At 42.7% G+C, this 72,089-nt stretch overlaps 1 protein-coding gene across 1 annotated transcript; it reads left to right on the forward strand.

Annotated features, from left to right (window-relative positions):
- The first annotated feature begins 1,534 nt into the window (after positions 1 to 1,534).
- Positions 1,535 to 57,094, forward strand: PID1 (phosphotyrosine interaction domain containing 1). Its single transcript, XM_075716943.1, has 2 exons — positions 1,535 to 1,669; positions 56,618 to 57,094. Exons 1-2 carry the CDS (start codon positions 1,535 to 1,537, stop codon positions 57,092 to 57,094), a joined length of 612 nt encoding a protein of 203 aa, XP_075573058.1.
- The last annotated feature ends 14,995 nt before the right edge of the window (positions 57,095 to 72,089 follow it).

Raw genomic sequence — 72,089 nt, forward strand, 5'->3', positions numbered from 1 at the left:
GTTTTCTGAACACTTCCAGGGATGGTGACTCCACCACCTCTCTGGGCAGCCTGTTCCAATGCTTGACTACCCTTTCCGTGAAGAAATTTTTCCTAATATCCAACCTAAACCTCCCCTGGCGCAGCTTGAGCCCATTTCCTCTCGTCCTATCGCTAACTATGTGGTAGGAAGTTTATTTCCAAGAAATTCTCAAGCATTTTCAATGGAATACTCAAATCCACAAAAATCCATATGAAAACAGCATAGTATCTAAACAGTTGATTCATCCCCTGTGTATAAACAAAATGTTTAATAGGCACTCTCCTCACCTAAAGCACAGGACTGAAAAGCAAGGACCTGAGTTGATTTTCTAGCTCTGATAGGGACTTCTTATACAGTTCTGGGAAATCACTTAGCATCTCTCTTTCTGCAAGCCAGACCCCGTAATGTTTGTCTGCCTTGCAGAGGTGAAGGGGAGGCTGAGGAAAGGGGTGACTGCAAAACAAGTTAAGAATCTCCCATCAAAAGTCAGAACAAATGGTTTGGTTTTGATAAAAGTAATCTGGAGTCATTGCACATGTGTCTAATAAGTGCTGATTTATAAGAGTCAAGTTATGAAGCTTTAATAAATGCGTATTTCTTTAGACAGTGCTGCAGCATGTTACTAGCTGGGAATACTGCATTGATTTGCTTCATATCTGCACATTTCCCCCCTTAGATACGTAGTAGCAAGCAAAAATGTTCAGTTTCTCAAATGAAGGTCAGTCCAAAGAAACATCTAAATGTTGAAAAATTTCTCTGACTCCCCTGATTCCACAAAATTGATTTGGATATCTTTCGAGGATTGACTTTCTTCACTCTAAGCAATTGCTGAGAAACTTTTCAATCAACGACATTGCTGTCCACTTGGATAGTGCTTCACCCAAGCCTGGGGAGTTATTTCTTGTCTGTTATAGTAAGTTTTGAATGACATCTATTGGTTAGTACCAGTAGTGGCATTTACATTGGAGGCTGGAGGAACTATTGCTTACAAAGGAAGAAAATTTAAAATTCACAGGCTAAAGGCAAACCGATGAGGCATGCAGCTCAGTGGCAACGGTAACATCTACAAAGGTCAGCGGGATGAGATTTAAGTATAGAGGAAAGAAAACAAGACTGGATGAATCCATAGTTCTTTGAATGGTCTTTGATCCCCTGTTCTTCCCTCCGTATGGTCATTAGTAGAGGAACTGGGTCTATGAACAGTTCTATAATATGCCTGGGGAGTGATCAGAGGTTGAATTTAGACCCTTTTTGGGACATACGTGGATTCTAACAAATCCTCTCATTTTGTGTGTGTATATCATTTTTGATTAAGAACAGTCTCCACATTGCTAATACTAATAATGGATAGTCACTGTCTTAAGTTATAAAACTTGTGAACTCTCCCCATGGAAACTTCCAAGGCACTGACCAGCAAGTGAAACACGCAGGCATGTCCAACTATTAATTCTCATTTTTCTGCACTAGAACGGGAGATAATTGCTTTTCTTTCTCTGTTTAGCACTTTCAGACCATGTTAAAGACTAAGTTGAATGTCCTAACTCTTCGGAAAGAGCCTCTCCCGACAGTGATCTTCCACGAACCAGAAGCCATTGAGCTGTGCACCACAACTCCCCTCATGAAGACCCGGACTCACACTGGATGCAAGGTACTCAGGAGTATAAACTTAAGCAATGAGACCACTGTGGAGGTGTCTTGTGTATGTGTGAGGACTCTAAAGAACCCAAAGTAACCAACATGGTGATTGTTCTGGAAACCCCATTAACTGCTGCATTACTATAAAGTCATTGGGTGTTTCTGACCAGAAATTTTGGGCTTCAGGAAAAAAAAGGTTTGGGTTGTGTGGCACAATGCAAATTGTGGAGGATTTCTAACAGCCTGCAATGAACATCACGTTGTAAACACTGCCGTTGTTTCTGTAAGTGCTAGTGCTGAGATGGGAGATGAAGGGCCAAATGCTGTATATTTGCGTTTAGCAATCTGTACTAACAGAGGTATATACCTACTGAAACAGGGTTGCAGCTTAGAACTTGAGGTTAGTTTGTTTTGGCTTGTTTGTTTGAAAGAAAAAAAGGGGTGGAGACTTAGATCTTGATTTGTTTAAGCAACAAGATGAATTTGCCCAGTGACATCACAGCACAGCTTCTGAAAAAGCTGCTCTTTAAAGTTTAATGGCTTAAGAGCTTTGAGTGTGTTCTTCTGTGGTAAGAAACCATATAAAAATAGCAGACAAGTCTGCTCTGTTTGCATCTTCTGTTGGAGCCATTTTCCTTGGTCGCAGAGCTCTCCTAGCCTTGCAGAGCCATGGGCAACCTTGCAGACTGAGCTGGGTACCAGTCTGGCCTGTGCTGCCAGTTGGGACTTGGCAGCCAAGTCCCCTTCACCCAGCCTGGCTGTCAGTTGTATGGAGTATCACCCGCCCTCGAGGGTCTTGGTGAAAATGGAGAGAACTGGGCTTCAGCCTCCCCTGCTCTGTATAAAGTGTCAGCTCCAGAAGAGCTGTTGCCTGATGCTACATGTACTGGATGAGGTCCAAAGTGCAATTAAATGTCCTAACCCCTTCCCCTGCCAGTGTGTATACACACACGCGTGCGCACACACTCTTCCTTGTTGCAGGATCTGATGTGAGTGAGATGGGATTGGAAGAAATTACTTTTGGTGTGTTCCCCTGCTTCTCTTGGCATACTGTATGGATATCATTGGCTGTGGGCAAGCTGTGAAGGGCTTTGTTTGGGCACCTCCAGGTCTGGCACTTCCTCAGCAAAGTTTTTTCTTGGGAAGCGTCATTTTTTGTTTGACTTCTTGCCTGTCACAATAGCCAAGAAACAAGACTGCTGCTGGGTATTGAAGCAGTGCTGCCCTGTGCTGACGTAGAGGAATGCAGGGCAAGTGACCCTAATATGCTTTGTACGGTAGCTCGTAGCATCTGCTGTTCCGCGGTGATGTCTTTTGTCCTTTATGTTGACATCTAATGAATTTCTAGAGAATATTAGCTATCATAAAAATGGTTCACAAAGTATCTGGCTTTCACCCCTAGCAAGACTGAGTTCAGACATAATACTGCTTTCTGAAATCAGTTTATCTCTGTGAATGTGTGTAGAATTTAAATGAACCTTTTTACTTAACCTACAGTCCTTCAACTGGAAAAGATGGATTGCAGAGAGATGTTGAACCTCTCAGTGAAGAGAATCTCATTCTATATTTAGGGATCTCTTTTATTTATTCATTTATTTTTCCTGCAATATAACATAGTAGTGGTGACTAGGGAACATCTGCTGCCCCAGCGCTCCCCTTTTCCTGGTTGCACTGTTCCTCCTTCTCCCCTTCCCCTGTAGCTAGTTCACCTCCTGGCAGTGCTGCATTCTTACAGTGGTGTTTTTGGGGTGGTGGCCAGCCCCTCTTCAGACAATTCAGTAGTTGTGATTTCCAGTACGCCCCTTGGGAAGACGATGCCACATATATGTTGTTCCTATGGCTAAGAAATCCTCTCCAGTCATTAACTGACAGGCTCTGATTTTACCCAGTCTCTCTAGTCACAATCTCTTTCCCCTCTCTTTTTTTCTGACTAAATGTATTCTTCTCTTACGGGGCTTGTATCCTCCAGCTGTTTATAGGTAATTAGCCTTCCTCTCCTCTTTCCCCTCTGATTATTAGTTTCTCGCTGAGTGATACAATAATAGTGTTGCCATAACAAAGCCAGTATTTTATAATACGCATTTTTGCTCTGTGGGGTCTGATCTATCACTGTTATTCCAGGTGTAAGGGGGGAGGTGCTGTGGTGTCGCGGGTACCACCAAGCCTCTCTGGTTCTGAGACATGGGCTCTTCGTGCAAGAGCACAGCATCCAGTTTTTACTTTCTTTCATGAGTCACATTCTTTTGATCCTTAATCGTTTTATTCCTCTTGACTGAAATCCCTCCAATTTTTCTGTGTAATCCCATTAATGAGATAGCATCATTCTTCTGACAGAGGCTCCAGACATCTAATTTTATTGCACAGTTTTAACATAAGCCTCAGCTGGTACCATCTTGTTATGGGAACTTGACACATGCAATTGCTTTGCTGTTCAGAAGTCTGGGCATTGGTTTTCTTACGCAATTGTTCTTTTCCTTGTCCTTTTATCGCAAGACAGGCTTCTCTTTGCTTTCATTTGGTGTTAGCTGCTGAATCCTGAAGAAACATAACTTTTCTGCTGAGGTCCAATCTCATTCTGTAATTGAATGGGATGGTTTTAAGAATACCAGAGAAATGTCTTGCTTGAAGTAATTTAGGGGGAACCCCCACAAAATCTGGAAAGTTAAATAATTGAACAAATTCAGAGAGCTTCTCTTTCCTGCCCAATTCTAGATCTGATGCAACTTTGTTGCCATTGTGTTTCCTAAAATATATTTTTTTACTTACAGCGGGAGGCTTAAGACTCATTCCTCCTGTTACTGCACATCTACACCTGCCTGCTTGGGCTGGCTGTGCTGTCGCCATTCCCACCCTTCTAGATTTGTAGGCATGATTTCACCAAACAGGAGAAATAGATAGTAGTTGCATTGATTTGCAGCACAGAGCTTTAGGCGCACATGTTTTGGAGTTTGTGGTGCTGGTAGCTCAGTGAGACAGGGGTTGACTTGGAGGCTGTAGTTCCCAAAGGCACCTTCTTGCCCTGCTTCCCGTCCTTTCCCCGCCAGTCCTGTTTGCAAATGGGGAGCCACAGCCCCACACCCTGGGGTTGGACTATTGCAGCCCCACTCAGCAGACAGCCTAAAACAGAGCAGGATTTCTGGGTCCCATAAAGCACTCGGACTCTGGGTTTTTCCTGGGGGGTTGTTTGCTGTCGTTTGAGCCATGGTGAATGTTAGGTAAGAGGAAGGTCTCCGGCCCTAGAGGAACCACAGCTTCTCGTCCTCCTCCAGCTGAGACTGCTGGGGCAGGGCAGTGGGGTGCAGTGCCCAGAGGGTTGTCATCTCTCTGGCAGCTGTGGTTGAGCGCCCACGTGCGTCCTGCCTCTTCCCTGCGATGGACGTGGCATCTGTGAATGCTGGAGCACCGAGTGTTAGGGTCAGTAGCTGCTCCAAAGAATGAAAAACCCCAGCTGGCTTATTGTATACCTGTAAAGTCTCAGCTTAAGCTAAACAACCCTGTTCTGGGGAAGGACAAAACAGAGTGAGAATAAGTCTTTTGTTCTTCCTAGATGGACCACACTTTCAAAAACAGGTTCCTAATTTGCTTTTATTTAAATAGAGCGTGTTTCTGTATACAGGCATGAGTGTGATTTAGATGCGTGCATATAAAAAAATATGTCCATCCTTGTTCAGATGCTAAGGATTTTAATTAGCCTGTGTCTGTCCTGCTTCCAGGTCTTTCATGTCAAATGTTGTGCACTCTTGTGTTTCAGCTGGAAACCTCCTCTTCCCTTATCGCAACACTAAGTACCACCAGATGGAAACTGAAAATCCAGAGTATCTCCAGAAAATAAGTTGCTGTCTACTCAGAAATACGTGCTTTCTCTGTGCCTTTTAACGGATTTTGTTTAAGTTCGGTGTGTTTTATTCTTCCTTAATGTCCTAATCAGCTTACACTGATCCTAATGTTACTTGATTTCTGTCCCTTTGAGCTATGGTGGTGGTATGAAAGGAACTGTCTAAATTACTCTCTCTCTTTTGCTGTAGCTTTTCCAGGCACTGCTGCCGTAATGCAAAAGGACAGAGGTTAAAAATGCTGCCTGTGATTTTTAAAGTGTTGTTGTAGGTTTAACTTTTTTTTTTTCTTTCTATTGGATGGCTCTTCAAAGTGAAGTCAGTGCTGAATAATCAGTAGCTCGTTGTTATCCACCTGGGTCAGGTAATCTTATTCCTCCAATTCCTGCTGGTGGACAAGCTTTTCTCAGCAGCCTTGGGAGGCTGAGATGAGAGGAGCATAAGCAGTGCAAATAATTGCATTCTTAAGAGTATGCTTTTATTAAATGGGAAAATATATATTAATGATACGGCATTTGCAGGCATGATACTTGTTGCTTGCCTCTCTTACTGGATTGAGTTAGTGAGATTATTAATGCAGGCTTGCGGAAGGTATGATGTTGAAATGTCTGTGATGGTGTATCTCAGTTGCAGATTGACAAAAGTCGTCTTTAGCAGTTTGTATAAATGGCATTAGAGTGATACTGGCATTTTAAAATCAAGTCTTGCACATATTGATAGAGATTTAAAAAATAGACAAGAAGTAATACAAATAAATGGAACTTGGTCTTTCAGAATAGCTTAAATGCTTTACTCACAAGACAAAAAGAAAATGGTTCCTGTACTAACCTTGCTGCAGGGTAGTGATTACGGTGGGGTTTATTTGGCGCTTCTATAGCGGGAAGGGGCCACGGCCACAGTTGGTCTTCCCTGGCATGGTATAGTGTCAGCAGGTAGGCACTGAGCTTCACTACAGCAACTCTGGGACAAACCTGATGTTGTTACACTTGTGTCAACCTATTAACTGGACTTGAGGTGTTTTCTGGGAGAGCTGGGCAGTGCCTGAGGAACCTTAACCTGTGCCTGTCTGCATTCCTGCAGCCTGCCCTCCAGTTGCAGCTCTGTGCCCGTTCGCCAAAGCCACTGGGGCAGCCTGTTGCCCTTGTTGCTGTTCTTTCCCTGGCCTTGCTGGCTGCTGCCAAGACTTTTCATCTTCCCTTTTGTCTCTCTGTCTTTCTCCCATTTTTATTCTTTTCTTCAAAGTAACTTTCACCATTAGAGACAATGCATGCCATCAACTGTGGGCCCTCCTAATAAATCTCTGTGCACGTGAAACTGTCTGAACATGCTTTGAGCAACAGGATTTACACCAGCGTATCAGAGACTGGAAGTTAGTCTGCAAGGGAAAAGCTCATAATAAGTTTATAGGATGAATAATGAGTAATATTGATCGTGATCCCATTATGATCCATAGAAATAAAATGTTTCTCATTGGGTTACTTATTAAATAAATAAAAAATTGTCTTAAAATTGCCCTGCTAGGCCTGATTCTAATTCCTTGTGTAAGAGAGTAATTTAGGAATAATGTCTGCTCAGATATTACTGCCTATTTTTGGTTTTCTGCCTTGTTAATTTTGATTGCAAAGGCCTTGCAGCAGGACTGTCTCTTACCACACACTTGCAAAATACCCCATTTCTACTCTACCCTAGATGCCTCTACAGCAAATTTATTAATGCTGTGTTGCTGCTTTTATTGGTCATTGCACTTTTAAAACCTGCTGTTGTTCTTGGGTTTTTTTGCTCTAGATCAGACTTTCCCAAGCTGTTTTGCCCAGCATTTCTGTCCTAGGCAACTTCTGCCACTTGTGTCCCATCCTAATCAGCTCAGCCGTGGAGGTGGCCAAATACGTTATTGCTTTAGCTTTCAGGAGACAGTGTGCTCCCCATCTCCTGGGCCTGGTGGCCCCTCAACATTCAGAAAATGCCCAAATTGATGAACATTCTCTCAGCTTCATGCAGCCCAGCAGCCCACACAGCATGGTTTTGGTGGTGGCAACCCCAGCCTCACGCCTCTTCCCCTTTATTGCTCCCCAAACCCCAAATTTTTGCTCTGGCCAGCTGAAGAGTAGGCAAATGGCTCCGCTCTGCCACACTGTTACTGTGTGTGGGTTAGTTTTGTGTGTCTTGATACCGAATCAGTCAAAATTAATGCAAAGAGAACATTGTCTCTCATTTCAATACCTAGAGACCAAGGTACTCTTTCCTGTTTGTACTGTCCTGTTGGCTCAAAAGGGCTGAAAATGTGCCCTAAGACTTTCCAAGATGGGGAAATCCAGATGACATAAGTGAATGGTTAACAATCTAGTGTTTTACTTAAATTTCCGTAGATAATTTCCTATTCCTCTTGAACCTTTGTCACTATTTTGGCTACTGAAACCATAGCTGGTTGGAAGCTGCACATATTCTTAAAACCACCTCACTTTATCCTTATAAAGCTTAATAAAAATGTTCTCTTTGCAGCTATAGCATGGTCAGGAATGATTGTTTTGAGTGCAGGTTTATCCAGCTGTAAATACAAGTCCAGCTAGCTGCCTGGTCTTCATTACCATTTTGTAAGCCTGTAATATTAAAGATGGCCATTAACTTTAATAAAGTAACAAATTAAACAAGTGAGACAAACTAAACTGTACCATCACTCCCCAGCCTACTGTTTTCCACCATGTTTAATATGAGTGTGAAGCACAGAGCTTATTTTCTTGCTTCATTAAAGGCCTTCTGTTGTTATCCTTAAGCATTACATATTTTGTACTGTGAATTGAGAGCTTGTTTTTCTGCTTCTTTCTCCCCTCGTCAAATGAACCAAAAGGACACATGTGAACTCTTTCATGGGGCAAATCGTAATAGCTTCAGTATATTTAGATACAGTGCTTGTTGGTGAGAGGTACAGAGGCTTTAATGATGTGTTTTCCAAAAGTGAAGTGCATCAAATAAACTAATGCCCCAACAAGTAAGTATACTATGTGAAGATGAAGTATTTTGTTTACTTTTTCTTCATGTAGTGTTACAGAAATTGGGGGGGGAGCTTAATACTGAAATTAGGGAAGAGTAAACTGCTTGCAGAAGCCTTACACATGACTGTATCCCAGAGCATTTTAGAGAATTTGGCCAAGTCTTGTTCTAATACTGAAAAGGAATAGTTGCATGTGCTCATTTCTTTTTCAAAACACGACCGCATGGTAAGGTCCTGCCCTGTGCCTATGAAGTTAGTGAGAGCTTTGCCATGGGCTGCATTGTGAGCATGGTGGGATGTAGCCACGCAGGACGGCAGCTGCCTTCAGGCAGCACACGCTGCATGGTGTTTGGCACTGGCTGCTCTCAGCTTTCAGCTTCAGAGAGGATCTCTCTTGCATATGACTTTTTTATTACATGCATGGAAAGCCCATTTACGTCAGTGAGGATTTATGCTTTAAATGAGTGCAGAGGAGCTAATAGAAATATGAAGGGTAGATGCAAGTGGAGAATGTTGTTAAAGCGTCGTAATGCTTCATTTCCTGAAGTCCAGGAGTCTTAGGTGGAGAATGTAAATTGACTAAAGCAATTGAATTAATCTTAAACTGAGCCTGCTTTAAATAGGACCTTCTGTAGTGTTCAGTTTTGCTGTGTTGGATGTATTTGGGCATAATTTTATTTGCTTACTGGTAAAGTGGCATTGTAAGACTAATGTATTCTGAAAGCAGTGGAAGTTATGTCCTGTCAGATATGTTGGTGGAAATTTTTTTTGTTAGCATTTGCACCGGTGACATTTTTCAAGCCATGGTTCAAGTAAAGGGCATGTTGTTATTCAGGAAGTTCTTGCATCCCATGTAAAAATGGTCATGTATTTCAGTCAGCTTCATGTTTCTGCTTTACCTACCTTTATAGGAGAAAGTATATGGCTGTTTTCTACATACAGCGGAGTAACTTTGCTCTGAATATACGTATATTAATTAAAAGGAAAACAGTTTTGCCTATTTCTGTTTACTTTTGGATTTTCATTAAGAATGTGCTCCTCAAACCATTTTAAAGAGTTCCATAAAAAGAATAAGACGGCCACTTTGGGTGGGAGAGCACTGGTGACAGGAAGGACAGGAGGATTTCTGGAAGATGCCCTGCATGTTGGTGGCCAGCACAGAGCTTGAACTACCTTGTGTGCGGGGCCTTCTCCCTGTGGTTCCCCTTGGATTTGGAGGAGGGGAGCTCAAGGCTGTGCATATTGTGAGGACAATTAGGGAGTGAGCTGGATTTCATAGAGACATTTGCAATGAAAATAGCCTTGTGTTTGTGCACGCTCCCAGGAGGACTAGAGGATTGTGTCCCCCCGCTCCTCAGGCTGGGTAGCGGGCTTCCAATTATTATGGACCATGCAGATGACGCTGAGACCTGTACCATGGGAAGAGAGGCCACCCCCCGCCCCCGAAGTCCCAACAATTAGCATGCAGGGGGTCTCCTCAGCTGTTCCTGGGAGTGAGGCCCAGGGTCTCTGGCTTTGTGTGTGGAGTGACCTGTTCCCAGCACTGCCTTGTCTTGCATGAAGAAATAGGAGCAGAAACGTCGCACCAGGTAAGCCAGTTGCCTATATATATGTGTGTTCCAGCCCATTTTTCTTGGCAGTAGGCTGCAGACAATACGCCCTAAACAACAAAAAACCCTTGAAAAATGCAAGGAAATAAAAAGTTACAGCATCCATTAGCACCTTGTGCTTTACTCCTCCCCTTGGTGCATGTATTGTATTGCTTGCACAACCATTGAGTACCTTACATTTCTTCTTATCACCGTAGTTCTGTCCCTGTAGTGGATGTGGTGAGTCCCAGTGAAGAAAATGGGTGGCGATGCATGATATAGAGCCCGAGAAAAAGAGTTTTTAACATAAACAGAAGTCCCTTTGGCTGGAATCGAGCACTTCTTTGGCTTCAGAGCTTTGATGTTATTAGTTACCTTTGATTCAACAAAAAAAAGCTTGAACTGGAAGTCATCAGCCCTTAATTTTGTTAGCAAATGGTATTTATCAGCAGAAGTAATCTAAATTAAACCTCTTAATGTAAAAAAGGCATTAAACAGTTTGTATTTCAATTAGTTATGGAAGAGCTAGCGATTGACATCCAAAGAGCACTGTGTAAAATGCAAATATATAGGAATTAAAAATGGTCCCTGTGACTTGGTTGAGAATGAGCACCAGCCATTCCTGAATTTCACCCTTGCTTGTAAAAGCCACTGGGAAACTTGTGAGGTACCAAGGAGGCCAGGCACTGTGTGCTGGTGAATGCTCAGTAGCTCTTTACTATGTATCATTTGTACTTCTGTAGTTTTTCTCCTCCAGAAAGATCCCAGAACACTTTCTAAAACAGCTCTGTTGTCCCCTGCTGTTCAGCTGCCAGTCTCGGCCAGCAGCCCTGTTTGCAGAGGTCAGATCAGCTCACCAAAGCTCAGGGGAAGGCTGGTGTGGGCACACTGTAGTGCGGTAAAAATATGCTAGGGGAAAACTAAAAAAGATGCTGAGAATTAAAATGCATACTTCTATTAAGTAGTAATGCATTGAAAAAAGGTACTAAAAAGCAATCTATATTAATGAAATTCCTTTGCATAAAACTCCGTGGAATATTTTTGTATCTTGAAACCCAAATGTGCGTGGGTTTTTTTTTTTGGTCAGTTCTAGAAATCTCACTTTTCAGGGTACATGGAGCTGTTGTCTAATTATGGCTGTCTTTGTAGGAGACAGCATATGAAAACAGTTTTCTCTCAAAGAATATTTAAATATTTTAAAACAATTTAGTCTCTCTACAGCAGGAAACATTTACATTTTGAAATTCTAAATTTCCAGAATTCCTTAGGAGATAATCTTCAATTACACAAACATATAGTGCCATATAGTGCATACCACGAAGTTCTATCTTTTGCAATCTGGCACAAAGCCAAGATACCAGTATGAAGCACAGTGGCAACTGCAAGGTCCTAGATAGCTACAGATGTGTTAGGATATTTATTTTTTTACGATGTAGAAAATACTGTGCTCATTGCAGTCGCTCAGGCAAAGCCTTCTGGTCATAGGAGCTAATTGCTTCCATAATAATTAAGGTTCAAATGTCTAAGACCTAATAGCTTTTGACATACAAAAATTAAAATGAGATTGAAATTTATTATAGTGGTTACGCTGAGCAGATGCTGCAGTCACCGTCGATTGTTTTGTTCTAGCATGTCCTTGAGAAACATTTCAATCTCAGTGCGGCCGTTTCAGTGTAAGGATGGAGCTGCGATTCCTCTTGCTGGAGAGTGCAGGGAAGCTGGTGCTTCTCCATGGCCCTTACGGCATGCGGGCCCTGCTGTGAGCTGGCTCTCAGGAGGAGGAGGCACCCTTCCTTCAGAGCACCTGAAGTTACTCTTTTAACAAAATTCGAGAACTTCTGGTTCTGCGGCTGTTGCCTCCCTGGTATTATTGCAGTGGGCACCTCCCCACTCAGTAGCATGAAACGTGCTGGGAGAGGTGTTGGCAGATCTTTTTAGGCGTGCTTTTTCGCAACAAAGACATGCATGCTTATTCTGTGAAGGTATTCTGTGTGGCTCTTTCCTTGCAGCCATGGCTATTGTTTCTTTGATTTCCATTAGAATACTACAAATTTGCATTTGGCACTGGCTACCCACTGCTCACACTTGTTTGAGCCAACATGAGCCTTCTCAGGAATTTGTAATCTCTGCTTACAGCTGTACTATGCCCAAACCCATCAGTTCTTATTTTTGGGCTGATCCTCTGTACTGAAAGTTTCCCACTGAAGCAAATGACATTGGCAAAAAAGGAGGCTGAAATGGATTACAGATCCATTCTTCTGTAGATGAGGTACCACTGATCTCATTCATAGATGCACAGGCTGCCGGAATGTAGATTAATGTTGCAATCACAAAAATATTACGTCATCAGAGAAAAGAATGTCCTGTGGGTGCCACCTCTGTTTCTGTTGGTCCCAGGAGTAATCCTGTTCTCCTCGTACTATTGCAATATAGTCTGCAATGCAGTGTGATGTGTAAATACATTAGCTTGGAAGAATCAAGAAGAAGTTTTTCCATTCCTGGGGTTGGATGTCAGTGTCTGAGATGAATAACATTTTTTTGTTTCATTAAAATATTTCCCTTTTTTTCTTAGTTAATTAAATGTTCATCACAATAACCATCTTTAGGCAATACTTCTGGGCAATTTTAAGGCTTGATGTATGTTATCTATTGCTGATCAACTACCTTTATTGTAATCTATTGTGAATATTTGACTTCAGGCTTATGGTAATTCAGTAAGCTTTCTTCTCTGAGATTCTAGGTTGTATAGAAATAACAAGTGCAACAGAGGTATGTTTGGTTTTTGGTCGTGTCCCCCCCCCCCCCCCCCCCTTTTAAAATTGATCTGTCTCCTTTCTTAAAGTTTACAGTCTGGTTTGGAAAATCAGTAAGTACTCCTAGGTTAAGAACTTCCCTTGTACTACTAACTCAAGAATCTCTGCTATTCATCTTGAATCATTTCACAGCAAGATCCTATTAAATGATACATATAATGATACATATTGTCACTGAAATACGATACTGAGTTTCACAGCAATGTAGATTTTGAATTAAGTTTATCAAGTTTTATCAGTGAATGAAAAACTAATGTTGAATTGGTAGTGTCCTGTTAACTTTGATAGAACAGAATACTGTCTTATACCCACTGAGAGTATGGTCTACCCCTTTTTGGGAGCTGATGTTCATTTGCCTGTTAGATATCAGGGTTGCTTTCTGACTGCTAGAGCATAGCACACTGGGGAAAAAAAAAATAATGAGTTAATCAGCTGGAAGATGGTCTTAATTCATTATGCTCTTCAGGTTTTTTCACCTGTAAGACCATGACATGATCTTCTGATTAAAGTGCTCTCAAGATTTAAACGGCATGGCAGTGACCTGCATGTGATAATAACAAACTTGGGACATGGATAACCTTACTTTTAATAGGTGCCCACACACAAACATTTCAAGTAGAAGGAAACTAACTTAAATGAGCAAATTTTGGAAGAAGTTGAAAGTATCTTTATAACTGTGAAGATTCAGTGAACTGTTTGCTGAGAAAAATTTGTCAATGAGTAGCTATTTGGTGGGATTTTTTTTTTATCCTCAGGGACTTGTTTTATTTCGGTGCATGTTGTGGTTTTCCCCCTGTCCCCCAATTTATTTTCAGTAGCAGAGAGAAAACAGGAGGGTGAAAAAGCAAGCTTCAAGTCAGAAACAGATTTAAATTAGTATCTCCAAGATCAGAGAAGCATCTGTGTAAAGATTGGTACAGTGGAGTACTAAATTGGGAGAGGTGGTAAGCAAGGACAAAATAAAATAAGGTAGGATAATATGTGTGTCGTGATTATTTTGAGAATGTCATTGAAGTTGATTCTGAGTATCCTCTGGGACAGGATGGGCAGAAACCAAACTGGTTCTAGTTCTTTATGGAAGCTGCTTTTTTGATTGAATTATCTATAGGCTGTGAGTAATTCCCCTATGCTGATATGTCTGACTCATTCTTACAAATAGCACAATAATACACTTCAGCTTTGTCAGCTATTTGTAACCACAGTGGCCAGAATCCCTGTGGGAATCATTGTTAATGGGATGCAGTTTTGGGGTTGGCTTTGCTATGGTATAAATTGGCATACTTCCTTTGACTTGACTGCTGTGCTAAGTTATATTGTCTAAGAACTTGGCCTTTTAGTTTGACATGTGGCTTGGGATTCCTAATGATTGAAAGCAGTCTGTTAATGAAATCAAAGTAATTGAGTACAGCATATGTGAACTAGTGCTGTTTTGTCATTTGTTATTAGGCTGAAGTGTTAAAAATATTAAGTAATTCTTGAAATTATGTTTATGAAACAGCTTGATAGTGATTTAAAGAAAGGTGTGTTTTCACCCCAGAGCTTTACCTTGAGTTGCATTTGAAGGTCTTCATACGAGGCCAAACAAATAGTGTGACCCTATCATATTTCCTACTTGGGAATGCATACATCTAATAAATATATTGTATATATAATTAAGTTTGGAGTAGTTTACAGCACTTCCTTAGAAATACTGAGGATAAACTGAACAACTTTACCAGCAACTTACTGATGAACTGCTCTAGGTTTTTGTTCTGCAAGACTTTTGTTATCCGTGTCTATAGTTTTTTGTTTAATATTACACTTTTATGCAGACAGTGTGCACCTCCGAGGTGAAACTTGCCCCAAAGCAAGGGACTAGCGTACAGCTATTGCTGTAGCTGTGCTCTGAAGGGTGTTTAACACTGGGTGGGTGGGTGGGGTGTTGGCTGGAGCGGGAGGCACTTCTCCATCAACAGCTCCATGCTGCTCCTCCAAGGTAGGATGCGGGTGCGTGGGCACTGGCCACCTCTGAAGTCCCGTCTGTCCCATCCTGCAGCAGCTCTCCTGTGCAGGGGCGTGTGGCACGGCTCCCGGCCATGCCACCATCGGGGGTGAGGGGCCTGAAGTGTACTCCAGCAGCTGCTCTGTGTTACTTGGCTGGATGGTGCTGCTCAGCCTCTCAGTGGAGTTTCTTTGAGTGATTACAGCCTGTGAGGAACTCGCTTGCATGACCTCCTGCCAAGCCCAATTGCCCCAACACTGCTACTGTTGGACACTGATGTGTTGCACGACTGAATGCTCTTGTGCATAGTCACATCAGGTGCAAATGTGGTCTTTCCTTTTTTTTTTTTTTTTTTTTTCCTTTGGGGGGGGGTGGGAGGTGGGAAAGACATGACACATGACTAAATAAAAGCTGGCAAGGAAAACATATGGTGGGATTTCTGTGGCCTGGTCCTGCTCAGCAGCTGTAGTTAGTGTCAACTTTTCAGGTTCTGTGTGTGGTAATGTCATAGGCAAATGAACCTGGGTTTAAATAAATAAATAAATGGGACTCAAACAGACCCCAGATTTGGGATTTCTGTGTGTGTTCCTGGGATGCTCACCCCACCCATCTGGGACGGGGTGCCCCAGGTCCAGCACAGCCTGTCGCCTCCACGCACCTGGGGCCCTTTGCTGGGCTCTGCCTCAGGGCTGTGGTGGGGCTATGGCAAGGCTGTGTGTTTCTTGGTGGCTGCTGGCCATGTCAAATGGAGCAGTGGTGGGTTTTGTGTGCTCTCCACCTTCAGGTGGCCCCATCTTTTAGGGCTGGGCGGTCCCTTCTGCTGTCTGGGGATGGCGGAGGGTGAGGATGTGTCCAGCCTTGTCCTGGGCCTTGAAGACCCATGCTGGCCTCTGTGCTCTGACCTCGGTTTCCCCAGGCCCCAGCAATGCCCCACAGCAAGGGGCTGGAGTCGGTACAAGACAAGTCCTGAGGCTCCTGTGTGCACTCCAAAATGTCTCACCATCTCCAAAATGGGCAGCTTCCTGTGCCCGAGGGCTGTGGTGTGAGCACCCGCAGCTTTTCTGCAACCTCTGTCGTCTTGATAGCTTAAGTCTTGATAGCTTGGACTGATGATCTTAGAGGTCCTTTCCAATCTTAATGATTCCTAGTTTTTACTTTCATTATAAATAATCCAGCCACCAGGCCAGGAAACATGAAATTGCTACTCTACCCTTAATTGGTTTAGTGGTGGACTTGGTAATGTTAAGTTAATGGTTGGACTGGATGATCTTAAAGGTCTTTTCCAACCTAAATGATTCTATGATTCTAAGTCAACAGCAGTAAAGTCTTCCTACCTCCTTCCCCCCCCCCCACCCCGCCAAAAAAAAAGAAACAAAAGAGAGCCCTCTGGAGTGTCTTTGGGTGGAGGGAAAGCCAGAGCAGCCATCCCTTTCCTTTCCTTAGGTCCCTCTTGTTGGCCCTTTCAAAGAGGCTTGTGCGTTGCTGTAGGCCTGAAATCAGACATTGGTAACCTGTGGCCATTTGAAATACTCTCATCAAGAGTGTATGCAGTGTGAATTAAATTCCTGTCATTTCAGGCAAAAGAGTTTTTCAGTTTGAGTCCTCCACTGTGACACTAGAGGACTCTCTAAAAGTCTATTGTGAAACCAGAGGAGAGAAGTTTAGGTAATTTAGCCCCTAGACTTCATAGCCTGAGCCTTGTGAACAATTGTGAGGTACTCCTGCTGTCTCTTTACATTTGTTAGCACGCCCTCATTTTGCAGATGGGTTGTCATCTTCTGCCATGTGACTCAGTACAGCACAGCTGATGGGTGCCTTGCTGGGGATGGTGAAGAGCAGTGAGGCAGGGGCAGGCTTGTGATGGTCAAGAGTCCCACTTGACATTTGCACTGCAAGGCAGATAGCCAAGGGAGGTGCCTCTTTCAATTAAATATTAAAATACCACTTTGTAACACATTTCACAAGATTATTTTTATTCCAATTAGCTCCTCAGTAAAGTGGTAAATTTTATTTTGGCATGAGGCATTATGTTTACAGAGATCCTTCTGTAATTTCCCCCCCCCCCCCTTTGAATTAGGTTGCATGTTTGCTCTCCGTTAGCACTTACCTTCATGTCAGTATAAGTGCAAAAGGTTGTAGAAGTGCATGATGTTTCTCACATTGTAGCAGCTTTCTGCATACCGACCCCTTTGCCCTTTTGACTACATGGAAAACTATAAATGTGTCATGCAGGAAGATTTAAATGAGTGCTGTTAAGGTCCCAGACGCTCATTCCAGAGCTGCAATTTCATAAGAGCTGTCTGAGCTTTACCTTACGTGCAGCCATCACAGTCATGCCGACTGAAATCCTGCTAATTATTTTGGAGACATTTTTGTATGACGTGTCTTGAGAAAAGAGTCTGAGCATCTGTGAAACAGATGAAGTGAAAATTCCTCTGGCGTCTATCAGCAAACATAAGCAGGTGGAGCACATCCAAGTTTCTACAGCTGAGGGAGGGGTTCCAGAAAATATGGTCGTTTGCAGCACAGAGGGAAAATCAAAAGAAAAATAATTACTTATATATCTTAATTTGATGGTGCTGTGTCATATAAGGCCAGTCCAGGAACAGCAGCTTTCTGCTTCATTTCAAGGGCTATCGTAACTTGATTGTCAGGTTTGTATAGGAAATGAACAGGACACTGCAGACCCTCTAAAATGTAAATTGCTGAATCTAGAGCTGCACACTGCAAATAGGGCTGATTTCTCACTTTGAAGGGTGTTACAATATTTACACTTCTTGACTGTGCAGGGTTAATCAAGGTAATCGCTGAAATACATTGCTGCATCAATCTCCTAATTGTAGTATTCCTGAAAATCAAATGGTTTGTATGTTTTAAGCCAAACCCAGGAATTTAGAAATAAAAAATATGCTGCTGGTGCCCACTAAAGGAAATGTGTGTGGTAAGAAGCTGTTTTTGCTGCCCAGGATGAAAGGACAGCTGGCATCAATTAGCACTTCATGCATATGCACTTTTACAGAAATAATTTTTACTGAGCAGGTCTCAAAGCCTTTTAGTGTCACTTAGTTAATCCTCATAACAATCCTGTGCAGAGCTGCACCATTATACACATGGGCAGACTGGAAATCGGGGAGGTTTAAGTGACTAAGCCATAGTTGCACAGTGAATCAGTTCCATCCTGTCCTGCCTGTGTTTGCAAGGTGGCACTACCTTCACTCAGAAGGGAAAGCAAAATACAACATAAAAGTTATGGCAGTGGTTTATGTGCTATGTTTTAGAACATCCTTCATAAAGCAATGCCTTTTAACAGTGTATGGGATAGAAGTAAGATTTGTTTATTACGTGAAGGACAACTATAAAGGATTAAGTAATTTGTACATTAATTGACTTCTCTACTTCAAGTGAATTGTTGATGTACTTGAATAATTGCATAGACAAAGAATGACATTTCTCAGTACATGAAAGGGAGCCGTGCCCCCTTCTCAAGAAAAAAGAGAGACTGGATTTTTTTTTTTTTTTTAAAAACTAAATGCTTTCTTCTTCTAAGAGCATGACTATGCAAAAATGCAGGCGTGCCAAATTCAGCCCTGTATGTGAAATGAGCAAATGTCCTCCACTGCTTTCTCTCAAGTTTGCACCCACTTAAAATGGTCTGCAGTCTGTTTTCCATAGTAGTCTTTAAAGGCCAAGAAAGTGCTCTTAAAACACACAAATACGTGGCTAACTAAGTAGTACCTCAATGGCATGTCCTGACCCTTGGATGAGAGCTCAGTACCTGGCTTTACGGTGCTTGAGTTGTCTGTCTGCGCCACACATGGCGGGGGAGGAAGTGTGGGACGCTGCAGGCTGTAGTTGAGAGGGAGGTGTCAGAAATGTCATCCCTAAAGTACAGGGCCTTTCCCTATAAGATTCCAGGGTGATAAGGAGGAGTTTTATTTTTTGTCCTTCTTGGTTCCCCCCACCCCAGAAGGCTGTTACAAAGGAAGCAGGGAATTAATAGAAAAAACTGCCTAGTTCCCTAGTCTTTCATGCTCCTGTTGAAATCGGACAGTATTTAGACAAATTATCCTGTAGTCATGCCTGACTGCAGCCTCAAGATATGAACAGTGCTTCTTTATTTCCAGCTGACAGGAGGTATGACTGATGGTATAAATGGGGATCATCATTGTGAATGAGCTGGAGATGCCCTGTGGTTTAACCCTCAGGTTTGGTTAAACTGGTGTGTTGGTCCATGTCTCAGGGCTATCTTTCCAATTAATTCTCCCAAAGCTGATGCGCTCAATAACATGAAATGTATTAGGGTGCATGTGTCAGGTGATGGTGAAAGTGCTGCCTGATTATACAGATATGAAATGATGTTTTTAATAGAGCACTGTATATTCATGAGCAAATTCCCTATTCATTTTATAGCAGTATAACTCCACAGCCACTGCACTAAACTTGTGGAATTAATCTGATATCCCACCACTGCAATATAAAGCACTGTTTTAAGTTCCTCCAAGATGAGAGGAGTGTTGCATACCCCCACACACACATAATGTGTAATATAGGAGACATGTTGTTCATATTCTACCATATGAAATCTGTTTCGTATTTCTTTTGCTGAGTGTCCAGATCATAGAAATGATTGCGGCCGTTGCTGTATAGCACAAAGCAAGCCATGGTCTTTTCATGTCTGGAACAGTTTGACATAATCAACGTGTATCTAAGATGCTTATTCAGCATCTAAAAAAAGCTATGGCTCAGGCTGCTATTCCCAATTGTAAAATTCAGGGATCTTTAGTAGAAAATGAAACCCCCAAAAAAGCCATGCATTCCTCACAAATAATATATATGTTACCATTAACTTAATCCAGTGTTTCATTCTCCCCCTTCTAATCATAAAAGAAAGGTAAGATAATATTGGCCATTGTTGTCCTGATCCCCGTATAAAGTGTGAATAATGCCCAGATCCCTGACTTGTCCCTGTGTCCAGCTGCACACCTGATGAATGGATACAGGCAGGAAATGGGTACGAGGGGGGTTTCAGGTTTCACATCATTAAAAAAAGTGTGTCCCTACAAACCTTCTGTTCTGACCACTTCTTGGTAAGGCCAGGCAGCTTCAGTTTAGATTTCAGATTTTGCATTGAGGATGCAGACCCTGGCCATATAGTACTGTCTGTCTCTGAATTATTTTGTAGAGGCTGTGCAGAAAAACTAGGGAGAGTCATTATGCTGGATATATAGCAGTGCATTCTGGTGTTGGTACCATGACTAAATCCTCATGGTTTCCTTGTGGTAAGAAATGAAGTTATTCCATTTTACCAAAGTTTTGGTGAATCAAAATTGATTTACCTGGTTCACTTCAACATGGAGGGATGACAGAAGTGGCATTGTGTCAGCCCCCACCATGGTTTCCTTTTTTGTGTTTGGTTTGTTAGGGGTTTTTTGGTTGGGTTTTTTTTTTTTTTTTTTGTAAGACAGACACTGGTATATTGACCTTTGTCTACATTGAATCACAAAATTTAATCAGGTTTCATGTATTTCCTGGGGGTAAGATATAAACGCGAAAGGTTTTGTGCACACAAGAAAAATTCCAGTTTACTATGTGATATTTTTAGCATCCTTTAAGACAACTAAAATGGGCACCTGCCTCAAAGCAGATCAAGGCAGTTTTGCAGGACTGTGAGCAATATGGATTTGTCTTAGACAAGTAGCATTGGCTGGAGATGTTACTTCCATGTTTATGAACAGTTTTTTAATAAATTCTCCAAAAGATTGGTTCAAACAAAAAAATTTCCCAATTTATTTTGTTTTTTAAAAACAAAGAAAATAAATTACAAACATTATAAGGATAATTTCCCTTCTTTCTTTTGAAGCCCACTGAAATAATACTATCCTGGGGCCCTTTTGTTCCTCTTTGCAGAGTGCCATGAAGAAAATCGGTTATTGCCTTTTTTTCTCTGTCATTTTCTTTAGATTGAATAGAGATTGATTGCTCTTCTGGGATGAGAAAAAATAGGCTGTGTCGTTCTGTGAAACTGTGCTAGCAGTGGTAGAGAGTATGAAGCATGCAGTTTAGTGGTGATTTTGATTATCAATGAATGTAGGTTCAATTAAGTCAATTTACTTACATTATTTCCTGTTCGTACAGTCAGTTCTCCTGCTCTCTCATTGTCTGGAAGCTGCTTTTTTATCATAGTTTTAGATACAATTTTTAGTCCTGTTTGAAATTCGTGATGAATCTTCCTTTGATATTGGTAGTAGTTAGATTTGGCTGAAGGGTACCACTGCATTTTATGACTTCTGTTTGTTTGTTTTTTGCTTTTCTATCCATTAAATAGCATGCCTTTGACCTTGCTGACCTTGATGTTTTGTAGATACACAGCTACTAGAAGAAACAAAGATAAATTGCTCATTAAAGCTATTAACAGAAGAAGCTGCAAAGCAGAGAAAGACAATTTGAAAATTCAGTGATCAGATACTTCTTGTGGTACTTGTTTATTTTTTTTATATTTGCATATGCAAAGAGGCCCAAAAGGCACAGTAGTGGTTGTTTACTGGCAGAAATACTCCCTTGCGACCACAGTTGGGGTAAGCACATATGCAGGCAGAGCCCATTGATGTTCTGTGTATTGCATGTCCTGAGTAGTCTGTAGAACAGAAGTTATAAAAATAATTTCTTAGCAGTTTGTTTCCAACGGCTTTTCTCACTATAAGGAAATGGTTTTGTTCTTTTGTTAATGCATTTTTATAGTTATTTGCTTCTTGGCATTCAGTTCCCCATAAAATCAACATCTATGTTTAAAAATATTTTTTAAAGGCAGGCTGTCATAAAACACATATGGATGTGATGGTATTAATTTAAAATTATGTGTTCCAAAAAAACCCACAGAGGTGAACTCATTTGAGAAACGTCTATCTCCATACAACACAACATATGTTTACCTAGAGAATGTTACTAACCATCTCTAGGGGTATTACCAATGAGAGAGGCAGCAAAAGTGAAGGATCATTCACATGTTTGGAGGAATGGTTTTAGTTTCGTGTAATCTTGTGGTATGTGTTTGAGATATATGGAGAAGTACAAGCATTGTGGCTAGTCTGGGCTTGCCTCCCCACTATCTGTATGTGCCGAGATATTTGTGTCTCATCTGCACCTTGCTTATATGGGGTAAGACAAATGGACCTGGATCATCATCTTGTTCTGTATTTGACCTCCAGCGGTGGATGCCTTAAAGGAGAAACTGAGAAGTAAAAGAGAAGACAGTGCCTGCACCGATTGTTCAGTGTTTAAAAGGGTGTGGGATGAAGTAGCTTGTGCCTGATCTCAGCTGGTAATCATCTTATGGATCCTTGTATCCTTCAAGCATGAGATTTGATTACCTCAGGTATTTCTGTTCATGCTCACATAGCTGTAAATACAACACCTGCTGTGTTACCTAACTTTGTAAAATTTCCCAATTTTATAACCCTTTAACCGGGGAAGTACACTTAGTTAAAAGGGGGAGCCTCTTTGTCTCAGCCAGTAACATCAGGGCAGACAAAGTAAAAGTGACTCTTCCAGCTGTGACCTCTGCAAAAGCTGATAGACTACATCTGCTGTGCACCACTCCTCAGGTGGAGGTGTCCTGCTCTGCCTGTGCTGTTCCCAGTATGATATATGATGCATACATGGCAATACAAATATGTTCAAAGTTAAACAGACCAAAATGCCTGCACCTGCTGGTGGTCTTATAAATGGTTCAGTCATGCATTCTGGAGGGTGAGTCTGAATGAGAGGTGCGTTCGGATCAGGGCTGAGATATTTGAAATACCTCTGAATCCTCCATGTTAAGCAGAACATTTAGAAGGATACTGTCGACCATAGGAAATATCTCCAGCTTCTTACTGAGTGCTTAAATCATGGGTTACAAAAGAAACATCAAATCCTGATTCTTCGTATTTCTCCTTTGATGTAATATCTACGGAAAATGTCATTTGAAGTACAAGGGCAATTAAAAAGTTTTGCTCACAGAAGGGAATATTGTAAATTACTGATAAAAAACTGGGCCATAGGCATAGCAATTCTTATTTCCAGTGCCACTCCAGAAATGCAGCAGCACAGTTCAATTGTATTCTGCAGTAAATTTATGCAAATGAATTGTCTTTCATATTGATGAAAGCTGTTTTCACTCTGGGCAGGATGAAATGACTCTGATGTCTCATCCTGTTTTTTCCTCCCCTTTTCCCTCCACCCTGGTCTCTGGGCGCGTGCTCTCATTGTTTTTGCTTTTTTCCCCTACAGTTCCTCTCTGTATTCCAGATGAGGAACCTGTTTTTAATTTTCATGTGTCATGTCTGTCTCATAAAACACACGCACTGGATCATATGACTGTTGTGCAATATTAGAGTGCTGTTGAAATGAATATTACATAGAAGGACTTGTAAAGTCATCCTGAAATAAAATATACTGTTTCAAATTTGAAAGGGGCAATAACTCCATACAGATGACAGAAGTAAAGATACACTGACCACAAGTAACAAGTACATTTAAAACCAGTCCTTGTGGCTTTGGCCCCAGTCAGTGTCACACAAACTGCCCCACACGGCCCTGCCGAGCATGGGCAGGTGGAGGGGACGGCTGTCCCAGGCCCTGGAGGGGGGCATGGTGGGACTGTTGTCATGCGCTGCCGTGGGCCTGTATGCAGCACAGCGGAGGCCCCCGTCGTGTGCATGGAAGGAATCGGCCATCCAGCCTTGACCCAAAGCGTCATCTTTGGATCACAGTCAGTGTCCAGTTATGAAACAGCTACAAATAACTTAGTTATGCTGTTCTGCCCTGTCCTAAGGCTCTGTGTGACTACCGATTTAATAAGGTTTTACTTTCCACATGCAGGCGCAGCTCTTCGTCCAGTGTATGAGTTCAGTAACGCAGTTTCATGAAGTCTGTGGGAATCGGGCAAGGGAAAAAGATCCTTTGTGGATGTGGGCTGTAGACTTCAGTGACTGGTTCTGTAAGGCTTGTGAACCAGGGACATCACTATGTTATTCACTCTCTTTTGCAGTCAATGCTGCATGTTTTTTGAGTATGTTGCAGCAGGAATAATTACAGGAGTTTTAAAAGTAAGTAATCCAGATGAAAACCCCTTTTTACTCCCAGCTATTCAGACAATAACACACTCCCTATCATAAGACCCCGGACGGTGGTCATACAGGTAGATATATCTCTACTGATTAAGTGGAAAGATGTGGGAATTTTAATGATGCATGTTGCTGCTGAGTTGCCAAGCTGATCTGGAAAGAGTTTGTTTTCCGAGGACTCCTGCAGCGTCAACTCCACAGCATGTATTGCAGCAGGACCCAAACTGTTTTCAGGCTCTTTGCTCTGGGAAAGGTGAATTGGAGCCAAAACCGGACCCTCTTCCTCCACCCTCTTCCCCTCCCTTAGCTGAAGCAGCACAGTAAAGAGCCAAGCTGACGATGATCTGAAGTGTGAAAGAACAAGGGAAACTGTAAAACATGTAGGATGTTATAGAAGCAAGTTAAGAGACTTTGCCAAAAAAAGCAATTTTTTCCATGTAAGTATGAACCTGTCGTGCATGCGCTTTAGATGCAACGCAAAACAGGAGGAGAGAAGCTTTTGAGTGCCCACGTGGAGGGGAGGGGCTCTGCAGCTACGTGACGACTGACAGGACATCATCATTTTGGGATGACTATTCCTTTCAGGATAATTTTGTATTCCTGCCTTACAGAAATATGAATAGGGGCAGGAAGGAGTTCACAGAGAAGTCTGTTAACCTGGAGTACTTATACAGACTCCTCTTGTTACTGCTGTTTTTACACACATCTGTCTTATTTGAGAAAATGTCCTTTGCTTTTCTCTTGTGCTGTGTTTCTTGATTTGCTGTCATCTGGGTGTGCTGAATTATAGATAGCTTTCATGAACAGAATAACAAGGGATGGTCAGCAAGGGCACCTATACTGTCATGTTGCTTCATTTTTTTCATGAGTCAGCTTTCATGGGCATGGGTTGGGGTAAGGCATGAAAGGGCTGGAGCTGAGCAGAACATGCCCTTTATGTCTGATACGCCTGCTGAGTTTTGGTTGGCCCCTGTACTCTTACAAACTCCTTGTTTCATTAAAATGGCTGCTAGGCCATCCGAGGTTTTCCTTGCCCCTCTCCTTTGGAGCTTGTTCTGTATCCATTGTGTTGGTTTCAGATTGAGAGCAGAGATGTGCAAGTGCCCTTTACTGCTTCTGGACAGGCAAATCAGCAAGCAAGGGAAACATCACAGCCTTCCAAATTTGTATTAGAGATCACTCCTTTAACTGCAGCTGTGATACCAGGGGGGTGAGACCATCCTGCAGTGACGCAGCTCAGAGAGGCTGGGGCTGCTGGTGCTCAGTTCATGTCCAAGGGCTGCTGCTGCCATGGGCTTTGCCGAGAACTTTGAGATATTTCTTCCCGGCATGCGCCAGCTAGGAGGGCTGAGCTGTTTGTCTGCATGTCTGTCCCTGCCCTCTGCCAAACCCTGCCGTTGCTAAGGCTGGCACCCAAACAGGCTGCAGAGCCAGAGGCAGGAGGTTTTTAAGATCACATCTCATGGTCCTGAAAACCTCTAGTTTTAAAACACTTAATTTTTGGTAGCTCTTGCAGGACAGCCTCCTAGGGGAAAACAACGCTCAGTGAAAAATATTGTCTGGGCAGAAAATGCTGATTAAAATATAGCTTGCTTTATGGCGCTGCTTTAATAAGTAGGCGGCAGTCTTCCGTGCCATGGACTGGAAGCAATTGTTTGTCAGGCATAGCGGTTTTCGGTTCTTGACATGCAGCTTCGGTTTTTAGAAAGACTGTAGTTGGTGTACTGCACTCCGAAAAGCCAGAAGCAAACAGAAAGGTCATGGTTCTATCTTTTCCCTTCTCTCCAGGTTTAGGAGAGGAGGAGGGAGTGCAGCACTCAGGTTTCCAACTGACCAGAACAGAGTATGGCAGCAGCTGCAAACACTTCGCTTTCGGGTGGAGGGGTAATTTCAGCACTTCTATGTGCTGATGTTTTGCAAACTGCAGTTGTTTCAGAGGCACTTTTTCCACATGTGCATACTTGGACAAAGCAAAATATTTTTGCTTAGGATTCTTGGACTCCCCTTTGCGCCTCTTGTTGTACAAAGATTCTTGGAGTTCTTCAGGCTTTTTGTAGAGTTTCTTTGCACTGACTCAGAGGAAGATTTCACATATATGGTGGCAAATTGTAGTCTGACAGGCTGGCGTAAACCTGGAGTTGTTCCAGGGCAGTAACTGAATCAAATTCTGGCATGGAATGACACTGCTATTTCTAGATCCTGAACTTCCATGATTTTGTTCTAATTTGCTTTATCTTGCACTGCATTATGTTTTAACAACGTTCAGAATAAAACAGATTTCTTTTTATAGTGAGTATTTTTAGAAAAAATATGACTTCAACTAACTATTTTTACATCTGGGTCTGTGCTGCGTGTGTGCTTACTTTCTCCATGTTACTCCTGTGTATATCCAAGGATAGGAGTATGCCCATGGCACCATGGACATGGTAAGAGCTGCCCACGGACAGAGCATCCATGCCATTCTTGGGCCTTTTCTTCCATTTTCTCTTGTTGAGGATTTTTGCTTTGCAGGATAAATGGCCATCATATCTAGGTAATAAATGGTCATCATATCTAGGTAGAAGAGGTGGTGTTTGCAGTCTAGTCTGCATGCGTGTATGGTAATGCAAACCTGCAGAATGTCTTCTTTCAGGGTGCCCTGTATTATTTCTATTTCAACATGTTCTGGCTGCTGGGAAATGCAGGTTGTAAACATGAGCTGTCAGTTCTCTATGTTCTTTGGCATGCAGTTTTGGATCATGGTAACCAATTACAACCACATTTAGAAGTCTCTTTGTTTTTTTTTTTCTTTTCATTTTTTTCCTTTCGTCTTGTTTCATTTCCCCAAGCTGTGGCTTAAGTGTGGCCATGGATCACAATGGTGGCATTGCTTCATCCCAAAGCACTGGGATGATGCTATTGGGCTATACAAATTAATAAAACCTGGTTGGTTTGACTGTAATTTTGCCTTATTTAAGGAGCAGTTCCTAAACAAAATACTGAGAGTAATTCATATTTAATTCTAACATTCTCTTGGTCTCGGAAAGTATCAAAACCCATCCACAGATTCAAAACTACCATAACTAGAATGCCACAAACCTCTTCACTCTCAGTGTGGGCTGAGATGAATGCTTCTTTCTGGGGTCTTTGCAGTGGTAGGGCAGACAGGTCCCTTCTTTGGGTCACTCTTTTGCTGAGGTGACAAGCAAAGACAACCATGCTCAGCCCCACTGGTTGCTGCTGCCAGCACTTCTGGAAGGGGGCCTGTTGGTCTGAGGTGCCCTGCAGTGCACAGTAAGGGTATGGCAATTTATTTTTTTTAATGTTGCATTTCAAAATGAAGAGGAATATGGTATCTGATACCAGAGTAGGTGTTGCCACATGTGGCCAGATGGCTTTCTTCCTCACTGGGTTAGAAAGGAGGTAGGCTATCTTTCTAACAGATTCAGGAAAAAGTAGTAGAAATGGGAGTATTTAGCAGATGAGCTGAATTCTGGAAGAAGTTTTGAAGTAATTTTTTGAAAAATACATTTACTTATTATTTTGTATTTCTAGAAAATTAGTTTCTCTTTTGGTAACAATTTTAGGTACCCTTTCTGCTGCTCATGGCTGAGAAAATTTGTTGTAATGCTTGGTTTTGAAGACTTTTTGAAAATATATATATGTGTATGTATATATGTATTTATATATAAATACTTTAAACCTATTTCAATGGCATGAAAACACTTTTATGGAACCCTTTCCATTTTCTATCACCAAGTTTACTCTGGGTTTGTTTGGTCTGTCTCCCTCCTCCTTTCCCCCTCAAATTAATTTGGTGTCAAATTTGTTATGACAATGTCTTTGTACTTTATAACCAGTACATAAAATAATGAATTGTTTTTTATTAAAGGATTGCCCTCGTTAGGGTCGTCCTGTAGTTAGTGATTCTTCCAAATAAAAGTCTCCTGCTGAAGACAACAGAAATTCTGTGCACAGACCCACTAGGGGCTGGGTCTGCAGCGGCCTCAAGGAAAAATCCTAAATTCTTTCATGATTACGTGTTTTTGACTATAATGTTTCACTGTTGTCTTTGTAATTTAGCCATTCTTACAGCAAGTTAACAATGTTTTTTTTGCTTGGATTGCTATAATGGTTTCTGCAAAGCTCATTGAATTTGCTTTCCTATGTGGTTGTGTCCCTTGTGGGGTTTGTAATTTTGCCCCAAGCTCAGCCTAAATGTCTTCATTTAAATGCATTTCACATCAAAGTCATGGCAAACACAAATGTTTTCCTTGGTTTTTAATGACATTACAAAATTGGCAAAACATTATTTAACCTTGGGCCTGGGTTCCTCACCTAAGGAGAGTTGCTACCAGGTTACCTGAATTTGCAAAGCTTGGTGGATAAAGTAATGCTGTTTGTGGAGATGGAAATAAGCAAATGACAGAGATTTGGGAGAAGAAATTCATCAGGGAAAAGCTTCAAAGCGTTGTCAAGTCAACTCCTGGTTTTCTAATCCCTTCTACCAATAGAGGTCTTTTTGATGCACGCTAAATGATGCTTATCAATTGAAATGGAAATCCGTTATTTACGTTAGGGACTGATGGTTATCAAATAGGCATCCATGATGAAAGACCTACACTTCAAGAAACTCATCTCCAGCAGCTTAGCAGTGATGCATCGATGGTTTTGTCCCTGGAGCCAGAGAGGACCGAGGGTGTTCCTGAAGGCACCCCAATCTCTGCTGTGTTAACTGCAGTCTAATGTATCCCTGAATTTCCCACCTTTGCCAGAGTGGAATCAATTACTCCTTCTGTCAATGCAAATCCAGTGCTGTTTGAAGGGCGCTTGGAAGATTTGTGAGGCATTCTGATAATTGCAAGGATAAATTGCTTTCCTGCTTAGCTGGGGAATCCTTTAATTATGCTGTTGGAGGCTTTGCATGGCAAGAGCAGAGCATCAAAGGCAGGTAGAGCTTCAGCTGGCTGCTTGGGACCAGCAGCATCAGCTGGTGCTTGGAGGAGGAAGGGATACACTTTCTTCTCTGTCCATATCTACCTCTGGATAGGGAGTCACAGCAGGCGGTGGGAAAGGAGATAACTACAGTCAAACCAAGCCAGATTTTAAAATGTCAGGTAGTAGAATGTAGGAAAAATCTTAATGCTGGCAGATTTCTATGTCAAACCTGCCTTCAGTATTTCGTAGTGAGTAGGTGTGAACAGACCATCAGGAACGCAGTGCACGTGGTCTGCCTGTGGTCCTTGCACGACGACTTGTCGCAGCACCCCACTGCTTCACGCTGCCCTGGAGAAGACGGGGGAAGCCTGGGGCTCACGTCTGCAATGCATTTCATATAGCATCCATCAGGCCTACAAATGAACAGGCTGGCAGTCTGCAGCTTTGGCCGCAGTCCATGGCAGAATATATTCCTATTTCTGTGCAATTCTTTCTAAAGGCATTATCTATTAGAGTGCAGTTGGTTTATCTCGGTGGGAACCAGAAGTGTTTGGTATGACTTCTGCAGTCTCACGAGGAAGATAGAAAACATGGAAAATATTTTCTACCACTTTCTGAAGAGTTTCTTTTGGCATGCAGTTGCTGGTATGCAGCTCTCTTTCCGGTTATCCTGCAGGTTGCCACCTAGGAAACCCCCCTCTGCCGTGTTGCACATGGCAGGGGAGCATAGAGGATGTGACCATGCTGTGATCCACCAGTGAGTACCTTGCAGCCAGATTTGCGGATATCCATCCAGTGCAGGCGGGACGCAGTGCTGCAGAGCATGCGTTGAAGGGCAGTGTAGTGAGGTATCTGGGCGCAGGGCTGCAAGGCAGGTGCTGGTGGGCAGGAGGGGAGGATGCGACCTACTCATAGCAGTTCTCTTGGCTGGGTGTCAAAAGCTGTGCAGAGCTGGTCAAAGAGCATGAGTCAGGCTTATTTCAAAAAGAGTTTCTATTGTTATTTAGCTATAATGTATTTTTACTGAGTCACAGCAATGTTATGATCTAAATTAAGTCATCTGCCTATTTGGAAAATGCCCTCGTATTGGTTTTACAGTATCCTCAGTTTTTAAATTCTTAGCCATAACTCTCCAGGGAAATCCCTGAGGAATCTCTGCAAGCCTAGTTGTGAAATCATGTGGGTTTTATTGATTTCCACAGGATAGGTCTCTGATTTCCCATTTTATGTACTGTATAAAACGTCTTCACTTACCTGTGCTGTCAGGGATGTTGGCCAGCAGTGAGATAATACACATTTGTGGAAACAGAGATTTATTACTTAAAGTTTTGAGAGCAGGAGGCAACTGTATTAGTTACTATGATATAAAAAAGTCCATACCAAAGTGTTTAGGACTGCTGTGCATTTTTTAGGGAATGTATAGAAGTGAAGAGCTCAGCTTAATGGCAACTTTGTTCAGCAATTACAGTATGGCTCATATTTAGCCAAGGTGAATCAAATAACCTGTAATGATGAAATAGGGATAGGACCATTTGTGACAGTTACAGCTTTAGTTTAACAGGTTATCGTGCATGAAAGTAGTTAATAACTAATGGGTCTTTATGCTAAGATAATATCTGGTTATGTTTTTTCTGGTTCATGGCTTTATCCCAAAAGAAGATGCACTTTCTCTCTGACAATCAGTTGGATTTTCCAGCTGCCAAGTCACAGAGTAAGCTCATTTCAGACCTTAGATTTCTGGTTGTGAATCCAAAGTAAATTCAGCTGATTTCAAAGAAGTTATTTCCTCTATGTCTGCATATATATCTGATGGAAAGAGTCATCCTATCATCCCACGTAAAGAGATCTGTCCATCTCTCCATTTATTGTACCGTATGAGCTAATCTTGGCAATGGAAGTTTTATCTGTTTCAGTGCAGACTTAGGAAATGATGACTCCCGTGATTTTTTTGTAGTTATCTTTCTCTCTGACTTTCCCTCAGGCATCCAAGTACTATCTCTCTAGAGGAGACTTCAGCAGCAGACATTAGGAATGGGGAAAGAGTCGCATGATATGAGTCATTAAATAGCAATAAAGAAAAAATTATAAACTAGATCTGTCTCAGAACAGGAACCACCTATTGTGAATTTTCAGGATTTTTGTTTGCTTTTGGTAAATGTCTGCTTCTCTCTAAATGGAAAGCTGAAAAATGGGCTGGTGAATGAGCATTGTGCACTTGCACAATTAGTAAAAGCTTCAGTCACGTCACAGAAGTGACTCAAATGTCCCTATTTCATTCCTTCCCCATTTTCACTCATCTTAGGTTTCTTGCTTACCAAGATACTAATTGCATTTGGGAAGGGAGGAAGGGCTGTATTAGCAGCTTCTTTTGACAGCCAGCATCAGTTCCTGGGGGGGGGGGGGGGGGGGGGGGGGGAGAAAACAAAAAACCCTTGAAGTGAATTATTTCTGCTGATTCGGGAGCTCTGCAATGTGGAGGACAGAGTTGCATCCAGTCCCCTGTCAGGGCTGCTCAGAGCCATTTGAGATGGTGGCTGGGAGTTAAAAATACAGGTGGCTTATTTTCAAATGAACTTGAGGGGCAGTTTAGGCAGAAGCTGGACCGTGGCAGCCTGTTTTCCAAAGCTGAGCCCCTGCTGTGACAGATGCAGTACAGCCGTGTGCTGTGTGCAAGCTCTCCATCTAGCATGGTTGGAGCAGCCTCGGCAGTAAACACTCCTTGCTGCACATCAGCCTGCAGAATGTAAATATTTAAGGGGTCCTGTTGGAGAGTAAGCTCTTTCAAGAGCCTTCTGTTTATAATCATTCACAAAAGTTAATATTTCCTATTATACAAAGAGCATGTGGTAGGTTCCTGTTCTTAAGCACTTCGCTGAAGTCGTATGAAAAGTGTAAGGAGCTGGTGAGCTCAGCTTGCTGCTACTCGTTGGGCACTCAACCAGTTCAGCACAGCCCACTGCTGCCGCCCTCAAGCATGAAACTGGTTGGACTTCAGCCTCCCTGCAATGTGGTTGTGGCACATGTCACGTCTTAGGTGTGTAGCTCACCTGCTCTCAGCAAATCATGTCCCCTTTTTTTCATTTTCAAGTGCGGAATAACACAGGATGCAGCTGCCTACAGATGTTCACTGGTCGGACCACATTTTTTCTTAGGACACAGGGATTTAAAGGTATTTGAAATATAGTGCTTTTGATATCTTTGAGGGCAAAAGCCTTTGACACAGTCCCCCACAACATCCTTATCTCTGAATTGGGGAGAAACAGATTTGATGGGTGGACTGTTCGGTGGATGAAGAATTGGTTGGACGGTCACATCCAGAGGGTGGTGCTCAATGGCTCGATGTCCAAATGGAGACCGGGTGACAAGCGTTGTCCCTCAGGGGTCTGTACTGGGACCAGTGCTGTTCAATATCTTCATCAGTGACATAGACAGTGCACCCTCAGCAAGTTTGCAGATGACACGAAGCCGAGTGGTGCGGTTGACACATCAGGAGGACGAGATGTCATCCAAAGGGACCTGGACAAGCTGGAGAGGTGGGCCTCTGTGAACCTCATGAGATTCAACAAGGCCAAGTGCAAGGTCCGGCACCTGGGACGGGGCAACCCCCAATATCAGTACAGGCTGGGGGATGAAGGCATTGAGAGCAGCCCTGCGGAGAAGGACTTGGGGGTAGTGGTGGATGAAAAGCTGGACATGAGCCAACGATGTGCGCTTGCAGCCCAGAAAGCCAACCGTATCCTGGGCTGCATCAAAAGAAGCGTGGCCAGCAGGTCGAGGGAGGGGATTCTGCCCCTCTGCTCTGCTCTGGTGAGACCTCACGTGGAGCACTGCGTCCAGCTCTGGGGCCCTCAGCACAAGAAGGGCATGGACCTGCTGGAGCGGGTCCAGAGGAGGGCCACCAAAATGATCTGAGGGCTGGAGCACCTCTCCTACGAGGCCAGGCTGAGAGAGTTGGGGTTGTTCAGCCTGGAGAAGAGAAGGCTGCGGGGAGACCTTATTGCGGCCTTTCAGTACTTAAAGGGGCCTTTAGGAAGGATGGGGGCAATCTTTTTAGCAAGGCCTGATGTGACAGGACAAGGAATAATGGATTTAAACTAAAGAAGAATAGATTTAGTCTGGATACAGGGAAGAAATTTTTTACACTGAGGGTGGTCAAGCACTGGAACAGGTTGCCCAGAGAGGCAGTGGAGGCCACATCCCTAGAAACATTCCAGGTCAGGTTGGACGGGGCTCTGAGCAACCTGATCCATTAAAGCTGTCCCTGCTCACTGCAGGGGGGTTGGGCTAGATGACCTCTAAGGGTCCCTTCCAACCCAAAGCATTCTATGATTCTATGAAAACCAGGTGGTGGCTTTGTAGTTGATTCAGTAGAAACATTGGTGTCTTTCAGGGCTCTGCTAGCACCTCCTCTGCGGAAGGATGATGTGGTTTCAGCACACTGTCACTGTTTGGTTCTAACCTTCCGGCTTAAGAAAGTGGTGCTACAAAGAGCCTTCTGCATTCCAGAGCTGCTTCTCATGGCCCCTCATGCGATGAAATCATAGGGAACAGTGAGCTCCTGGATTTCTTACAAAAATCATGTGGGTTTTGTCTTGATGACTTTACCTTGTTCCTTTTTTTTTTTTCTTTTCTTTTTTTCTTTTTTTTAAAAGACAGACATTTGTGCTGCCACAGTGCAGGCACACTTGTAATGCCCTTACTTTGTATCACTGTAAATATTTCCAGCATCCCAGGCTCAGCTGAAGTGAGCAGTGTAAACATTCCTTCCAGTAGGTCCCAAGCCTCTGAGGTTTTCCCATATGGGTACAAGTCTCCCACGCAGCAACTTCGGGCTTTACAGGCAGTTTCTTGTTCCTTTAGACTGATGCCCATGTATTAGTCACGTCAGGGCAGGAGCCTTGCCCAGTGGCGTGCATTGATACAGAATGAGTTAATGTCTTGTTGAATTAAGAATTTATTGTCTTTTCCTGCCTTGTGTTGTATTTGACAGTTGTTTATGGTCTTATATCAAGTCATAATATGATAGTATTTTTTTCATCTCCTTAAACCGATGTGGACGGGTTGTTGAAGAAGTTTGAATATTCAGCTAATTTGATCTGATTGGGATTTATTCAGATAGTAATATTTATCATAAAAATGCACTCTGATTAGATTTGTTAAATGTTACCATGAGCTGTTTACTCTTGAGAAAAAACAAGAGGTAAAAACATTCTGGGAGGCAGGCCAGCAATTTGGGAAGCTCATAGTAAAAATATGAATAATAATGGATGTTTGACATTGTTTGATATAATAAAATCTCATTTCTGTAGTTAAGATTCTTCATCTGAGATATTCACTTCTGCTCTCCATTCCCATATATTGTACTATCCAAGAGGAAAAAGAACAGTGCGACTAACTCAGGTGCTTGTAAGCAAGTTCTCAAATTTTTGTAGTGTTACTTGAATTTTTTTTTATTCTCTGGAGGATCAAAGATGTGGGTTCTGCATAAACTGATTTTCTGCATCTTTTCCTTTACCACCTGCCTGCTGTGTGGTGCCTATGCTGAACGTGAGTGCTGCTGGTGGCTGCTGCTTCTGTGAAGAAGCAAGTAGGAACACAAAAATCCCTGTTGCATCTCAGTGTCTGCGAGGCAGCTGAGTAAGAGGAAGCAGAGGTTTTCTGAAGGTTACAGGGAGTGCTTTGCCCTCAAGACCGGCCAGATAAGAGTGATGGAAGTTCAGCTCTGGCTTGGAGTTGTGAGGTACTGCAAGTAAATAAATAGTAATTTATTCTTCTGTGATGGCAGTGTGCAAGTGGTACCATAATGAGATGCTCCCAGCTTTACAAGCTGCTGTTTACCTGCCCCGTCTTAGTTTCTGATTCCTTCTCTGTTTAAAATAGGCATATTGGCTTATGTGAAGAAACTGATTGTTTAGGTTAAAATAAACAAATAAATACAAGCTCCCCAGTGCTACAAGATCTACAGTTACCCACTGGTGAGGATGGGCTACAGGTCCCTCTATGTGCTCGGTGCACAGAGGACGTGTTTGTTACAGCCTGGCTTTGGAGCTGCTTTTTTTTGCGTGAGAAGTGCGAGATTCGGCTTTTAGAGTTGGAGGTTCTCCAGTTCACTGAGGGCATGTTGACTGTCACCAGTCCCATGACTAGAGTTAATACGAGGAATAAAAATATTTCTTACTGTGTTAGGCTGTCGTATAAGCAACTGCAGAATGATTGTTTCCAAATCCAGTATATCCCAAACTGTAGACTCTTCAAGACTGTTCGACTGTTGTTAGATAGGTGTCTACTACAACAAGAGTGTTTATATTTGGCCACTGAGTGGCACTCCAGACCCAGCAATTTAAGAGGGGAAGGGTCTATTTCTGCCATCAGGTTGCAAGGATCTAAAATACAATTATTTAAAAGTGTGTAGACACCATTGAATCAAATTGAATTGCTGAAGGTTAAATTACTATCTTCAGAAATGTTTTTGTAATATCCATCTTGACATTTCATTATCCCAGTACAATATAATACCAAGTTTGATTAGCTGTCAAGCAGCAACAAAAATAAACCAACATCTTTCCATAATTTTTACTCCAGAAAAATAGTAGGAGGAATTGTAAAAAATAGCTGGCTGCCAAAGGTGGATTAAAGTTTAAAAATATCCACTGAAAATGATATTTGGTTGGGTTGCTAGAATATTTGTTTCCCAGAAGGTGCCATTATGAAGAGCGTTGGTATTGGAGGCAGATGTTCAAGCTGCTGCATCCATTGCTGTATATAACCTATTGCAGTTTGGACAGTGCTAGCTTTAGTGTTGCTTCCAAGATTCATTTTGACACTTTGAGATTGCGTTGTGCTTGCAGGACCAAAACTTCCCGGTAGTTTGCCCAAGATTTTTTAATCAAGCAGAATTCGAATAAAACATGACATTTAATTGACCTTGTTGGCGAAATCATTTGTGGGCAACTGGCTGTATCCATATTTTTAAATTAAAATACTATGGGTCAAGCAAACTTATGGTGTGAATCAAATTTGAGTTACCCTAAATTTGAATATGGTCCTGTGTGCTGGAATTTAGGTGATGCAATATTTAAAACATTATTCAGTCTCATAACAAATCATCCATTATACTCCATGGATCTAGAATTGTTTATAACCATTTTTATTACCATGAACAGTTTCTTGCTCATATTATAATTACTTCTCAAACTACGTGGCATCAATCTAATTCTCTTTTGTGAAATTAATGGGTAACTCCAGCCTACTATTTTATGTATGTAACTGTGAAGGCAGCTGTTGGAAGAGGAACTTTAGCAATGTTTCTGAATAAATGCGCTTGATAGAACTCCAGTTCCTAATGAAGATGGGATATCTCTGCAGCTAAGAAAGAATTACAGTTCCCTCTGGAGCATGTCTGTCACAGAGCATTGTTAAGTTTAACAACTGTTCTTGAAAAAGAGGGAAAAGTTGGTCCCATCCACTGCAGATCGCTTTCTTGTTTCACGTCGTGCCTGGCGGTGATCACAGAGCCCTGGGTGGGATAAACGATTCCAGCTTCACTGACATCTGTGTGGCTACAGATTTGCATTGGGCACAGATGTCATCCAACTTTCTCTAAACAGTCTTTTAAATGTCAGCTTCCTGTGATGGGAGGCCGTATCAGAACAGGACTGAAGTTTCAGAGTTTCAGAATTCTTTCTCACAGTTTGACTGCAAATGCCAATTGTATTTTCTGTTGACTTGATATTTTCAGGAATCTTTGATTCTCTTCAAATTGTATAAGTTCATCTCACAAGTGACTGTGTACTGTGTATGGGTACCAATGGGGGCTGTCTTCTTGTGGCATTAAATACTCTAGGGATTAGTATGCAAACATTTCAAGAACAAAATCTTTATATGCTTTCCGGTTTGTATTCAAGTTGCAAAGAAGGCCATTACTTTCTAGGCTACTGCTTACCTGAGATAAAATTAAACATTATCAGCTGAAGTTATAATATTTTATAAGGGATTTGTACAGCATTATGAGTTGCATCCCAAAATGATTGCAATTATCGGTCATTAAGTGTGATGTTCCTCATTCATAGTAGTAGAACTATAAAAAAAGGTTTAACAGCAGCGCAGCAGAAATAGTTTGTCCTTTAAAGGCTTAAGATGGGAAGCCATTCTTCATTTTTACCTTAACAAACAAAGAAAACACTTGATATTTTCCTTCTAAATAGCAATGGACTGTCATGGGAAAATGTATGACTAATTTCTCTTGAGTTTCTGTTCTTGAGCGTGATTTCCAGTGATGATTTAGATGTTGAAAGAGGCATTCAAGAAGTTAAGCCAAACATTTGGGAACCTTTAGTACTCTATCCGTGTAACCTGGTGGACTCCTTTGCTTCTTTATCATGAGTTTCCATCTGTAGTGTCTGATAGTTACACAACAGAAACGTACATACACATTTTAGCATTTAGCATATGTAGGTTATAAAATGCTGAGCTGTTACATACTTTGATCACTCTGTATTTGAGTTTTTTGGGTTTTTTTAAAACAAACAAACAAACAGAAGGTCTGATTCCCTGCCCCTGATCTGGTAGAGGTGCTCAGACCCCAGAAGCACCTCTGAAGGAGCAGGTGCTGCTCCAGCCCATGTCCCGGTGACTGAGGAGCTCTGCCAGCTGGTACTAGGAGATGGGACAACAATGCGTGAACCCCACCTCTCGGTATCTGGGTGAGCACCCTGCTCACTACCCAGGAGACAGGGTGGGTATGGGGCCGTTCTTACTCTGGTCTAGTTTGGGTGAAGATGGCAGCTGCTGGGGGGGTGTGGGTGGTCAGGGTTGGGCTCCCCACTGCCGTCTCTGCCTGGGGTAGTGCTCCCCACCTGCACCACCCTCCCCAACAGGCCAGCCCATGGTGATTTTGTGGGGTGTGACTGGGACCTGGGAAGGAGATCACAGTCATGCTACAGCTGTACCAATGCTACACTTTATCTGAGCTCTTGGGATTTCCAGATGTTGTTGGTTGCTGGTTTAGTATACCGTGTCCTTTTCCCTTCCTCCTCCTCCTCTGTCAGCCTATAGAGATCACACATGCCTTGCACAATAACTTCTCTGCACTTAGCTCACTAATCTAACTCGTCCAAGCAAGCGTATCATCTCTGTAGGACCATGAGCTTTCCTTCCTAATAGGCTTGATCATGCCAGAACACTTCATAAGCCAGCAGAATGAATTTTGGTCCCTTTGTGTTTCAGAGCAACACAGCTGTTACAAAGGTGCCTCACCTACATTAGGGACAAGCACAGTACTTATCTTGGCTCCTGGTTCTCTTATTCACTATATGGCACCACGACTTTACTCTCATCTGTTAACGGGAGATGCTGTAGTAGTCCCACATTTTCCCTATGTGACATTGATGTACTGCACTGTGCATAAACCTGGTGTATGAGGCATCTAGTTGTATGTACTAAACTAAGATTTCCACACTGAAAACAGTTTATGAAGCCTTTTTTAGTTTTTTGTCAGGTCTCTGTGAGCTTTCCAGATTTGCATTTCAGTCCAAGTCCTTTAATGCGAGTGCCCATGGACTGTGCAGCTGAAGAAGGAGGTGAAGGAGTAGACATCAGAAAGGCTTCACCATTAAAGAACGGGGATCGCTTCAAATGAGAGACATCAGTGTGCAAGAGACTGTTCTGGCTGCCACGTTTCTGCTTTCTGTGCTCTGTCCCAGATGTTAAAATCGTATCCGTTTCTTCCACTTCACAAATGCTGGTGACCGAGTGCAGAGTGGGTCACAGCCTGAACAACCTTCCTCTTGGGCAATGGCTAGAAATAACTTTGGGGCAGTATGAAATGCTTCAGACAGACATCCATATGACAATTTGGTATTCAAGCCATGAACCAGAGCCAGGGCTTTAGAGTTGCTACAAGTTGTTTTACTGGCTAGCTTACCTTGGTTACAATAGATCAAACAAGACCATATCATAGGACTCATAAAATTTTTGGAAAAGTATTTCTACTGCTGTTGCTGAGGAGAAGACTGTTTTTCCTCTGTGGTGTTCGCTAGCAGGAGTTACCTCATGTGTGTTACCAGGACCCCTGGCTCTGCCCTTGGTTTTCTCCCTGGCCCTGGTACCCTGACCAGCTTTTACACCTTTTCTTGTTCAAGGGTGTCAAAATCACATTTTCCTTTCAGCTGTTGCTCTTTTGCACGAAGTCACTCTGAGGGGAGCGGGGAAGAGCACTGCTGTGCTCTGCTGCCAAAGCGCACAGTAAATTTACATGGGCTGCCATGGAGCACTGGAGAGCCCAAGGTCATTTTTGCTCTGTGACCTTGGTGAGTTCCGTCTGTCTGTTGCTTTGCTATCAAAGAGTTGGACACCAGTCTTTTTAATTAAAAAAAAAAAAAAAAATTGCAACCATTTCTTAGTAACTTCCAGCTGATCATCTGTTGGAAAAGAGAGGAGTGATAGCTCCTTTTAACCAGGAATTCAGTGGGCCTTCAGAATAGGAGGTGTTTGGTTTTCGGGCAGTGCTATGCATATGATAATGTCCTTCAGGTGTGATTAGGGCTTTGTTCATCTGAGAATCATCTGCTCAGAAATGCATATGAAGTAGAAGAAACTGGGATTACAAGAGTTTGCATTCTCTAACAGGTTACATAGTGATCGAGGAGAGTGACTGCACACGTACCTAAGTCAAGGTCTTTTAAGTGTTATGAAAGCTGCTGTGTGTGGCTTTATCCATCTACGCAGAAGGATTTTGTTGTAGTCTTTTGTTGTAGTCTTTTTTTGATTCTTGCAGAATTTTTCCAGGCCTAAGATGATGGTTGTGTCATCTGGCAAAGCTCAGAGCTTTATCTCCTTTTCCACCCTTGCAAGACAGACTTGGAAACAAATTTCTGTTCCGTTCTTTTACGGTGTGTGTGTTTACTTAATTCTTATTTCAAAACAAGTAGGTGCCTGAAGGTGGCAGCTTAGTTGCTGGAATTGGAGAAGCAGCAAGATGAAACCCGTTCTTGCCATTGTATCCTTGATTTAATTAGTTCAAATGCAAGGTCTTGGTTATACCTGACATCGTGTTGCGTAAGAATTTTAAGTGTCAGTTGGAAAGTACGAAGGACATTGTGTTTCCTTTGCCTAAAGCATAAAAGGAAAAGGCCATTTTCCTTTTGAAAAGAAACTCTAGAGCAGTTCGTGCTCTACATCAGAGACAGGTTTGGTTTCCTGATCTCTTTCAGACAGTTTGTAATACAAGTTCAAACCTAATCTCCAAGTAGTAGCCAAAGTGATTTTTGCCTTCTCTCAAGTTCTCACTTGCTAAACCTAATCGTGTTGGTTATGTATTTTTCCAAAGTGCAGCGGCCTTTTATGATGCAGAGTAGATTTTGCTTTGGTGTGTGGTACCATGCTGTCATCCTCTTGGACTGCCTCCAGGGGAGCACAGGTGGCAGTTCTGCTGGGATCTCACAGCTTCTCTGTTTTTATTAGCCTTTCTGGCTGCTATTCTTTACTGTATGACCCACCCCTGAAGTGTACTTTCTTTGGACCACTCCATGGCATTTCTTCTGTTCACCTTCTAAAATTCCTTCCCAATATCTTAAATTAAAAATGTCTGGGTAAACCTTTCAGTTTTCATTCTAATCACTGGGTTTTGATCAGATTAACTCCATTTGAGTGGCTATAAGGAGCCTAGGAGTATCCTTGTAGATCATCCAGGGACATCCACGCACTTCCCTGTGAAGGGTGTGCTCTAGTTTGCAATCCACCAACAGCTGCAGATCCAGCAAGAGCTTCCATGGGGTCATGTCATGGCTCTTTCCATGTTCCACACATTTCCAGTCTTCCCTATATAAAGGTCCCACTTGCTGTGGTTTTCGTAGCTTCCACACTCTGTCTGGGCTCTGTCCCGAGCAGATGCAGCTCACACCTATTTCCATTGCCCGGCCGGTGCAGGCAATGCTGATGGGGCACTTGTCCATTGCTGGGATTGCATTTTCCTGGGAGGGAAGGAAGGAAGTAGAGCAAATGGCAGGCAGGAAAGAAGGCTGATGCAAGAAAGTAGTGAAGTTACCTTGCTTCATGAATACCTCTCCTTTGTATTTGCTGATACTTGGGTGTTTATGTAGCCAGGACCTGCTCTACAAAGTGAGTGGGAGTGTAGCAGATGTGGTGGTGTAAAGGCAGTGCTCCGCCATGCTGTTGGGAGACACCTCTCCTAATGACACTGTGCTGTGAATGAGGCAGTGTCCCGAGTGCTTGCAGTCATTGGAAAGCTGTGTCCCTTTTTGCAAGGGTAGCACTCTGAGCGTAGCTGCTAGAGCCCAATTTCCGTTACACTGCTCCCTCATGAATTGCCCTTGCAGTTGCCCTTGGTAGTACTATTCATCACCTCCTCTTCTAAACTCTGGATTTGGAGTATACAGGGACGTGTAGGCAGCTGTGGTTTTTGTTTTAATGATACAGCTTGCTAAATGCTTCTTTGAGAAGAAAGGTGTTATAAATAATTCAATGGAATTATTTTGTAGTACATATATATGTATATCATATTCTGTTAGAATAGCATAGTGTCACTTTATGCATGCAGATAGGAAGCTGTCTGTGCACTGCTGAGAACAATTTGGGATCTTAGGAACCTAAGGCTGTGACAGGCATTACAACATGATGCATTAATGCCATTTCTGGGTGTTAGTGAGTTCATCCCCAGAAGGGCTGTGCTCCAGTTCACTAGTGCATATTGTGTGATCTTGCTGCCATGGGAGGGACTGCCTTGTTCTTGCTGTGGCCATTTTAAATGTGGAGATTTTTATAATCTCGCTTTGGTGCTTTTGTGAGAAGAGAGATGCAGTTGGTTTGTATCTACATTTTTCTAATGAAAATAAAAATCTTACTTTGCTAATGACAAAACATGAAGACCAACTATATTGTCTGTCATAGTACTTGGTTTTTCAGGTGGGGACTAACCTCTATTTCAGCTTTTTCTCCTTGGGAAAGAAGAGATAAACAAGATCCTCCAAAGAAACAGCATGTGCTGGCTGACCTTGCCTGGAGTAAGAAACACTGGGGGGGGGGGAGCGTTTTGTTGGGTGGGTTTTTTGGGTGGGATGGGGTGTTGGTGACTTTCTTGTAGAAGCAGGATGTTTTCTTGTAAATAAGATTCCTTCACAGGAATAGCTAGGTTGGCCTGTTCAGATTTGATTTTTGCATACTTGACTTGAACTTCAATGCTGTTTGTGGGTTTGCACTGTAATTAAAGAATCTTCTACTTGGTTTTGGCCCAAGAGATACCAACTTGTTTTGATGAGGAGGCAGCAGAGGAAAAGAGTGGAAGGCTAGCGACAGATGATAGGGGACAAATAATATAGTGTGTGCTTTTGCTGTAAATGCCTAAATCTTTAGCATGAAGTAAATCTCAAGTAAATTCTGTGTTACCCAAAATGCTGTTTTCTCTTTATTGTGATGGCATATTTAAGCTCATGCAAAATTAAACCTAAAATATATGTTATTTTCTATTTAAAAGTATTTAACCAAAATAATAACAGTAATAAAAGCTTTGGTAGGAAACCAGACTGTTAGGAGAGACTTAGCAAGGGCCCTAATCCTGTGAGTGGAAGTACAACTGGTCTCATACCAGCATTGTATCAGGCTCCCTAGGAACAGGAGCTGGAGATGGGGAAAGCTACAGAATTTTAAAAGACAAATAATTCTTCATTTGTTAATGCACACACCAGTCTCTCTTGCCAAATTTATGTCTGTATTTCTCGATACTGAAAGAGTGGTTAGCTTTTCTTAAAATGCTCAACACGTGTTGCTGTCTGTGCTCTTTTGAAAATCTCTTTGTCAATATCTCAAAGCAAAGGGAGAGAGCAGTCTATACCCATGGGCTTTCTTGAAATGCCTGGAAATATTTGGTTCCTGCTGTATGGGGAAGAGAAACCTTCCCCTGTGGGCAGTTCATTCCAGACTTGGCCATTGCTTTGTCAGTTTGGACCCTGCTTCTTTATTCTTCCCTTTCTGTCTGATACTGGAAAGTGCTGGAGAAAGTATTATGCACTGGTTGGACTCTTAGTTTGATATGATCAGGAACTATTAAGCTCTTAAAAAGATCTGCTTATTCTATTAAATAATTTTAATAACTACATGGAAAATCATAAGTGTAGGATGACGATAAATGGCTAAGACTAAGTATTTACTTGTTACAGAGCTGTGAAACACTTTGTTAGTGGAAAATGTTCGAGTAATTGTTTATATAGAAAACAATCATCAGACGTCTGAAATTTTTACCAGATAAATATTGCAGTCATAGTGAGCAATGTGTTAACTTTTGGGTGGTGAGACCTCATTGAGCTTATGTTGCAGAATGGCCTGTGCTTCATAGGATGGATGTGTTTTGCTTAGAGACAATGTCATAGGCAGCCTGTAACGTTCTTTGCTTTAGGAAGCTGTATTCTGTTGTCATGCTAAAGAGCCCTTTCAGAGAGTTAGTGTTGCTTTATCCAGAACTGACCCTCCGTCCCCAGGTAGGCCAAGCAGCAACTGGAGTAAACGCGTCTGAGCTTCAGCAGCAAAGCACCCGGTAGGCTCTCTGCTCCCTACGGCTTGGCCATGTAGTCCCAGTGACTGCCAGACTGCGAAGAGGAAGACAGAAAATAGGAATGAGTGGAGCTACTGTTGTATTTCTTTTACCCTAACTTCTCCTAAAGCAACACAGGCTACGGAGAGTAGATGAATGTGATGCTCTGCAGGTTCAGCAGTTGCTCTGACTCAGTATTGATCCCACCATTGTGTTTTGCTACTGTATCTTGATATCCTTTCTTTCTTACTATTCATACAAATACAGAAATCCTCAGCAAATATAAATTGGAGCAATTTTTTAAATCCCAATGGCAGTTTTGGTTGGCCGAGAACTGCAAGACTGGGGCCTTTTTATAATGTTATTGATTATTATATTTTTAACTGCAGGTATTTATTGTTGCACGAAGACAGTAAGTGTCACGAAAAACAGTGAAGGGTTTATTTATTTCCATCATAAGTAGTTTCTTTTTTTTCCTTTGATCCCTAAAATTTGCACCGGTTTGTTCTTTGTCAAACAGATCAACAGCAGGGCTATTCACTGTGGATTTTGTCTTTGCAAAGTCAACATCAGGGCCAGTGGGAACTATGAAAATGCATTTTCTGCCCTTTGTAAAAGCCATGACCTCTGTAATACCAGAGAGATGAACTGTAGATATGAAGGGAGCTCCTAGGAGTTTGCTGTACAACTGGTGTGAATAGTTTGGGTCAGATTGGGTCTGACCTGCAGCCATCTGAATTGTACTGGGGGCAAGCTGCTGTAATAGATGATCTAAATTGCAGCAGTGATAATTAGAGCTGTCCCCAGAGAAGAGGACCTTTGCCCCTGTCCCCTTCTTTCCTCCAGAGTCCTTCACTTTGGAGTGCTGCCTTCCATGCTCTCCAAACCAAAGCTGGGGTCTTTCTTTTCATCTTGGCTGAAATTAGCACCATAGAAGCCTCTGCATCTCAGTTTTTGCTCCAGGTGGTTAAGGACTGTGCTTTCTGGCTGCTCTGTACGTTCATTGCCTTAAAGCTGAAATATATGCCAAGAGAATGGGTTGGAGGCAATGTAGCTTTTTTTTGGAGAGGTGCACAGGTGATGCTGTGATTAAATTAGCCAGAGAAGGAGGGAGGCTCCCTCTGTGTCACTGTAAAAGACCTTTTGCTGCCTGGAGAAATTCCCAGGAGATTAACCTCTCTGGAGCCCAGCTAGCCTGCATGAATACCCAATTCACTGTATGCTCATGGGGGCTAAGGATCGCTTTCAGATCTTTCTGTACTGGTTGGAAAGACATTATCCAAATGGAAAGTGACTGTATTGAAGCACTAAATCCATTACAAAAACAGGACCTTGGAGGCACTGTGAACGATGGCTTTGGAAAGTTATTAAAACTGTATGGCACCATTGTCTTCCATCATTATATTCTATGGGACATATTTGTTCTTTTAAAAAAATCTTTTGTTTAGTCTGCTAACATACTGTTGCATTGTCGAGTGGGAAATTTCTGGTTAAGTTGTATTATAGTGTCATAAACCTTAGAGGCAGTGACATTGTATTCATTCTGTCTGTGCAGCCTGTGTTGCTATGGCCCTGGTCCAGAATTTGGTAACACATACAAACATAAATGATAAATCAAACATATTTATCTAAGGGCTCATTTAGCAATAAAAAGAGTTGTTTAACTATATTTTTTTGAATAATGTGTTTAGTGCTTTTTATTAAGTTGAAATATGCAAGGTCTGTTTTTCATTGCTGCAGTGTTAAGAGCTCCATCCCAGTGTAGAATAAGATTTTTCCTGGAGACGCTAAAACTTGTGAGAGCTGGAAAAATCTCTAAGGGTTTTGCTATGTCATGGAACTCGTTTCACATAGTGATGCATGAAGGAGATGTAAAACTAATGACCTAGTACCTTAATAGGAGACTTTACAGATACAGGTATAGTTACATTTATATGGGTGGTGATACTTCTGTGTATCCCCATTATCTTCAGGGAACGTGTTTCATGTGCAGTGTGTGGAGGATAGCGGAAGGAGTAAGTGCTGCCATTTCTGGGAGTCTCTCGTGTCTGTGGTTTGTTTCGTAATTTTTTTCTTTTTTCAATATTACTGGTCTTACGGCACTCAGGAGGAGGAATAACTGAAATGGTTTAGTTGTCGTTATTTTTTCTTCTGTTCTTCCTGCGATGTAGGCCTGACACTTCTCTTGAAATACAAACCCAATTTGTAGTCATCTTCAGCGGTCCCTGAAGCTGCCTCCCTTTCCTTTTGCTCTTAATTTCAGGTGTTGTCAGGTTGTGCCAGGAAGCAAATGCAGCTGAGATGTTTGGTCTCCTCCGGAACTGAATGTCTTAGTAACTCGGGCTTTGTTCAGTTTTATTACTTGGCATCTTCTTTTAAAAGGAAGACCTAAAGGGGAAATACAAGGATCTTGTGGGGACTGCTCAAAGAAGGGAACCTTGAGGACAGATCTCTTAGTGGTAAAAGATCCTGAAAAACATGCGCTCTGCATGGCTTTCTGGGACTACTTCAATGTCCAAAGTCTTGGAGAGTATGTAAAATGCACATGCCTCAGTGGAAACGGTGGCCTCAGTTACATAGCCATTCCCATACTCGCTCTTTGCATGCTCCATTGAGTAAGATTGGAGAAGTTGTTGTAGGACCGGTGCCAAAGTGAGCTTTCTGTGGGTTGGAAAGGAAGGGGATCAAAGTAAAAGCAAATGGCCTGCTCCCCCCCTCCGCCTGTGGGCTCCTTCGCTCTGCTACAGGACAACAGCTGTGAGGAGCCCAGCACTGAAAAGCCTTCTGAAACTTGATGAGTTGCTTAATCAGATTTCCATGCTCTGTTTCAACTTCATGTAAATAAAGAATGTGTAGGGAAAAAAGCTCGTGTGTAATTTGAATATAAACATGAAGGTAGATGTCTGTTTTGGGGGAGACCATGATCATACAAACTTATGCCACTTTCTCCTGGCAAAAGGGACATTCTCACAGTGAAGGTTTTGAGGTGGCAGAGGAGAGGCTTGGAAGGACTTTGTGTGAAGGAAAGTCCAAGTAATTGCAACTAGTGACTGCAGTGTGGGTTGCACATCTCTTCTCACCCTGGGAAGACTCCTGAAGGACAAAGGGAAACGAACGGGCTTATCCAAGAATTAATTTCAACCCAGTGGTAACTGGACTCAGAGAAAAGAAGTTACGTGAGGCAATGAAAGCAGACAAAGGAGGAAAGTGATCTAAATAGCAACACAAAGAAAATATTTGGGAATAAAAGTAATCAACTTGTACAGTAGGGTGTCCAGCAGCCCTGCTGAGGTTGTGTATATCGATGTATTTGTTCATTCAGTTATGTCTTGCACTACAACATTTTTAAATCGCTGCTAGAATTAAATTGATTTCTTGAGTTTTAAATAGTGCAGCGTAAATCTTCCACTCACACCAGGACGCAAGTGTCTCTGACTGCAAGCTAGCTGCAGTTTGCCAGTTCCACTTGATTTAATTTCAGACGCATCCCCGCAAGCCAAACCACAAAAAGAGCTTCCTGTCCACTGGAAAATTAAATGCAAGAGGTGATACTTTTTTTGCTAACGGGAGGCTGCAGGGAGCAGAGCTGGCTCTTGCTGAAGTTGTGTTTAGGCTTGGTTAACCATTTTGCCAATTAGGCAGAGACTTCTGGTCGCTGGATATAAGTTAGATGCTTTTAGGTCTGACTGAGGACAGTAGTTTAATACCCAGGGTAGTTTATAAAGAGGCTTGTTGAGCAGCAGCCTGATGTAATGAAAGGTGAAAAGCTCGTTGCGTTTCTCAGGGTTGTGTTTCCAAAGGAGACCTCTGCTTGCTGCCTTGTTTATCCTGCACTGGCTATTTAGCCAGTGGAGCCAGTGGACTTTTTCTTGTTTGCTTTTGTTTCTCTCAGAGCTTACAATTTAAGCTGTCAAGGGTAATTTTTTCTCTTCCAGTACATTTATTTACTAAATCTTAAACTTGCCAAATGTCAATGTTTTTTCCCCCCCCTTATCCCCAGGCAGTGTGGGTTGGTGTCGGTGATGGGGCTGGTCACATGGGGTAAGGAGGGTTCCGCTCCTGTGGGCACTCTGCAGAGGTTTTTTGTCTTCTGCTGCCCTCCCCAAGCGCCGTCAGCAGGAGGCCTGGCAGAGCTCTGCTCTGGGAGGACTGGGATTTTATTTGGCTGGGAAGAGGGGCTCTGGGATGTCTGTGTGCTCTTGGGTGTCTCACTCAGAGCTGGGACAGGATCTCACGGGCGTGCCCTGCGCTTGACGCCTGTCATCCACAGTTCCTGGAGTGCTTGTCCTGCTCGGTGTCTGAGGACTGAGAAATCCTTTGGGGGGGAGCTCTGCCCTCTGTCAGAAAAGCCCCATGCCCGAGATGCTGCCCTGGCAGATGTGGGACTGGACGTTGGGACACCCACCCTGAACCACGGTAACTCATCAGCTCTGCCTGCTGCCGTGTTAAAGGGCTTTCCTAGGCTAGCTCAGAAGCAGCAGTGAAATTCGTAATGTTTTTCTTTCTACTGGGGATGAACATTTTTCAAGAAAAGGCATTTTCACAGGGCCCCATCTCTTCCTTCTCCTTCACCTGCTACAGCTACCTGGAAGCATGGAGGCTGTAAAACCTGGAAAAATCATGATGGGTTAAAAATAACCAGAGCTCTTGTGTCCTTTAAAAGGATTTAGTTGGAGGATTGAGTTATGTCCGAAGTGACTGCCCCATGCTATCACTTTACACCTTACTTGTGTGGTGAACCCTTCCTGCGACTGAGCTAAGGCAGGATCTGCTGCACGGTCACAGCTGAGAAACACATGGGAAAATAAAGGCACCTGTGAAGGGCTGCTGCGAGCGTGGCTGGGAACAGATGGACGGACAGAGGGAGGGAGGGAGGGAGGGAGCAGCTGCTGCCCAGCGGTTGTTTTCCCAAAGGAGTTCTGAAGATGTAAAGAGTTGAATGCATTTCTTGCTGGGCTTGTTTATTATTTTTGTTTTCGAGGGGGGAATTTTAGCATTGTTTTAAGACTTAGATTCAGCTTTGTTCCCACTAAAGGAGTCAGATGCTGGCTGTTGACTGAACTGCTGAAGAGATGCTGACACTTCCAGCTTTTTCTGGACCTACTCTTTGATTCCTCAGAATAAATCAGACATTAACTACTGATCTTTTTTTCCCCTCCTTCCCAAACTGGAGGGCAGCTGTCAGAGTCGATGGTTATTTTCCATTAAATTGCCCAGCTCGGTCTGTTCTCCCTCTGAATTTCATCTCCAAAATAAAAGTTCTTCACATATTTCTGTAAGCCATGTTACTGCATTTACTGAATATTTCTGTGTGCTGGGGAGCCCTGCGGTGCCCCCAGACCCTTGTGTTTGTGCTGTGAAGGCTTTGGCTGGACGGTGGGCAGCGTGGGTGAGGAAGCAGTGACAGGCAGAGGGAAACTGTGCAGCCTTTTTCCTTAACTGTGAGTTAGTTTGTTGGGTCTCACTTAAGCAAACGTTGCTTGAAAGCAGTTCATGGTATTTGCTCAGTGATCCAATGGAATGTCTGGGATATTTTTGTTTTTTCTCCAGAGCCAAAAAGCAGTTTTTGGCTCTAAATCCCAAAGCCGCCAGCCTGAGGCAGAGTCGCTGTGCCTGAGGGCGAGGAGAGCGGAGCTGCTGCGCCGGTGCGGTGAGACAGGCACTCTGGCTGGCACCGAGCGCTCCCTCTGCGCCAGGAGCTGGGTGTGTTCATTAAAGATGCTGCAAATGACTCTACAGCTAGATTTGCTTTTACTGAAATGAAAGATGTGCCATGACTGACAGAGCTGCCGGGCAGCCCGCTGCAGGCCTGTCCTGCTCGTATCCCAGTTCTGCTGTGGATAAAAAAAAATCCAGTTTCAGCGCTCAAAGCTGTGCAGCCCTCCGGTGAGCCCCGACTCTCCTGGGGCAACCAGCGTGGGAGGCACTGGGGGCTTTGTGCGCTCTGCCGTTGCAATGGAGCTCCGCGCCAGCCACCTCGTCAACTGGCTGGCTTTCCAAACACTGCACTGTGTCCCCCAGCCCCAAGTGACCAGCAGATGTCCTGGTGGGTCCTGCCAGGCTGCCCAGGGCTCCTCGGAGAGTCTCTCCAAAGCTTTGTGACCAGGGACAGGAGGGTAACATGCTGTGCAAAGGGGAGGTATTTGAGGTGGCAGTGGCCATGGGGAAACATACCCTTTTAATCTTATTTTTTTCTTATGTGTATATTTTTATTTATTTTTTGCTCTGAACTAAAAAAGGTGGTGTTTCGGATCCACCAGCACCATATCTAATGCAATCTTCTGATGCCTTTTGGAGGCACTGGAGGATATGAGGCTGTATCCAGACAGCTTTGGACTTCACTGTGCTTGGTGGTGTGGCCGGCTGCTGGCGCGCAGTGAGGACCGAGTGCAGGTTTTCTGAGTAGCAGCCTCTTGCAGGGTTTTCCAGACTTGGTAGTGATGTGGAGATCAAGCGTGCTTTGTTCTGGCCTCAACAATACAAGCATGGGAGCTGGGTGAAGCTTAGGCTTTCTCGTCCTGCATGTGCTTTTGTATTGCTAACCCAGAGAACGTCTGCGTGTTTATCTGTGCTCCAGCAGCAATTCATAACAAGATATGCACGCATCCTCCCAAACCTGCTTTTGGCTGCTCCTTTCTTCAAGTCTCCTCTGTATTCCTCTTACATATTTTTGCAAGCTTACCTGATCTTTAGGCTGGTGGTTCTTGCTTGGCTGGGGCAAGCTGACGATTTACTTGTTGGCTGGAGGGTCTATAGCTGTGCATCCTGACGCAGACCCTTCCAATCATTTTTTCATTACTGCATGCCCTGAAGTTGCCACAGGAGAAATTCTCCTGATTTCAGGAAGAAAATGTCTCATTACCTCTGCTTGCCTCACCTTTAAGTGAGGAATATCTTACTGTCTTGGATCAAACATAAGCAGTTGCAACTAGGCTAGATTTGAGGCTAAAAGAGTGTTTATTTTAAAACACAAATCGACAAAACAGACAGTCACCTATTGCTAAGACTCGCATAAGATTCAACATCCTCTAGGGCATCATCTGGTGACTGCAAATATGCAGAGTAAATACCTCCTGGCTCAAGTTCAGTGCTCCATTTTTAATTTTTCCATTTTCTTTATTAATTTTGTTGACAAAGACCCTCATTATCTGGTGTGGAAGAAATACTTATATTAAAGAAATAACTTAAGTAGTTAATTTTCTGTATGGTCCTTTGATCATGATCTTGAATAGTGAGAGAGCCCAGAGTCCTGTGTGCATACGTGTTCCCATGCCAGACTCCTGTGCCAAGAGAGCATCTGCCCTCGTGTAATATAGTAATTATGAATCTTTACAGCTTGGATCTGCTTTCTTGGAGCAATGATAGTCTATGGACTGGGGATAGGTAACAGAAGGAGAAGAATAAATTGGGCTGCCTAACTTTATGCGCCCAACTGAGGCTTGTGAGTTAGGAGCAGTATGGACGTATGGTCCATTGGGGAGTCAGATTGACACATGCAGGAGCTAAGCTGTTCTTTATCTCCTATGAGCTGCAAGTAAACAATGTGAGGGCAATGATAAAGAAAAGAATTGAGTATGGAAAGTAAAACCCCCTTATTACTTCTGACAAATCGTGCTGTGCTAAAAGCGAAAATGTCTATGGCAGCTGGTATATTGGTCTTTTCAAAGTTGGTAAGCTCTTGAGCCTACTTATTAAAAGATATTTTCACTATACGTTACAGGACTGAAGGGGTTGAAAACAACAATGTAAAAATGCTCAGATATTTTTGCATGTCCAGGGCAGTGCATGAAAGATGATGTTGATTAATTTTTATGGCCTTTGACATGAGACGTCTCTACATGTCAGATGGCTGTAGCTGTGTTACAAAAGGGCAAAGGCACAGCATTTTTCTGTTGAGGACAGTTTTGTCAGATACTGACACTGGTGTTGGCAAGTCTCTAGGGTGAAATAAGGAGCTCTTCAGAGCATCTTGGCTTTTGCTAAAGGTTTGAATGTTTGCAAGCACAGAAGTGCTGAAACCACAAGTGTATTTTATGTCATGTTGGGTGACAGTGGCTTGCCAGGGAGCGAAGGATCAGATGGAAAATGCCATTCTGCCATAAGAAAGGCTGGAAAGAATGTGGACAATTTTTAACATGCACAAGAAGTTGTTGCAAGTTGTATCTTCCAGAAATCCACGGGAAAGATGGAACACACAAACCAAAGGACTGAAAGTGCCATAAAGAAATATATTCCTACCCTTGGAAGAAGATATCACATGAAAGGCAATGCCTTTATTGCATAAGGTTAACACAGTGGCATTGAGCTGTCTTTTCCATTCCTTTTCTCATTTAAAATACAGTGTCCAAAACAAGTAAAGGCTTGATCATAGTTCACACATGACAACCAACCTGTGGCTACCCTGCCTTGCACTGAGGCTAGAGGGGAGGGAACGCGACTACTGGCCTCAGTGTGTATAGGATGACACTCACTATAGGACATAGAATCATAGAATAGAATCATAGAATCGTTTAGGTTGGAAAAGAGCTTTAAGATCATCCAGTCCAACCATTAACCTACACTACCAAGTCTACTCTAAGCCAATCAAAGGTAGACTAGACTAAACCATGTCCCGAAGTGCCACATCTACCCGTTTTTTGAACACTTCCAGGGATGGGGACTCCACCACCTCTCTGGGCAGCCTGTTCCAATGCTTGACCACCCTTTCCGTAAAGAAATTTTTCCTAATTTCCAACCTAAACCTCCCCTGGCGCAGCTTGAGCCCATTTCCTCTCGTCCTATCGCTAACTACTTGGGAGAAGAGACCAACATCCACCTCCCTACAACCTCCTTTCAGGTAGTTGCAGAGAGCGATAAGGTCACCCCTCAGCCTCCTCTTCTCCAGGCTAAACAACCCCAGTTCCCTCAGCCGCTCCTCATAAGGCCTGTGCTCCAAACCCTTCACCAGCTTTGTTGCCCTTCTCCGGACACGCTCCAGCAGCTCAGTGTCTTTCTTGTAGTGAGGGGCCCAAAACTGGACACAGTATTCCAGGTGCGGCCTCACCAGCGCCGAGTACAGGGGGACAATCACCTCCCTGCTCCTGCTGGCCACACTATTCCTGATACAAGCCAGGATGCTGTTGGCCTTAACATGCTATGCTATGACAAATAAGTCATCTTCCTGGATGGATGCTTGCTGCCAAATGACCTCTGCCCAGTGTTTTGGAGGAAGGAAAAGCATTATTCAGTCATGGTGAACTTTGACGGGTGGTCAGAGCTGTATTATCACAGATGCAGCTTTCAGCCTGAGCTGTGGCTATTGCCAGTCTTTGTCAATGATTACTCTCTAGTAGTAAGGTGATACAGTTGATTCTGTTTAGGCACTTCTTCAGTGTGTGTTCGCATGTGCACACATAATAATAATAATAATGATGATGATGATGTCTTTCTGTGCCCTTCACATCTGGTTCTCACAAGTATTAAAGAGGAAGGGGTTTTTTTATACCTCCTGCTGGCTTGACACTGATGAGACACCATTGATTTTAATGGAAGAGACCACCAGTGGGAATTTTTGCCTCAAAATAATTTTCTTCTCCATCTGATAATGGAAGGAATGATCTGTTCTTTGATCTTTGGTTGGCAAACTTGGAAATCGGAAAGGAAAGGATGATGGTTGTACTGTAATAGAGCTTTACTCTAATGATGCGTGTAGTCAGTGGTTTCTGGGCATTTAAATAAAGGTGGGTGTGCTGTGAGACGTGATGAGGTAGGAGCCGAAATGCAGGGAGCATTGCTTGTGGAATAATCTCGTAACTGAGAGCTCCGGGAGAAGTGCCCTATAAATCCATCTTTTGCCAGTTTCAGTTCATACCGCTACCGTCCCTGCAATTATGCAAATGTTAATGTCTAAGTTACTAAACTGGCCAGCTCCAGATGGATTAATATGTAATGGATAACATGTAGATGATACTTAATCATGAAGAAAACTTTGTTCTGAACAGGATGCTGCCTTTTTTGTTTCAAATATTTGAGGTATCTTGCCAGCCCCTGTATCCCTGTTCTGTATTTAGCAGGGGAACATGAAGTGATGAAATGTTAGACGTCTGTCTTCACTAAAAGCTTCGGTAATGCTACTCTTGTGAAATGCTTGTATCTCCACTAGGAAAAAAATGATCATTTGTTTAAAAAGAAACAAAAAATAACAACATTAGTAGGTGTTGATGTTTCTATGTAAAACACAGTACAGGAGAGGCTCTAACCAGAGGTTTTGTTTATTCTCTCTCCTGTGAACTCCTTGTTGTAATGTCTAAGCACCTTATAAATATTTATGAATGTGTCCTCAAAGGAAAATGAAATTTATATAATGGAGATGCAAAGTGGTGTTAAAGGAAGCAACTTTCCAAAGGTTTGCTACACAGTTGTACTGTGACAGAACTGGGACAGTAAATCAGACCATTACATCCCATTTTGGTAAAGCCATCATCCCATCCTTCTTATTAGTTACTTTTGCCTTGGCTGCTTTCAGAGTAATTCACTGCTTTTCTTCATAAAATACAAATACTTTGTTTGTAAGGAAATACATTATTTTTTTGTAACTTCACGCTTAGGCAGGCCACACAGGGATTGATGGCCAACAGGCGGTTGCAGTTAGCAGCAGGGAAGGAACAGAGAGAACATTAAATGCAATTTACACTCCCGTGTGACAGCCCGCTCCGGTCTTGCTCCTCAGCTGCTGGAGGTGTCCCGAGCATCACTTGGGAGTTGATTGTCTGTGCTGAGAAGCTGATGCTCTGTGTGCTGGGGGCGAATTTACAGCACCGAGCTCAGCAGCGCTAACTGCCTGGGAAGACCCGTAATAATACTTCTGAAGAGGGATGTAGCTGCCTTTGCTTTCCTCACTTCTCCCATTCCTCATGCTGTTGCAGCAGGGCAGCTCACGTGCTGTCAACAGCTTCCTCTTGCAGACAAGCCCATGATGAAACAATTCCCTGCATTTACTGTTGTGCGCCGAGGCGCTTATTTCTGCGTGCTCCAAGTGATACGGGTCTCCTCCAAACAGCAACTGGGGGGACAAAATGTTGCAGTGGTTGCAGCATCTCTCCTGCGGCCAGGGATTCAAAACTGTATTTGGGCAGTGACAAAGTGCATGAGTAAGAGGCTAATTCTCTGTTCCTCAGGGTTTAAAGGCTTTGTGCGAATCGCTTTGAGGTTGGTGAAGGACTTCTGTTACTGCAGTGGGCTTTGAATCTAACCTCAAATGCTCAGTTAATTTACGGTGTGTGTTAGTCTTTTGTTAGCTGGCTTGTGAATATGAAATGGTGCTGAGCGAACCTTTGGAGAATATATTGCATGTGCAAATTTGCACGCTGATCTTGGTCTTTTCAAAGCAATATGACTGCGGGTATATGTTGAAATACCCCCCAGTATGTTGCAGACACATTCCTCTTTGGTCTTGTATATGCTGTTTGTATGTGTTTAGTTGGCACTATGAGCTCTGAGGTTTTCTTTTAAGTTATTCCACAGTGCTTTAGGGAAGTCAACTCTCATCACTAATAAAATAAAATAAAGCAAAACACTGGTAGGTCTTGCCTTGTTAACTGTTCTAGCTGTTGTGTTTCCCACTGTTCCAAAAAATATAAAGCTTTATAAGATTTAACATATTCCCAGTGCAAAGCATGAATATTTATAGGCAAAGAATAAGACTTCCCATTTTGAAATGGCAATGCTATGAAATTGCTTTTTTGGCAGGCATGATTAAGTCACACAGACTTCCAATAATGTTTTGCAAGCTTTTTTCCTTAATTATGGCTTAATTTAGGTCTGTGAGTTTAACAAAACCTATGAAGCTTGCAGCACAATATTTTTCTTGTGGAAGATTTTGTTTGCATGGAATACAAATCCTGTACTCCTTGTGGGTATGATTTTTTTTTAATGTGTTTAAATGTGGAAATCCCATATTTTTTCTTTGCATTTCTTAAAGCATATACAAAATAAAAATAGCTGATACTATGTGTTTAATATAGAATTTTGAAGAAATTAGTTTGGAAAGTACATGTGATTTACTTTTTTTCCTCCAAACGCCTTGAGTAAAATGCACATAAGGTTATAAGACATCAAGCAAGAGGCACAAGATTCTGTCTCAAGCAGTTACTGCTGCAAGAGACGAATTAGAAGCAATTTTGCTTTCATGTAGTTATTCTTAAATGCACCGTTCTGACCACAGCAATAAATAGAATAATCTGCATAATTGTACTTGTGTGGCGTTGATCTGTCTTTTCTAGAGAAAATCCCTTTTCCCAGATAAAATAATCTTCCATTCAGCTGTAAGTGGAAGAAAGCATCTTTAGGGGCTGCACAGATTTAGGGGAATGTTTCTGCACAGGCTGACTACAGAATTTTGATAGGGACCTCTCAGTGAATTTGAGCACTAAAACCACCTTGGCTTTCCTGTGCAGATTGGATAGCATGGTATTTATGCAAAAGAGCTAGACAGAAAAGCACAGAGGTGATGTGAGATTAAACTAAGGTAGATTTATTCCTAGATTCTTTTAACAGCATAGTTTCTTAAATTGATGTAATAAATGTCTCAGCCCTGCTCAAAGATAGAGTTTTGAACGGCTTTGAGCTATTCTTGGGCTTAATACCTGAGTAGAAACAGCAGAAGTGATAGAAAACCAGGATCATTTTGGAAAAAAACATTCAGACAGTTTAATGTCCTCTGCCATGATCATGCTTTTCTGACCCCCTGCAGCCTTTCATTATCAAACTGAGAATGTCTCAGTCTCCCTAATATTAATGTTTGAAATATGATACAAATAAATAATCTGAAAAAAGTAGAGAAAAAAAAAGTGGTTAGCATCAAAGCTACCTGGGGCCTGCTCCACTGGCACTTAGACTTGCTAACATGAGCTTAGAGGTACAGTCATGGGCTCTAAAGCTGGACTTTCCAGGGGACCTGAAGAGAGTGAAATCCCTTGGAACTCAGAGACTGAACATTTTTAACATCTGGGTTTGAATGGTGAAGTCAGCACCTGAAAAAGCAAATATCTGGAAAGCAGTCTGAAAACTGTTTTACTGAAGATGATGGGAAATTGGGGAGTTTCTGGGGGGCGAAGGGCTTTTATTTTCCAGATAAAGAAAAGTTCCCTGGGATGGCAGAAAGCAATGCCAGAGTCTGCTGTCTGTATTTCACCTATCTTTGCTCTTCTTTGCAGGTTACATATTTGGGTAAGGTTTCCACAACAGGGATGCAGTTTTTGTCAGGCTGCACAGAGAAACCAGTCATTGAATTATGGAAGAAGCACACGCTTGCCAGGGAGGATATTTACCCAGCTAACGCCCTTCTGGAAATTCGCCCTTTCCAAGTCTGGCTGCATCATCTGGACCTCAAAGGTGAGGCGACAGTCCACATGGATACCTTTCAGGTAGCACGTATAGCCTACTGCACTGCTGACCACAACGTCAGCCCAAACATCTTTGCTTGGGTCTATCGGGAGATCAACGATGACTTGTCCTACCAGATGGACTGCCATGCTGTAGAGTGTGAGAGCAAGCTGGAGGCCAAGAAGCTGGCCCATGCCATGATGGAGGCCTTTAAGAAGACTTTTCACAGCATGAAAAGCGATGGCCGGATCCACAGGAACAGCTCGTCAGAGGAAGTCTCTCATGAATTTGAATCTGACGATGGCTGACTGAACTCATTCATGGTTCAACAAAGGCAGAAATGGCCTAGGGAATGAGAGCTGATAGATGAATAAGCAACAATTGAAATTGGGGAATGAAAGGACTGCCAAACACTTGTCTGACCAGCTTTTTAAATCAAAAGAGCAATTCAGTACCTACAGATATGCATCATTAAAGTAATTACATTACATTGAAATCTGCTGCTGTTGTAAAAGTGAGAAAAAAAAGCTCCCTCCCTCATCTCTGTCACACACCCATCACTGTCCCTTTCTTGTCTCTCTAGTTCAGGTGCATACCTTATAAGACTGGTCAGGCAATTTTATTAGTTGCTCCTCTGGCATTCTAGCTGGGGGCTGATGCTGATGCACAAAAGCAAGTAGACTTGGAAAGCCCTAATGGTTCCTGAAGAATCTTTCGCCATGATGCATCACAAAATTCCTTTGACCATGTGTAGGCTGACAGCCATACATAGCCTTTTAGACTAATGGCCTGGCATTCTGCAGTTAATTCACATTTCACAGATAAAAAAATGAAAGAAGATGCTTGTATGTACACATTATATCATATGCTATCCTTTATTTTATTCATCGTACCTATTTTCTTAATATACCTGCTGCCATGTTTTTCATCCAACACCAGTAGTTGCAGTTTCAGACTATATACTGCAGGATACCAAAAAGGGGTGGGCAAAAATACTCCGCGATGGCTAGGGGTACGGCGAGCCAGCACCCCTATCTGTGCATTTTCCAACCCTGGTGTGCTCTGCAGGAGGGGGCCCCACTAGTAAGAGTTGAGGGACACTTGAGTCTGTCAGTGTTTGAACTGTGACTTCTCATCAACCTCAGGTCTGAAGTGAGATGAGCATGGTAGCCTCAACTCCGTGTTACCGGTCTCCACATTGCTGGTCGAGTGGCCCTGGTGGGATGGAGCTGGTAGTGCCTCGTCACACAGCCAGGGCTACATTACTGTAAAGATCAAAGGAAACGGTCCCTTAGGAGTCAGGTTTGAACATCTGTTCTGGTTGAGAAGCTCATGTTACAATTCCTGTATCTTTCCTTGTTCACAGATATACAGAGTCATGCCTTTCTTAAATGCAGATGTTTAATAAAACTCAAATAAAAGGAAAAACTTGTTTCACTTGATATTTTTTAAGGCTGAGAGCAGATCAATAGTTTGCAAGTAATGCTGCTCCTTTACACAATTTTGTTCGTAATTATGGTAATGTTAGGGGCACTAGGGCACCTTACAGAAGCCTTAAAAGAAAGCTAATTGAAATGGATAGCTCTATGTCTGTGTTTTGTGGGTCTATGTGTTTGTATGTGAGAGTGTATGTGTGAGTCCAGTGTTAAAGCATGTAAATTGAGCATGGAGACATATTGAAGAGGGCCCACACCTCTTGAAAATATGCTTGTTGCTTTACAATGTATGTAAACTATTCTCCAGCATAAATGCATTCATACTTTAATAAAAAAAAAAGTTTTGAGTTAAAGCTTGGGAGTTTTAAGCTGTCTTTCCAATGCAAACTCTGTGGTTTTGTTTTATGTGTGGGGGTTCTGTGTTCATTTTGTTTAGTGGAATGAAAATGTTAATTTATTCAATTTACTATTACATCAGCCTCCATGAGAATTACCTTTAATATTTTGAAATTATTTTCTTTTAAATATTTAGGTAAATTATTGCTGTGAGATATTTTTTTGTTTGTTTCTTTAACTTTGCTGTGTGATTTATAATTTCTGCTTTGCAGGAGGTGGCAGAGATACCCCACACACAGACACCTGGCCTGTTGAAATGAGCTCTGGTGAGTGGGGGCAGCATCTTGCCCTGCTTACAGAAATCACAGAGTGGCTCAGGTGCAGCATTAGATGGTGGGATGGTGAATAAAACACCAGGCTGCAGCTTCTAGAACTGTTTCTCTCTGAATCTTTGGATGATCCAGTGTTTCCAAATATGGGTTTGAAATTATTTCTTTTTTTTATTCCCACAAGGCTCATTTGGAAGTGGAGGGTCATGTATGGGCTATATGCTAGTCAAAAAAAAAAAAAAAAAAAAAATCTGAGTCCTGCCATGTATGTATCTGTCTTTTTGACCAAAGGCAAAATTAGGCAAAACTTCCCTCAGTTTTTGACCAATTATTTTCTTTTGCTTAGAGCTGTAAATCATGTGTTAGTTTCTTTACTTGTTTGGATGCTGTGCCACCAAAGCTGCTGTGAATCAGCATGTGAAATCCCCTGTTTCATCCTCTCAGACAGATGTCCCTGCTGATAACAGAGAAGCCTGGCTGAGTACCAGCTCTTAACCAAGGGCTGCTCGAGTGTGGGAGGGAGAGAAGGAAGATTCCAGCCCTCCTCACACCCAGGAGCTGAGGTGCCTCCTGCCTGCCCTACAGAGGACTACTGCGGATGATTTGGGTTTCGGATTTCCACTTCTGGAGCAAATCCTCAGAAGGGTGGGGTGTGTTTCTGCTGTGGGGGTGCGTGTGATCCTTCTGACTGACACAGCCTGCCCTTCTCACCAAGCAGTCCAGGCCAGAGCACAACTGGACAGAAATGTTGTTGTCATTTTATTTTTAACCATGGTCTTTCCTCTAGTGTGCTGGGATCTGCTGAAAAGATCCTATCTCCCTAAGTCACCTGCAGGTGTGGGTTATGCAAAGAATACCTTTGTTGGGGTTTTTGTTGTTGTCTTTTTATTTATTTATTTATTTATTTATCAGAACAGTCTAAATTTCTGCAAACAGTGCACCGTAGACAGAAATGCAAAGGGTTCCTCCAATGTGCTTTTACTCTACACCCTGAAGCGGTGTCTTGCTGCTCCCCTTGTCAAGTCTGTGACTGGGAGCATCTGTAGTAAGAGCCCTCGGCTATGGCATTACTTCCCGCCCCGCCCCGTAGCACACAGCCATGTGGTGCTACCCAGAACAGGAATAATCTGGAAGTGTAATTTTAAGCTGTTTTGTCTGCAGATCATTGTCTACGGTGATGCTTTGTGTCAGGGCATGGTGTCGTGCATTGACATTAGCAGCACTGTGGTGCACTCGCTCAGTGGTGGGGATGCAGGTTACTCAGTTGTGGTTTTGGACTGTCATATTTCATGGCTTGGTGTCAGAGAAATGGATGCTTTGGGGAACACAGGGCTTGCCTGTTTGCTAGTTGCCTATGTGCATTTGGAAATCTCTTCCTAGGTGCTGATTAGGACCCTGAAGGGACCGTTACATGAGGTGGCTGCCATGTGTGCTGACCTTGCACTGATTTACAGTGGGTTGGGGAGATCTCGCAAAGGTATTTGATATTGTGGCATCTGCAATAATTCCTCAGCATTTGGAGGCTGTGGATTACATGAGAATTTTGAATGATAAAAATAAAATACAAAGGAGAAAATTCTAGTCCTTGCGATTAGAAAATCAGACCCTTTGAAAGATGAACCAGCTATTTTCCAAGGGTTCAAATATGCAAGGGAATATGAGGGAATGTGAACTCTAGTTTGTCTTAGAAAACATGAGATTTGAAAAATCATCCGTATCATGAGTTTGGATCCTTAGATAATTTGGAATTCAGGCCAAATCCCTCTGCATTATCAATACCAAATGTGTGATGCCATTTGCATGAAGGAGAAAAGCTTTTACTCCGAAATTGCAAGCATATCAGTTATCACTGAATATCAGTTGCCAATAGATACCAGAATGAAACATCAAGTTAAACTTTTCCTTCAATTAATCTGTTGGAAAAGAAAAAACATAAAGTTTCCATCAGAAGTCACTTCCAGTTGGCTAAAGATTTTCATTTTCAACTACAAAGAGCCCAGTTTTGGATCTCACTGCATCCCGCTGTGGGTTGATGAGTTCCTTCGGCATCAGCCAGGAAAACACACAAGGGATTTCTTTCCCTCTTCTGTTTGTAGGGGAGAGTAGAGAAGGGTCGAATATGTAAGTGTGTTATTAGAACTGCAGAAAAAGAGGCCATCTAGGTCATTACACCTCAACATCAATATGCACCATCACCAGTGTTTTGTCAAGGTGATTTTCATAATTTTTCGAACTACCTTAAGAAAAAAGTAAGTGTTATTCTATACAAAGTAAGTTTGTTCAGTTTTCAAGCTCTGAATTCTAAATGTCTTATATTCATACCAGGTCTTCTGTGGAGCTGTGAGTGAGTGATTGTAGCTCAGGAGCAGTGGTGCTATGGGGAGAGCAACACACCGCACTAGGAAGCACAGGTTGCTCGAGAATTGCTTAGATGCGTATGGGGTGTTTTGCCTGTGGGAAAGGAGAAAAGCAGAAAGTAATTTCTTTCAAGTTTTAAACTCAAAGGCCTCTAAGAATAGCTGAATGTTTTGTTTTGTTTAAAAAAAAATACCGAAAACACAGCCAAACAAAAAAGCCCTCTGCAGCTGGTTCCACTCCCTAACTTGCCAGTAGTGAGTGGCTTCAATTTTACACGAAAAAGCAGCTGGACGATGCCAATGAATTGCATTTAATTTTCCTAAAACCTGCAAATAAATGGCATGTGATTGAGAAGCCTTTGATACAGAGGCAACCCCATATCAGTCTCTTTGAAAACTTTACATGTATATGTTATTCTTGGAAGCTTTGACACTTGAATATCTGTGTATTCACAGTGAATTTTATTTGAACTGTAAGGTTCTCTGTGTGTCTGTATACACATATGTATGCATATATATATGCACTCATATGCACTCATCTTGAAAAGTGATGCTTGTTCATAAATATTTTCTGTATGATGGAACGTATGTAATGGTAGGTATATGTGTGAAAGCAATCTCAGATGTTAGTGTTGAGATAAGTTATTTACTACTTAAAAAGTCCTTTTCCTTTAGTGGGAAGCAAATTAACTTGTCTATCTACATGCAAAATTTGATATACTATGTGCATTATTTACCATTTACCACCAGAGCTGGCCTGTTCCATGCCCAATTAGCTGCTGTAAGAATGATGTATGATGGGACTCGTTTTTCCCCTGTGGCAGTGAATTATTAATTTGTGTATAATTGGGAAGTGATAGCTTAAATGTATGATTGTTTTCCTGTAGACTAGTGTTCAGTCTGCTAAGAGTTTACAGTAAGGGAATATATTCTTTTGTGAAAATAGGGACATTAATTGTACCTTTTTTCTAATGTAACTTTATAACAGATACAGGGTGTTTTTTAAAAATTCCTTTTTTGTTAAAGTCCATTAAAATGCTTCCTTCCTTTCATTATACAGTTGATCATCACTGGCTGCTTTTACCCATTGCCCCAAGGCTCTTTTATCTCCACAACATGACTTCTACACTGCCCGGGGGCCAGGCTGGGGGAAAGCTGGGGATCGTCCCTCCCGCCCCATCCGGGCACACGGGCCAGATGCTCGTGTCCCTGTTGCTGCCGGCCGCAGGGAGTTTGTGTGCCGGCACCAGGGGCACGGTGTTTGCAGGAGGCTGGGCTGGGACAGAGGAGTTGCTGGGTAGCTGCAGGAGGCTGTAAGAAAGTTGGGTCAGGCTGTTGGTTTGAATTTTTATAGCTAAATTGCACAGGCTAAGATTGAAGTTAGGGAAGAGCTCTCTGGTATGGCAGTAATTCATTGTAAGTGCCATGACAATTTCTTCAGTTAGGATTGTAATTAATTTTGATCAGGGCTGTTACAGTAGATACAATGATTTATTGAAAATAGTTGCATATTTGGGAGAGATGTTATCCTGTCTTCTGTGGTGCCTTCCCTGAAAAGGGTTGTGAAATATGTTGGAAGCACAGACGTGGTGCACGTGCTGACCACGCGCTGCGAATGGGATTAAAGATGCAGGCTGTTAAAGCTGGGCGGGGGTGGAAGGGCATGGCAAGGCCCCAGCAGGGAAGTGTGTGTCTACGGGATAATGGAGATGGCCAGGCTGAGATTTTTGCTGTCAAGAGCATGAACTGGATGTGTGAAAACCTGGGTAGTTCATCGTTCTTTGAAGAGCTTCCCCAAACCAACAGTTCAGTGAAGACTGAGGAGTGAGGATAAGCTGTGGTCTCCCACAGCTTTCTGTGATCAGTTCGGCAGAGATCCCCAGTGCAGTTGAGCGATAGGAAAGTCTTCACTGGAAAGAATAAATATGACGTGCTCAGTTTCCACGGCGACAGTGGGGTTAGGGATGCTCTGGTACAGCCAGTGCCTGGAGGTAGTTGGGTTTGTTTGGGTTGAGCTCCTGCCCAGTGCTGGGACTTCATGGGGTGTGCACAGCAGCAGCAAGTTGCTGCATTCTGGTGGGACGGGCCCACGGCAGGGTGCTCGGTGGGCTCCTTGGGTGGCACCATCTCTGTCCATTCTCCTTTTCCATCAGTTGGTGGATTTCAAATAGCTGTATACCTGATTTACCCTGCTGAAAGAGAAAAGAGCTTCAAATTGTGTTATCTTGGCAAGAGATGTGGGTCGCTGCAAGCTCTTTTCAGAAAAACTGGAAGTGAGAAAGTTTCTAATGTAGTACTGAGGAAGTGTTAAAAATACTTGGAGTAACAATCTCTATCTACTGAGCAGGTTCTGGTAGTGCATTTGAAGGTAATCCTAATGCTGTGCTAACAGCCTAAGGAGAAGAAGCCTGAGCCTGACACAGGAACATTTTAGCAATAGGTCATGTAGGCAGTAGGCATGATTTCCAGTTATTGCTAGATAGATGGGAGGGCGTGTCTGGGGGGGTGTTGGTTTTGGGTTTTTTAATGTCTGTGGTGGAAGGTGTATGTGAAAAGGCTGTTAATATTTTCTGATCAGGAGAAAACTGCTCACGTATTAACGCAGTGACTTGTTTGTGTGCTTACATTGGCAAGGTAAAAACACCTATTGAAAACATGCCATTAGAAGTAGCCCAGTTCTGATGGCAAAGGAGTGCCTTTTAATTACTGTGCATGTTGTATGGTACAGAATCCACGCGTCTCTTCACAAGGGGGCTATTACTATGCAGACTGGAGCATCTCTCTCCTTTCCCAACTTCTACCATCAGAGTGGGAAGGTAGTACTAGGTAACTTTTATCTGTTATGCTTTGAGTTGCACTGTGCATTACATTCTCCATTATTTTCCTGTAAATTGTATTGCTCTTGGAAAGAGAGGAAACATCATAATCCTATGAATAGTGCATAATGTGGCTAGTATGTTTTTCTGTGGGCAGTATAGATTTTCTGAGAACGACAGACAGGAGTGGATTTCATTCTTGGAAAGCAAGTAATTTTTCAAAGTTGATATGGGTCATGTCCATGTGAAGAAGTAAGTTATTGCTATCTCAAATTAGTCACCTCTCATTCAGAGACAGTAGAAATAGTTTTAGACATAATTACTGAGGGTATAATTAATCAAGGTTTTCTTGCACAGTTGGGTTAAATTGTTGTGGCTGAGTGCTTAGTACCATGCCGGTGCTCCCTGACTTGGTCTCATCTTTAATGGATTCCAGATCTGGTGGTTTCAAGTAACAACAGCTTTCCCAGATCCCAAGGCAATAATGAAATACGCAGAGGAACTTCAAAGGAAAATCCTCTAGAAAGGAAAAACGAGGTTAAATGATGATATAGTCAACTGTGGGATATTTTTATATCCATAAAAGGTGTCAGGCCTATCCCAGTGCAGAAACAGGTGAAATCTGAAACTGCGCTTGACTAATAGACCATGCTTCACATCTACCTAGGCTCTCCTATATGGTTTGGGACCTGATTCTCTCTGGGGTTTCCAGGTGGATTTCTTTGTGTTTTTTCAAGTCAACTCTGACCACACAAAGAAAAGGCATTTGTGTCTGCCATCGCTGTTTCTAATAGCCTTTGCTATTCAGTAGCAGAGGAATGGCCCGTGATGAGCTGGAGCCAGGTCTACTGTCAGAGGAGCTGCGTAATCCCTGCACCCACTCCTCTGCCGCGGCTCAGCTGTCCTGCTTCGCCTGTCCTCAGCGTCCCCGGGAGGAGGTCACTGTCACTTCCAATGAACCCTGCTCTGCTCCCTGGGCCATCGCAGTGTCTTCTGCAGGTAGCGTGCTCTGATTAAATTTGTGTGACCTGTCAGAAAAATACATCTTTTCCTACCACTGTTGTGGAATTGTTTATATGGTAATGTGTTAGTCTGTGCTGAGCAGAGGGGGAAAGGCAGTTTGCAGAAGGATGACCAACCATAATTGCCTAACGTTTACTGATTGACTTGTTACAGGTCTCTGCTGGTGCGCGTGCAGCAGGGCAACCACGTCTGTGCTGCCTCAAGTCATTAAAGTCTTGACGTCAGAAGACGCCATGGTGGCATGGGACAGGACTGGTGGTCCCAGTTGGCACACGCATCTCTGGGACAGCAGCCAGCAGTGGGCATGTGGGAAGGCACATGGGGCCAGGACAGCCCCAGCGTCGGTGGCTGTGGGGTGCTCTCGCAGCTCGGCCAAGCCACGGGCTGGGGGGCCCAGCAGGCTGATGGCACTTCATCTGTTTGCAGGATGAAGTGATACTGAATTGTGCTGAGCTTTCCTAAGGCAGCACTGTCTCGTGCAGCAGGTCGCTGCATTGCCTGTGCCTTACTTACAGAAATCCTAATTTATGCCATTAGAAACGTTAAGAACAAAGAGTTTCAGCATGGTTCACATTTTGCCTGCGCGCTGCAGTGGGTCTCAGCTAATTCATCAGCAGTGGTTTGTTCTGCTTGAAATCCTGGAGAACAACTTCTCTCCCGAGGTATTTCTTCCTATTTAATTGCCAAGTTATAGTGAAATATGAGGTTCGTTGTTGTCTGCTGGAGCACTGGGGATTCTGTTTTGTTGGCACATTTTTCATGACCTTGTGTCAGCAGCATAACTAGGCTATGAGATAATTTGTATGCTTTAGATGAGCAGCTGCATGCATCTTAGCCGGAGAGAGAAGTAAGTGCGATCAGTCCAGTGGAGTTAATTAGGTAAAACAGAGAATTAACTCTAATCTTGTAGATTAAGTGATGTCAGACCATGCAAGATGTATGTTACTTTCATGCAGGTGGAAATCAAAATGGTCTGAACTGGTATACACCAAGATTTAATAAAAATGAGAGAAACAATAGCTGCAAATGTGGACAAAAAATCTACAGGCATTTAACAGCTGGAAGGCAAAAAGTGTTGTACCTTTATTTCCATGTGATGCTTTGGTTCTGCAATGGCTTTCCACTCATTTTCTAATTAAATAGTTTTGAGGTTTCAAGGAAGGAGGATGGCTCTGCAAGCCCCATTCCTCATCCTTGTGCTGTTGCAGGTGTCACAGTTATCACAGGCTTTTGGAAGCTGTTGAATTTACTGACATTTTGTTGGCAACAGAGATGAGGGTTAAATAGTATAGGAAAAACAGAAGAAGCAGACTTGTAATGGTGTCTGGTAATCCTTAAACTGCCTCTCCTATGGAAACTGTGTGAGTTGCTTTGAGGAATGGTGGAGGACAGATTCTGCACCAGCTTTTGCCCTGCAGAAACCTCCCTGCATGGGAGGTAACCAATGCTTCAACAGGAGACCTGGTCTCTGAGATGTCACCCTGAGGAGACAATGGTTAGACATTAGCTCTGTACTGATAGTCACAGCATTTTTCTCATGTATTTCTGATAAAACTCAGTGTATTGAGTGTGGTTTTAGTGTGTAATATTTGGGTGGTGGAGTCTCATCTTAGCTGTCTTTTGGAAATCTGGGAGTTACCTTGAGAAAAAGATTTAGAGCTATTTCGTATTTGTAGTCCTGAAAAGCAGTAAAAACATGTTATTAAACCTGCTTTTATTGAGTTTTATTGAGGCACAGTATCTGTCAACCTGGGTATCCTTGACAGCTTACTTTGTTTGGGTACTTCTGTGGAGGAGGATGAAAAATGGAAGAAAAAAGCCCCTGTAGTTTACTATAACAATGCAATTATCATAACTTGTATTGTGTAACAAGGTGTCACCTCACCAGGTCTTTCTGACGTGTGCTCCCAGGGCGGAGTGACATGGCGGGGGGTCAGCTCCCCATCCACCTGCCAGAGGTGATGCAGTCGGAGGTGGCTCCACTGTCAAACTAAGCCATGGTACAGATAAATGTGAGCATAAAAAGTGGGTGGGAGACTTGTGGAAAAACTTTACCTTGGTTCCTACCGCACGGAGCCTGGTGGTCACAGTGGAGCTCCACCTCCTTATGTTAGCGCCCTGTGTCAACGTGAGGTACCACATGTTATAAACCCTATATCAGACCCTTGTCTGACTGATGGTTCCTGGGGTGCCGTACTGTGGCATCACCTAAAAGGAAAAGGAGGGCGATCATTGTATTGGCATGTCGTTTCCTACTTGAAAATTTACATGGGATTGTCACATCATGAACAGTGTTAAACCAAGTAGGGATTGCAAGATTTTGTCCAACACAGTAGTAAATGAACATGCAGTAGCAGAGAGCATATCTCAGGAGAAGAACAGCACAAGTTAAAGGCTCTATTCCTCAAAATCTCATTAGCCCATTCTTGTTTGTTGGTACCTGTTTCTAAATTCAAGGAGTCCCACAGTGAAGTGCCAAGATAGAAAATCTAATGATGCAAGCAAAAGAAAATGAGTTTAATGAGTGCTCTGTGTTCTACATCCCATAATTTTATCAGTAAGCTCTCAGACTTCTAGAAATTGCTCTGAAATTGGCAGACCAGACTTAGTATCTTCTACCATTTTGCCATCACATGCAATTTTAGTTCTCAAATGACTCCAATTTTAAACTCCCAGTGATTTAAACAGCTGCATTGTGCAAAGGCTGGAGTGAAGACATGCTTTTGTAATCAAGCAGCCCAACTCTAAATTTTATGGCATGATGGTTACTGTGCCATTCAAGATATGCCCCATTACACAGAAGTGCATTCCTTTGATTTTACCAAAGAGACCATAAATATAACAAAAAGCATAGCTGGAAAACATGATTTCATGCCTGGATTTTTCAGCTCCTTGCTACTACAAAGAATAAATGAAGTGGTCTCTGAAAGGGGCATATCTTTGCAGTGAATTACGTTTGTATTATTTGTATGGCTAGCAGAGCTCATCATTAAGCTTACCAGAAAATATATGCCTGTTACAACGTTTAGAGAGACAGGGAACTCAGTTTTCAAATCAAAAGAATAAGCATGTAACTTTCTATTTCAGTAGTTTAATATAGTGGAGGCTCAGGGCATGGGGGGAGGAGGTTATTATGCTTGATATAAAAATGTAAAAGATGTTCCATAAAAGCATAAATAAAATTAATCGTCAGCAGTCATATGCTTGGCAAACTATAAGGCTTATGTGCCTTAAAATTTCTTATTGTATCCTTTCCCTTTCCCCCCAAGGTGATGTAATGTTTTCATCTCTGAAAATCTGGTTTGAAGAAAGACTTGGCTCTGAAATGGAAATCTGCTTTTGATTCAACATTAGGTCCTAGCAGACAGTACTTTTCAGTCCCATTTGTTTGATCACTGCAGCCTTTCTTCAAAAAAGTCCCAGAGCATGTTGCCAGCCATGATTGGCAGTATATAGCCTGCGCAGTCTCTGTCAGTAATACTAAAGCTTAACCAGGTTCTATCATTAGTTCACCACCAACATGAAATAACTGGATAAATGCAATCAAAATTTCAAAATAAAAATGAATAGCTATACCATCTGGCATTAGTGAAGCAAAAAATAAAACAGCATGCACAGGTACAATAATAGAGAATTTAATTTGAGTAATTAAGTTTAATACATAATAAAACTTTATAGTAAACATTTCAAATGCTCCTAAAAATATAAGGGCTTATTTGCTCAATGTTTTATAGAAGGGTACTTATTACAAATAGATCTATTGGGTAATTTTGCACTGTGAGTTTTTATGTGAAGTATTGACTTACATGAAAGCCCAAGTGCAAGCCATTGGCAAGTGATTTCAGCTGGATTAGATCCAGTGGGGCAAAGGGCAAGCTTCATGCCAGCTTTAAAAATATAATTGCTCTCTTGCAGACCTCAAATCAAGTATTTTTCCTTGCCAACATTGGTGACTCTCTCGTTTCTTTCTTTTTTTTTTTTTTAATGTCCAAAATGGGATATTACTTTCCCTCCCCACTTTCCCCTTTCCACCCTCATATTGCTTGGTGCTTCCCTGAGTGGTGAACCTGCTGTCCGAGCACGCGCCAGCAGCGTTTGCGGCAGCCAAAGGCAAAACAGTACTGAGCCAGCTTCTGCCCTTGTCCCACCAACCTGCTGTCCTTGGGACCATCAGTGGTCAGCAATCCTCCCTGCCACTGCTGTGCCATCTTGCTGAGGGCAGGTTGGATGCCGTCAGTGACAAAGAGGCAACGATGGAGAGATGAGCCCTGGCTGATGTTGTGGTCAGATGGACCAATGGGACTGCAGAGGGACAGGGTTAAAGGCTCCTTGCAGTTCTCCATCCCTGCTTCCTTCTCAAAACATCTTTGGATGGGCTGGTGGCAGTGTCAGTATCAAAGGACATTTGCTAAGGAGGTCAGAAGAAAGGTTTAATTAGGTTAGTCCCACCTCTGATTTTCAGTGCCTTGGGTTGATAGCCTGTGCACCCCACTGAAAGCATATGAATAAATGGGCTTCAAGGCACTGGATTTTGGATGTTGTCAGAGATAAGGTAATAACAATGATGCTGGGCTGCAGATTAATGCCTTTAGAAATGTTGAGATAGTGGTAGCAATTTGCTAAATTGTTTGTGGGCTAACCACAGCTTCAAGGCTCAGTGTGCCGTGCTTCACCATCAGCTCACTCCAGAGAATCAGGAATTCTTGTCTGAAAGCAGCTGTGAGGCGCCAGGCACGGGCAGGATAATGCCAGTCGAAAACCCAAGGCAAATTGTGCAATTTTACATTTGTGTGAGTAAGCAGCCAAAAATTCTTGTGTGCACTTTAAGGATGGCAAAGACTATTTTTTCTCAGATGTAAATGTAAGAAGACATGGTAAAATGTAATATGAGTCCCTTCAGTAACGGCGAATTACCATACCAGGCAGAGCAGTGGTCCGGTTTTGTGCATCGTCAGGTCTTTGAAAGTGTCTTGTGCTGTAGGCTACAGATGATGGTCCTGTAATGCTATATGTGCCCGCTGGAGGACTTTTTTCTCCAGTCTCATGAGTCTGCCCTGAAATATGAGTGTTTACATCTTTTTAAACCTATTTACCTCATTCAGGACCATCTGATGTTCTCATTTTCTGTGGAAATGCCTAATTTGTATGTGAACCCTATTAAACTATTGATGCAGTGATAACGTGGCAATGAGTTAATAGGTTATGCACATGCTGTGTAACTTTTTTTTAAATCAGTAGTAAATCTTTAAAGCTGTTTAAAATCTGTTTGCTCCCCTGTGCACAATTCTTCACTTTGATACAGTGATAATGGGCAAAATCACACCGTTCTTTCCTGTTCTGCCATTATTTATGCAACTAAATATGCTTGTGCTTGTGTCTGTCCCAAACTGAAAACTTAGCGTGTCATGGCTGATTTTTATTTCCTTCTTATAGGTCTCCAAGTTCTGCTCTGTACTGTCTGTAATAGGGACCAACCACTCAATCTGAATTGCAGTAAAACTCTCAATATTTTTCTTAGAGTGGTGCTTCCATTCTGGGTGGGTGCTCTGCCTTGGTACTGGAGAGTCTGCTACAGACTTGCACCAGTGGAAACATTTAAAATCATCCAGTGCATTTGAAAACCTTGTGGTTTGTTAGCAGTTTCTCATGCTCCACGAGCATCAGTAGAAGAAATATGGCCACAAGCACCTGGAGACTGGTGGGCAGTGTGTTTTGGGGAAATGCTGGTTCCTGAGGCTGGCTGGGGATTCTTCCTAAAAACCTCCCCTTGGTGACAAATATTCTTGTCCTTCAAGTTTCTTTTACATTGACTTTAGAAAGTCAAGCACTCCAGAGTTTAGAAATGTCAAACATAAGGCTATTTGGACAACTTTAACTGAGCTTTATTTTGCCAGTGAATGGCAGACACATTGATTACACACATCTGTTTGGTTAGTCGTGGTATTACAGCACTCAAGGAATGCTAGAGGGCTTTGCATGAAGGCTCCCACTATCTCTGTAAGCCCTGCTCCTGTTTGTAACAGCCAAAGGCAGGTGTCCTGGTTTCGGCTGGAATAGAGTTAATTTTCTTCCCAGGAGCTGGCATAGTGCTGTGTTTTGGATTTAGGATGAGAACAATGCTGATAACACACTGATGTTTTAGTTGTTGCTAAGTACTGCTTATGCTAGTCAAGGACTTTTCAGCTTCCCATGCTCTGCCAGGTGCACAAGAAACTGGGAGGGAGCACAGCCAGAATAGTTGATCCAAACTGGCCAAAGGGCTATTCCATTCCATATGACGTCATGCTCAGTATAGAAACTGGGGGGGGGTTGGAGCGGGGCAGCAATCTCTGCTCAGGAACTGTCTGGGTATCGGTCAGCAGGTGGTGAGCAATTGCATTGTGCATCACTTGCTTTGTATATTATTATTATCATTATTATATTGTTATGATTATCATTACTATTTTACTTTATTTCAATTGTTAAACTGTTCTTATCTCAACCCAGGAGAGTTTCTCACTCTTACTCCTCTGATTCTCTCCCCCATCCCATTGGGGTAGGGGGAGTGAGCAAGCGGCTGCGTGGTGCTGAGTTGCTGGCTGGGGCTAAACCACGACAGCAGGTAACAAATGAAGGAGTCAAGATGTGGCCGGGAAGGAGAGACCAGATTGATGGTGGGGGTGTTTGAATGCCAGCCAAAAATATAATGTAAAGTAGACCTGGCTTGAATAGGTTTATGTCAGGGGCAGGAAACCCTAAAACTGAGATAATGTAATAATGAGTTGAGCTGGGGTAGATGTCTGTGTCTTTGCAGAAAGCTGCTTTCTGTTGATACCATTATTTGGCCTGTTGACTCCTTCATGGTTTTCTCACTCACAGTTTTCTGCATTTAGGATTGTGGATCTTGTTCCATTTCCTTGCTCAAACACAGGTGTCAGCAGCCTCTACAACTGCTGTGTCCTCTCACATCCTCTGTTTTTTCTCCCCCTTTAAGCTGACCTTTCCTATCAAATAAACCAACTCACCC

This window comes from Pelecanus crispus, chromosome 9 (assembly GCF_030463565.1).
Source record: "Pelecanus crispus isolate bPelCri1 chromosome 9, bPelCri1.pri, whole genome shotgun sequence".
In the NCBI taxonomy this organism is placed as follows: domain Eukaryota; kingdom Metazoa; phylum Chordata; class Aves; order Pelecaniformes; family Pelecanidae; genus Pelecanus; species Pelecanus crispus.

What these genes read in the sequence shown, in the direction of transcription:
- PID1 (XM_075716943.1), top strand. Translation starts at nt 1,535, where the DNA reads ATGTTAAAGACTAAGTTGAATGTCCTAACTCTTCGGAAAGAGCCTCTC. An exon ending in GGACTCACACTGGATGCAAG is followed by an intron (nt 1,670 to 56,617) that starts GTACTCAGGAGT and finishes TCTTCTTTGCAG; the next exon opens with GTTACATATTTGGGTAAGGT.